The sequence below is a fragment of the Chenopodium album genome, chromosome 16 (genome assembly GCF_948465745.1).
Source record: "Chenopodium album chromosome 16, dcCheAlbu1.1, whole genome shotgun sequence".
Classification (NCBI taxonomy): Eukaryota; Viridiplantae; Streptophyta; class Magnoliopsida; order Caryophyllales; family Amaranthaceae; genus Chenopodium; species Chenopodium album.
Window position 1 is genome coordinate 37,805,928 of NC_137849.1, and position 60,948 is coordinate 37,866,875.

General features: G+C 31.5%; 7 protein-coding genes across 7 annotated transcripts; 5 read left to right on the plus strand and 2 right to left on the minus strand.

The window, feature by feature from the left end:
- The first annotated feature begins 3,122 nt into the window (after positions 1-3,122).
- LOC145584216 (uncharacterized) lies at positions 3,123-3,551 on the plus strand. Its single transcript, XM_081641112.1, has one exon. It carries the CDS (start codon positions 3,123-3,125, stop codon positions 3,549-3,551), a length of 429 nt encoding a protein of 142 aa, XP_081497238.1.
- Positions 3,552-3,721: 170 nt separating this feature from the next.
- Positions 3,722-5,615, minus strand: LOC145585229 (uncharacterized). Its single transcript, XM_081641946.1, has 3 exons — positions 5,171-5,615; positions 4,947-5,090; positions 3,722-4,863 (listed from the first exon to the last, which is right to left on the minus strand). The coding sequence occupies exons 1-3, from the start codon at positions 5,597-5,599 to the stop codon at positions 3,907-3,909; spliced, it is 1,530 nt and encodes a 509-aa protein (XP_081498072.1). The 5' UTR covers positions 5,600-5,615; the 3' UTR covers positions 3,722-3,906.
- A 2,987-nt stretch (positions 5,616-8,602) lies between these two features.
- LOC145586453 (petal death protein-like) lies at positions 8,603-12,050 on the minus strand. Its single transcript, XM_081643293.1, has 6 exons — positions 11,741-12,050; positions 10,383-10,456; positions 10,206-10,288; positions 10,089-10,113; positions 9,817-9,983; positions 8,603-9,225 (listed from the first exon to the last, which is right to left on the minus strand). The coding sequence occupies exons 1-6, from the start codon at positions 11,941-11,943 to the stop codon at positions 8,863-8,865; spliced, it is 915 nt and encodes a 304-aa protein (XP_081499419.1). The 5' UTR covers positions 11,944-12,050; the 3' UTR covers positions 8,603-8,862.
- Positions 12,051-32,086: 20,036 nt separating this feature from the next.
- LOC145586454 (petal death protein-like) lies at positions 32,087-35,207 on the plus strand. Its single transcript, XM_081643294.1, has 6 exons — positions 32,087-32,492; positions 33,601-33,674; positions 33,771-33,853; positions 34,079-34,103; positions 34,216-34,382; positions 34,528-35,207. Exons 1-6 carry the CDS (start codon positions 32,287-32,289, stop codon positions 34,888-34,890), a joined length of 918 nt encoding a protein of 305 aa, XP_081499420.1. The 5' UTR covers positions 32,087-32,286; the 3' UTR covers positions 34,891-35,207.
- A 9,420-nt stretch (positions 35,208-44,627) lies between these two features.
- Positions 44,628-47,808, plus strand: LOC145586455 (petal death protein-like). The gene is made up of 6 exons (XM_081643295.1): positions 44,628-44,935; positions 46,174-46,247; positions 46,345-46,427; positions 46,604-46,628; positions 46,752-46,918; positions 47,208-47,808. Exons 1-6 carry the CDS (start codon positions 44,724-44,726, stop codon positions 47,568-47,570), a joined length of 924 nt encoding a protein of 307 aa, XP_081499421.1. The 5' UTR covers positions 44,628-44,723; the 3' UTR covers positions 47,571-47,808.
- A 2,387-nt stretch (positions 47,809-50,195) lies between these two features.
- Positions 50,196-54,624, plus strand: LOC145585230 (petal death protein-like). Its single transcript, XM_081641947.1, has 7 exons — positions 50,196-50,586; positions 52,548-52,621; positions 52,746-52,828; positions 53,322-53,346; positions 53,455-53,474; positions 53,621-53,767; positions 53,967-54,624. Exons 1-7 carry the CDS (start codon positions 50,381-50,383, stop codon positions 54,318-54,320), a joined length of 909 nt encoding a protein of 302 aa, XP_081498073.1. The 5' UTR covers positions 50,196-50,380; the 3' UTR covers positions 54,321-54,624.
- Positions 54,625-56,019: 1,395 nt separating this feature from the next.
- LOC145585231 (petal death protein-like) lies at positions 56,020-60,669 on the plus strand. The gene is made up of 7 exons (XM_081641948.1): positions 56,020-56,310; positions 58,582-58,655; positions 58,753-58,835; positions 59,439-59,463; positions 59,573-59,592; positions 59,721-59,867; positions 60,080-60,669. Exons 1-7 carry the CDS (start codon positions 56,102-56,104, stop codon positions 60,431-60,433), a joined length of 912 nt encoding a protein of 303 aa, XP_081498074.1. The 5' UTR covers positions 56,020-56,101; the 3' UTR covers positions 60,434-60,669.
- The last annotated feature ends 279 nt before the right edge of the window (positions 60,670-60,948 follow it).

Genomic DNA, 60,948 nt, shown 5'->3' on the forward strand with positions numbered 1-60,948 from the left:
TGAGTTGATCCTCTAACATGGTATCAGAACCAGCGTGACACAAACGTTACGGATTCGAATCTTATCCACCCCTCCTTCAAAGTGGAATTAATTCGCGTCGGGTATGAGAGGGTTTGAGCTGCATCCACATTTCAAGCCCAAAGGGCCTTTCATGTGAGGGGGAGTGATAGAGTATAAAACATATTCTTGGGCCTCAACCATCAGCTTAAGTTTTTGGTTGAGTTGATCCTCTTAACACTTTTTATCACCATTTGTATGAAATTGAACTTCTAATGGACCTTGGGATACCTTTGTTAAGATTAGGCAAAGAGAGATTTGAGGTATTTAGGAGTAACAACCTAAACCTTATTTAATAAATTTTCAAATTGTTTGTCTAAGGGGTAAAGATGTATGTAGCCCTAAAAGCATTTAGCACATGATAACAATCTAACCTTATTCAGGTTTATTTTCAAATTGTTTGTTTAAGGGGGGTAAAGATATATGTAGCCCTAAAACCATTTAGCACATGATATGATTTTAATAGATATAAATGTAAAAATAAATAATAAAATTACACGTTGATTAGTGTAATTATTATTGTTTACTGACTTTATAATTTAAATTATATTTTCTTATACGCAACCTCATTTTCTTTCTTTTTTTTTTAAATCATGAAATATATTAATTACATATATTTTATTTTATTTTTTTTATAAAAAATAGATATATGCCACTATTAAGAAGACCATTTATTGACAGTTCTATCAACAACTATCTTCAATTATAAATTGACAAGGCTATATATGTAGTTGAGAAACCCAAAACAATTAATATTGGATTCGCAAAACTCTAATATAAGGAGATCAAACACTCAAATAGCATATGAGCATATCATATTCATAACTTAGCATGTTAGTGTGACATTGACTAGTAATAAATAAAAACAAGTATATATTAATGTCATATATGTATCATCCAATAATGTTGTAAACATTACATTATTATTGTATATTTTCAAAAGCAACCACATATTAAATTTAATTTTGCACTGATGTTGGATGGTCTATTTGTATTGTTCCATTCTCATTAAATAAGTCAAGATCAAAGAGATGGTGAACCATGTGGATGATAAGTGCTTGAATGATGACTAACATGTTAATATGACGAAAGGGTATTTTCGTCCACAATAACAAATCCAACAATGTAGGGTCTCGAATCTTAGATGTAATACATAAAAGATGTACTATATGTGGCTTGAATCTTGTTATCTCATATCAAATTCTATGAATAATGCATCTAATTTGGTATATGTACATGTTTTGAGGTTGTCTGTATAATTGTGAGGTCAAAGAGTGACCAATTTATTTGTGCGGTTGCATAGCTATACAATTATGTGTCACTTACGGAATATAATATGTTTTTAGTGTAGCAATAATTAGGTGAGCGATAATGTAGATGGTGTTTGATTTTAGTTACTGAGTATGTATCACAAGTTACAGGAAGAAATTTTAGATATGTAAGGAGTAATAAGTAAATTATAGTTGACATCGGCCTATCAACCATCGAGCTCATTTTGTACAAACAACCAAAGTTAGAACGTAATTATAGTACTTTATATGAGTATTCAATTATGAATTTAACTTTGACAATTACTAGTTTGTTGTAAGAGAATTAAGGCAAGAGAGAATTGAATGAAAAAAGAGAGTAAAATGTGATAATTAAAATAATAAAATTGGACTAATCAATAACAAGTGATTAAGGTTTTTGTTCTCTTCTTGTTCTTGTCAAATGAGATTAGAAAATTTTGGACAAGACTAGAAAAATTATAATCAAACCAGACAAAATTTATATATGTAAATAGTAATTCAAACCAAACAATGTATTCAAACCAAACTAACAAAAGCTCATATCAAACTAGATTAGGCCAAACTGTAAAAAAAAATTGGCCTAGACTAATAAACTTTATATAAAATGAATAGAACATAGCCTATGTGTGATTTGTGATTGTGAAGAGTAAGAGAGGATGATTTATAAAGTAATAAAAAAAACTGAAAAAAATTAATTAAAAATAACATATACGGAGTACTAGTAATAGATTTATAAAGGAAATTTTGTGAAAAACTACCTATTATAGTCCAGAATTTGCGAGAAACTACCTATTATAAAAAATGTTGTAATTGACTACCTAATTTTTTGAAAAATGTTGTAATTTACTACCTTAAGCCGGATTATGAAGAAGTTTGACCAAAATTCTCCGGCGTTGACTTGGTCACATGACTATCACGTGACACTTAATGACCCTTTTCTTTCCCAAATTTTCTCAGAATTTTCCCACGTGATGGTCACTAAATGTCACGTGACCAAGTTAACGCCAGAAAATTTTGGTCAAACTTCATAATCCGGCGTAAGGTAGTAAATTACAACATTTTTCAAAAGTTAGGTAGTCAATTACAACATTTATTTTAATAGGTAGTTTCTCGCAAATTATGGACTATAATAGGTAGTTTTTCACAAAATTTTCATTTATAAATAACAAAGCAAACATATTTATTAAAATAAATATGATCAAGTCGATACTTTAATTGAAAAATAAAACAGTATGATTGTTTAGTGAATTTGGTACTAGTTGGATTTAATTGGTTAGTAATACTAGTTGATATGTGTATAAAAATTATGAATAAAGCAATTAAGAAAAAGGAAAATTTGTCAGGGACAACTTTTTATAACATATTTTTTGTCTGGGACAACCTTATAAATTTTTTTTGACAAAGTCAGACCTGAATAATTTTTTTTTTTTTGTTTAGGGAGACCAACCCCCACTTTCAGGCCATTGACCACTGGATTCCAGCGTTGACCTCCACATGACTATCATGTGCTCCTTATTTCTTCGAATTACACCTCTTTTCCCTCCAATTTTCCCACATAAAAACCCCTCTTAATCTCAATTGAATCCAAATCTAAATTTTTTCCCCAATTTCGAATTCCACTTGGTCATTCAACAATTCGAAGGTCGCGAATTGAATCTTGTTCTCAATCAGGTGAGTAATTCCATAACACTTCTTCAATTTTGTGAACCATTAAAATTCTAGGGTTTTGAATTGGGGTTTGTTTGTTGTTTAATTTTCAGGGAATTGGTACCCAATATGGCTCGATTTGAAGGGAAGAGATGTGGATGTGGGTTTCCAGTTGCTAGAAGGACTTCATGGACCCATGAAAATCTAGGGAGAAAATTTGTTGCTTGCAAGTTCTTCAACCACGAAACAGGGCAAAAAGGTTGTAATACATTTGAATGGTTGGACGAGGATATACTAGATTGGCAGAGGGATGTAACTAATGTGCTAATAGCAGAAAAGCATAGGCTTTCCACTGATCTGAGTATTCTGAAAACAAGATTGGCATGTACTGAACAAGAGAAGGGTCGCCTTGCTTCTGAACTTAATATGCTGAGGAACAGCAAGTACAAGGCTGAAAGGAGGGTAATGGAAGAAGAAAATTCAAGGAACAAGCTAATTGTAACCTGTGTGATTGTGTCAGTTGTTATTAGTTTTTGTTTTGTTAAGCTTTTTGGTTAGTTATTGAAGTTGTATTTGGTATAATGGCATTTTGGTTTGAATATTGTAATTTGAACCTTTATTAGTGGATGAATCAAATGATGATGCTTATTTTGTTGCACAATTTATGTCACCTAAACTCCTTTCACAAATAGCATACAATTTTTGCAAAAGAACATTAGCTTGAATAGATGTATGGAAATCAATCAAACACCATACATAGGTGTGTACACCATTAACACAAATATTTTTGGTGGCCACACCCTTTAAATACACCAAAAGTATCCAAAATAAGCTAATGATATGTTAAAAAAAGCAAACACATAAACTCCTTGTACAGTACAAAGACACAGAACTATAGTTAGGCTTCATCATGCTAAGGTTGTGAAGGTTGAGTAGGCTGAGTTAACACTATTTCATCATGCTCTGCTGCTGGTGCTTTCTTCCTGCCACTTCTCCTTGGAGCAGGTGCACTTTGTTCAGCTTGGGCCTTCTTTGCTTCTGCTGCTGCCTTCTTTGCTGCTGCATGAGCTTGAGCATAAGTGGTCCCTCCTCCTCCATCAACAGGCTTAGAACACTTATTCACATAATGTCCATGGCCACCACACCCACTGCACCTGTTTGGTTTTTTGGCCCTTTTAACATTTTTTTCAACATCTTCACCTGGCTCCTTCACCCTTTTTTTATTGCTTGGTCTGCCAGCCATTTTTTTGTAAGGTGGAGGCAAGGGAGCAGGGTATGGTGTGACCTCCCATTGAGTCTGTCCTGGCATAGCCTTGAATGATGGTGCATAGGCTTTTTTATATGTCTCCACGTGATATGCTTGATGAATATACTCTTCATGGTTCAACCTCAACATCCTAATACATGGTAAAGCATGCCAGCATGGAATGCCCATCAACTTCCACCTATAGCAGCCACATTCTTGCTTCTCCAAGTTAACAACAAAAGTGTCTCCCTCATGGTCCACCTCAAACTCATACAAGTCAGCCTGCATAACTCTCATATTTGACACCTCATCATACCCCCTATTAATCATCTTCATGACAGAAGACATTATCTTTCCATCATACCCCCTTATGCCTTCCTTTTTAGAACAAAACCTCTGCATAACATATCTCCTTATCCACTCCATTAACTGCAAAATTGGTTTGGATCTTGCTTCCCTTAACACATTATTGAAATATTCACAACAGTTATTGAGCAGCATACCAGACTTAGATGATGAACTGAAACTATGCCTAGACCAGTGACAAGTTGGAATTGCAGCCAAGTACTCATAAGCCTCTTTATTCAACTCTTTAATTTTGTCCATGTGAGCATTGAAATGATGCTGTTACATGTTTGAAAGTGTAAGAATGCAAGTCATAAACAGAGGCCCATGGACACAAAATAAAATCAGTACTAAGACCTTACCTTTGTGCTTGATCTAGCAGCCATCCTGAAGTACTCTTTGAATATAACCCCAGGGAATTTGGATTTGATGTTTGTCCATATATGCCTACAGCAATATCTTGTCTCTGCATCTGGCATAACTGTATTGAATGCTTCAAGTAATCCCTGCAACAATGGGATTGCAGATTTCAGTAAAACAAAGTCAAGGCAATGAGTTAGGAAAGGACAGGGAATAAGGATATTACCTTATGCCTATCAGACATATAGGTAAGCTCATCATCTTCATGCACCCAAGTAACTAAGTCAGCAACAAATATGATGTCATTTCTCAACAAGTCCAAGAACCAGGACCATGTCTCTGTATTCTCAGTCTCCACCACTGCCCATGCCACAAGGAATATATTGTTATTCCCATCTTTGCCCACTACAATAAGTAAAATGCCTAGATAACGGCCTTTGAGGTATGCCCCATCAACCCCTATAATGGGCCTACAACTAGCAATAAAACCCTCCTTACAGGCCTGTAAACAAACATAGAGCCTCTGGAACAAGGGAGGTGGCTTCTCTATCCCATCCACCTTCACTACAGCAGTACTACCAGGGTTATACTTGATGATTGTTGCAGCATAATCCCACACCTTCTTGTACTCCTCACTAGCATCACCAAAAATCATTTTTAGAGCCCTTGCTCTAGCATAATATGCCTTATAGTATCCAACGTCAACTTTGACTTCTCTTCTCACCCTTTTTATGAAGTGTTTCTACTTTCAACTGGGGTCATCTTTCCAATCCTCTAAGTATCTCTCAGCCAAGATGTCACTCTGGGGTTGTAGTATTGGTGGCCACATATATGTTCAGGCCTTATCCTCTTTATCTGCCATGTCTCCTCATCTTTCAGCTTCCTAGCATGGATTTTGAACTTGCACTTCCTCTTTTCCTTGCATGTGCACTGCAGGATTCTACCTTTTTTCCAAGGACAGCCACACCTCTTTGCACATAACACTATCACCCTGCTTCTGTTGTTATGTAGAAAGTAGTAGTTGTATCCATTGTTTATAGCATGGTGCCTGACAACCTTCCTTAAGATGATGTTTGAAGGAAATTTCAAACCCTTACTTAAGACAATCTTCCCTTTGAAATCAACTTGAGGATTAAAGATTGGGTAATCTGGTCCCTCCTCATCAGATCCAACTATGCTATCCAAATCATCATCAGAATCAATCAAATCAGCATCATTATCCACACCTACTGGTTCACCATCATCTTCTTCATCATCATCCCTACTTACACTAGTTTCACAAGCTACTCCCCCACCTAAAATCCTTGTAACCTTCTCACTGATATCATGATCAACATGCTTCTGGAAAAGATCATCATCACTGTCATCTTCATAATCATCCTCACTCAGAAGAACATCACTGTCTGCACTATTATCACTATCAGAAGCACTTATCCCAACACCATCATCTTCAGCATCAACTTCAGCACTCCTCAAAGATTGTTCTGTATGAGCAGGATGCCCTATGTTTAGCTCTCTAGGTCCAGACCTCTTTTCAGGTCTTTTCTTTGTGGCTGAGTTTGTAGGTAGCTTTTGCCTACCAGTATGTGAACTGATATAAGGATGGTTCATTGCTTGAGTTTTAGGTGAGGTGATTGGCAGTGAATGGTTCTAATTTGGAGCAACATTATTTGAGGGAAAAGAAGGGGAAGGGCTGGGAAAGTTTTTGAGAGGTGAGTAATTTTTTAGATAGAAAAAGAAGCTGGATGGGGTTTCAGATCTGGATTGAGATTCCAAAGTGATAACTTTATCACCTTTTTCAAATTGAGGGTTTTGACCACATGTGCTAACTGTGGTAGCTCGTGGACCCCCCAATGAAGTGTGTGGTCCCCTAAAACCCCCACTATTGCTCCCCCCATAACTATCCACATTGGTGCTGACTATGTTAGCTTGTGGACCCCCCTCGGCTGCATTATCTTTTTGCTTCTCTGGATGCACTAAGTACAGATGGTATCAACCATCACTTTCAGGAGCATCTAAGAACTCAGGTACATCATCATCCCCCTTAATTTGTTTCCTCCCATTATTTAGGCTACAACCATGTCTCCTAAACCATATTTCACCCACCTCTTTATATTTTAACTCCTTCTTAATCCATTCCACAAACTCAAAATAGCATACTTCCTCTACATTAGGATGCAAAGAAACACCAAAATAATCACTACTCCCCCGTTCATAAGTGGTTTTCTTATTTTTGGTCACAAACTGCCCACCATAATACAATCTAATATCTATAGGCTCCATCAGTCTTATCAAAGTGTATTTAGTATTAAACCTAAAACAAATCAAACAGAACATTGACTACATTAAAATTAGGGTTTTATAGCAATTACCCAAAAAAAAATTAATTAATTAATTAATTAATTAATAAATTAGTGTAAGGTACAGTACTCAATCATCATCAAAAGCATAATCAAGACAATTAATTAATTAAAACTACACATGCACTACAACCAAACAACTACTTTTTTCCCCAAAAAACGAGTTAAAAATTCATCAATTACTTTTGTATTGGTACCTGGGTTTGTCGAGTATATGTAATTACTGCTCTTCTTCTTCCTTTGTCTTGATGGAGCAGCTCGTTTCCTCTGCTTACCCATGGCAAAAGAAGAAAATTATAAATGAAGCAAAACCTACCCAAAAAGGAAAACTTTCCTCTTTCTAAGACTGAAAAATTGAATGTTCGTACTTACTTGGTGGTTGACGAATTAATAGGACCAATTGTCTCTGCCATTAATGAGGGAGCAATTGAGAAGACATCTCTGCAATGACTTAAAGGATGAGAGAGAGAGAACGGCCTGGATTCAATTGAGATTAAGAGGGGTTTTTATGTGGGAAATTGGAGGGAAAAGGGGTGTAATTAGAAGAAATAAGGAGCACGTGATAGTCACGTGGGGGTCAACGCCGGAATCCGGTGGTCAATGGCCTGAAAGTGGGGGTTGGTCTCTCTAAACAAAAAAAAAAAAAAATTATTCAGGTCTGACTTTGCCAAAAAAAATTTATAAGGTTGTCCCAAACAAAAAATGTGTTATAAAAGATTGTCTCTGACAAATTTTCCTAAAAAAAAAGAGTGAAAATGGGAAAATATTGTGGGTAAGAGGGATACTGTAGTAAAAGAACGAAGTTTACAAAAATGGAATAACATAAAAGTCTTACAAACTTTAAGAAACAGACCAAAGTAAAAAGTGTTAAAATCATTTCAATACAAGTGTAACTTGTATCAATGATACAAAGTAAAAGTTTTGCGTTAGTAATAACAAAACTCCACAATTTTCATATAATTAAAAAATTATCATCGGATTTAAGTGTTCGATCTCTTGATGTCTTTGATAGGTTGTCAATTAATTAATTCACTTCATAATTCCATTAATTTTCTTCACATTTAGAAGTCATTGACCCTAATCATTTTAGGTGCACACGGCACAATGGCGTGTATCACGAAAGTTGATAATTTATTAGTGATAATTTTATTTTTTTGATAATCAATATCATTATTGTTGGACCGTCATCAAGTCAAGTGTAGTTAAAAAAAATAAATAAAAAAAAAAACAAAAAAAAAGGTTATGCCCCCCACCATAAATTTCAACAAGAGAATAAAAATAAAGACATCTAGAAGGAATAAGCAATAATGAATTATTTATTCATTTCTCACAAGTAAATTAAATAAACATGAAATTTATATAAATAAACTTAATAATGCTAAATAAACAAAAGATTACATCTTATGTGAATCTTGACCTCACATAAATAATCAAACTAACAAGCATTACTCATGCATTATTTGAAACAATACTAAACAAGTGACAATATCAAGAATTGAAATCTCAAATTCATGATTTCTAATGCCATAATTTGGCATGCATGCTAAATAGGATGGTCTTAGGACTCCAAAGATTTTGGGGTGAAGTTCTTGAACTTTTGTTCCATCTCATACCAAGATTCCAAGCCGATCATCTCATTAAATTCGGAGAATGTAACCATTTTGTCCAAATCATCCCTAGTGGTACCCTTGTCCTTAAGAACCCTCAGGATTTCAACCAAAGCTTTGGTTGTAGCATAGATTGTTGATAGTGAATGAGCAATCAAGTGGAATCCCATTTCTTTGAACTCTGCGGGTGTGTGCAATGGGGTCTTTCCTCCTTCGATCATGTTAGCGATTCTCAAACCCTTGACATCCCTAACAACCTCTTTCAATTCTTCGATGTTTGCAGGTGCCTCGACAAAGGTAGCATCAGCTCCGGCCTACATACCAAATTAGATAATACTATCAAAACACACTTATAAATAAATGATTATCAACATTATTATTATTTTTCTATGCATCTAGCTACAACCGTTAATTTAAGGATTGGACCATCCAAAATATACAAGATTCAAATACGGTTCAATCACACTAAATTGTTCTTATTACTAATTGTCATTAGTCTTTCAACATTGAAAGATATGTGATCTGTATGAAAATGAAATTCTCATATGTGACAAGTTATAGGCTAGAAACAGTACTCATGTGCTGGACGATCCAAGTGGTTTGACTTGGGAAAATAATGGACACATATAAATAGTACTCATTTAATTTCTTTTTGATATATATTTTTATAATTTTACTCCACCACACATTACTAAATTGATCTTGATTTAGATCCAATCCTAACATATTAGGATTATAAATCTTAAATCTATATTCAAATCCTCGTAGCTTATCGGGTCCACCAGTTTAGCGTGAAATACATCTATGTTTTTATAATTCAAATATAGTAATTTAGTGTATACATTTTAGTAATTTAAATTTATGGTAACTAAAAAATTATATTGTCGACTAATTCACTAAGGTACCTCTCTGTAAAGGTTAGCCCTTCTGATGGCTTCTTGTAGACCATGGGGAGCCCTAGCATCGGACCTTGCTACCAAGAAAAAATCAGAATCACCAATGGCTTCTCTTGCTGCTGCAATTTTAAGGGCATGCTCCTCTGCAGGTACAACACTCTTACCACGCATGTGACCTAATTAAGAAATTAAACAAAAAAAAAAAGGAGTAATTAATCACATTATAGATTTAATTTATAAATTTGCAAAATAGTGGTAAAGTCAACTGCCAAAATACTTACCACACTTCTTGGGCCATACTTGATCCTATAGTAAAAAGAAAAAAAATTAATTCACATTATTAGTAAATGCAAAGTTATTATTTAATGTAAATAAAGGTTAAGTTCAATAATTGATACCTCTAGGAAGACACCCTTGGCACCAGCGGCAATCAATTGTTTGATAAACCTTTGGACATTGAGGGGGCCACCACCTCCGGTGTCTGACGTAAGCCAAAAAACATTGACCCTTTTATTAGTAACGTACTTTTTTTAACCACGAAAATATTTAAGAAATTAGTGGATTAATTTAGTTACCTCCGTCAACAACGACACATAAGCTTGGAGCAGCAGCGGTAATTCTAGCTACAGTGTCCACAACTTCAGTAGTTCTGTATCAAACAATAATTAACATTATTAGTCTCCGTAGTATATTCTAAGGTGTTACTAAAAAAATAAAAATTCTTCCAATTGACTATTACTAGATAATACAATTAATATTCAAAGCTTGACATAAGTGAAAAGATAGTACACCTAATACTAAACTTATTTTATTTTGTACAATTAAAAACCAATTAGCCACCTTTGTTTCACTAAACCCCAAATTAGGAACTGTTTTGAGTTGAATAATCTTAATCATCTTCATGGAAGTGTGAAATCGGCTAGTTAAGAGCATAATTTATCTATCTAAATTAGAAAATCCAATATACTTCTAAAAATGTTTGCATTGATAGAACACAAATAAAAATGTTTCACATTAAACTTTTAGCATGTCACATAATTTAATCAAAAAATTTATACGGCGCTATTTTTATAATTTTTTTTTAAATTAAAAATATATACTCCGTATCTATCTTTTTGGCGCGTATAAACTTCAATTTTGCAGTTGTCAAGAAAAGAAAAAAAATCCTTTTATTCGCTTTTTCATCTTGAAAATTGGCATGGCATTATGTAGTTCATTGAAGGGGACTTAACATACCACCCACTGCATAAACTAAGCATACATTTTCGAAATATTTTTCATAAAATTTTATCATAAACTTTTTCATTAGATATATCTATTTATACTTTCCAATAGAATGTCCATTTCTTAAAACATGGGTGCAATAGTAATAGTACAATATTTGTGGTTTCAAAAAAAAATATTTTTTGGTTTCAAATCCTATCAAAATTATTTTTAAGTCAAAATGTACCTAATCATTTCCACTTGCCCAATACTTTAAAAAGGTTGCGAAACATATAGTAGCTGCCTAAATGTTACCTTTAATAGGACATAATAAATTGGTTTCCATTATGTTGACTATACAACTATACGAGCACATGCATGCTTTTAGATTCATAATTACAAAGACTAATAATCAAGCATCTTGCCTTTAAAATCATAAATTTCGCGCAAAATAACTCAGATCGGATCAGATTATACCATATTATATTATATTAGATTCTTTTAGATTGTTGTATAATATTTGACCACTTGATCATTTTTTATGAATTATATTAGATCATGCATGTGTCACTCTATATATCAATTTACTATCACTTATCAATATAAAATTTGACATTTCTAAATACCAATGCAATAGCTATCAGTTTCATGATTTTTAACGAGGAATATAATCATTTAATGAAATTTAGAGAATTTATTAACAATGCACTAAGAGAAGTGAGAAATATACGTGAGCAAGCCAAAGTCAGGCAAGCCAAGGAGGGCAGCGGAAACACCAAAACCAGAGACAAAGCAAGCTTTGAAGCCGGTCTTGGCACAAATGGCGGCGGAGAAGGGATCTTGGAGACCCGGCATCAACACGGATCCTTCCTCAGCGATCAACCGGTGCACGGTTGTCCTTCCTACGGGAGCAGAACCCTCAAGAGAACCCATTTTCTAAGAAGAAAAAGAGCTAAGAAAAATATGATAGAATGAAGGAAGGAAGGAAGGAAGGAAGGAAGGAAGGGAGGAAGGAAGGAGGAGATGATCACTAGAAAGAAGTTGTGTTTTGTGTTTATTGTTTGGTGTGTTTGCTACCCTATTTATAGTCCTAGAGTACCAAGATATGGTACGTAGTCATAACATTTTAAAATAAAAGTTGCACCAAAAGATATTAATTTTTAAATAAAAGGGGTGCGAAATTGCGTTTATTTTTAACTTTTTAACATTTTTTATATTTTGATAGAAAGGAAATTTCGTGATTTGTTGTTTTGGTTAAATTTGCTTAGAGGAAAAAATATAATTGGAGGGAGGAAAATAGTATTTGTGGGTCCACAAAACCCCCTAAAGTGAGTGATTACTTGGCAATGTTTTTTTCCTTTTTTTTTTTTTTTTTTTTTTTTTTTTTTTGACATCATTACTTGGCAATGTTATCATTATATGCGTATTAATTTGAAAATTATTAGGGGTGTAGGGACATGTGTTTTAAAATTATATGTATGAATGTTATGATTATAATTTGGAATATAATGTTGAAAGCCTAAAAGATTAGCACCTTTTTTAATAAAATATTTACTTGTATTTAATTTATTTTTGTAAGCGCAAGATGTACTCATCATGGTAGGATTAAGTTAGTAAATAACTAAATACTCCATGTAATTAATTAGAGTTGGCTCAAGTGGTAAGTAGCTTGATGTCGTTTAAGGGAGGTCTTAAGTTCGAGTTAGGGGTGGAATTTCGGGTTAGCAGGTCGGGTTCGAGTCAAATTTCGATACCCATATCTCGCATGGGTACATGTCCAAACGTTTAGCTCAACTATTTTGTAAAAAAAATTCATAATTTCGAATTAAAAGTTGTTAGAGGACTGTGAAGTATCCAAATATTATACTTCTTCGAGGGTCGAAGAGACAAGGATCATATCAGATAGGGGTATTTGAGGTAAAATGAAAACTCCATGTAACATAGACATAAAATGAGTTTCAAAGGATCAATTGCAAGTAGTTAAATAAAAAAACAAATCGTTGTAAACTAGTAGTTGGATTACAAGATCCAATCTTAGATTTAACCCACCTTTGAACGTTGCTACAAGCCTACAACCTACAAGTAAAATAATTTTGTTGGTCACATGTACTTCTTGTTTATCAATAAAAAAAAATAAAGATGTTAAGGTTTGTTAGCAAATCCATTATCTAAATTGTTTTTTTTCGAATAAAAAATGTGTAATTGTTTAGATCTCATAATATAGTACATGTGACCATTGTTTTCTCAAATAATAATGGAGTACTGAATCATTTTACGTAAGAGCTGCAAGTTAAGAAAGAAACAAGTTACTCCATATTACATAATAATCACTAAATAAATCAATTTGAAAGTAATTCTCATGCCACAAACTCTATCTCCATGTACTTATATATGCCATTATGCTCAACAGCCTTGTATAATAACTTCATTAGGTTAAATACTCAACTTTTAACACATTCAAATACGGAGTAGTTAGTTTTTTGTTTTCATCAAATGGTAAAACACTATTTGCTCAACTCTTTTTTATGTAGAAATAAATTTAGATAAAGGTTTATGCATGACGATTAATGTATAGTAATGTATACCTTGTGCATGGTACATAACAACTGATTGTACGGTGACAATTGTTGATTAGGACGAATCTAAGCCAGGTAATTGATAAACACTTAGGATACCCTATTGGAATTTCTCAATCTTGAAGAAAGATTCCTCGTAAGAACTATTTTAGAAATACAGCTATTCAAGCTTTCAAAGGCATCCCCACCATATGTTGTTCATGGCCCATTTTTGTGTAATCAAATTTGGGAGAGTGACTAGGTGCGGCCAAAATTAATAATTCAAGTAGATTCTAAGGCCTACGTTCATAATTTCTTAATTCTTCTTATTACAAAATCAATAAATTTTACAATGGTGTTTTTTTAAAGGTATTAAACCAGCATGTTGTATACTTCTATACATATCTTAGTTGTGCATTTCATATCAATTATTTTGTATATGACTCGTAACCAACAAATATGCACTAAAGGTTCATTAGTTGTGTTCACCTTATTTTTACTTATTTCAGGTGTCATAATAAGTTCATATAAGTTCAGTTAAGTTTATATAAGTTTAGTTTAGAAAATATAAGTTCAAATAAGGGTTATCCAATTACAAATTACAACTAAATTAAGTTTTGATAAGGTCAAAGTTCAGATAAGTTTAGATAAGTGAAAATCAGGTTAATAAAACACACTCTCAACACATCTATGTTGCATCGAGGAGAAGCTTTATTTCTACCTCTTTTTGATGAAAGGGACACGTTTGTTCATTGCACAAACCTAACGCATGTACCTAGGCGAGTGAAGACGTTTTTAATCTGATCGAAGCATATCATACTTTATGAAATGTTCTTAAAATCGTATTTCTCCATGTGATGGCTATTAGAATTATAATTGGGGAGTACTCTTGGGTTTATTAGTTTAGGATTTTCTTATGTCATAAAAGAATTGAGAGATCAATTAGATCGCACTCTTAAGCCATTAAGTAATTAGGACTCCGTACTTTTATATTCCTCGATTTTATATTATCTTTTCCATTATAGTGAAGAGAAGATCACGAATCCCCTTCCTAATCGTTTGAACAGCCTAAATCCTTGTGTTATATTTTGCTCAATATATAAGCTAAATAATAGGGTCAAATAAAAGAAGATAGTGTAAATCTACAAGTGTTGCAACTAAAAGTGAATTGAGGAAGTAATTTCCGTTCTGTCAAACACTTTATCTATTACAGATTTGCCATAATTAAAAACTGTTGTGTTATTTCTACCTTCTTCTCATCATTAATTTGTAATGAAATTAATGATACGGAGCATTTACTAAGTTGAAATTTAAAAGTGTTGCAATTAAAGATCATTGTATCGAAAATCATTGTTAATATAACAAGGAATCATGTCTACTCGGAATTATAATTGTAAACCATAGATATATACTTCCCCCGTTGTTTTTAATTGCATTCATACTATTCATATGCTTTAGTTTGACTGACTTTAATGCTTTATAGGTAAGTAGAAATATTTCCTAAAAATTAAAAAGAAGATAAGCAAAAATGTATGAAAATTCTACGGTAGTCATCCTTAAAATGACTATCATTTAATTATTTATTAGCTGATTTTTTATTAGTATTTTTTATGTCAAATTAATTTTTACGGAGTAATTTTTTCAAAATTTTAAAATTAATTTTTTTTTTTTGTTTTTTACATTTTCATAATCTATGAATATTTAATTTCAGTAATAATAATTAGGAATATTGTAAAAAAAAATTTATTTCAAAATTTTATAAATGAATTTAAAAGTAAGATAAATAATTTATAATTAATTTTGACTTAAAAAATAATTAAATCAAAATCAGAAAAAAAAATAGTATAATGGTAATCTTTTTAAGGATGACAACCATAAATCATCCAAAATTATTATTATTATTAAGAAATATTAATAATATTTTTATTAAGTAGAGCAGAGCAATTCTAAAAAACAAGGTCTTACTCTATCAAACACATTTGAATGCGTCGAATGAAAACTGGTGTAAGCAAATTAAAATCAAAGGTCTTAAGACTTTAGTAAAAACAAGCTAGCTAAATGGCGGCATCCTTTGGTTAATTCTCAAGTTCAAACAACTGTCTTTTAGAAGTGTAACATCGGGAGTTTGATAATTATTGTATATTTTAGAAGTGTAACATCGGGAGTTTGATAATTATTGTATATTTGTACATACTTTAAGCCTTCAATTCATATCTTAAATGATTATAGTCCACGTCCTATTATCATTTCTGTGCTTATCCTTTATCTAATCTCACACCACATAAAATCACATTTCATGGATAATTATTCTCCATTATTGTATTTGTAAGATCGAGTATCATTGTGATGTGGTAAGTCTTATTACAATGAGATTTTCACAATGATTATGTTTTTGTCGTAACATGTATTTCAAAATTGAAGTAAATACAATCAGATTGTAACCAATAATCATGCATTATAATTATAGAACCTTATCATAAGAAAATCATGAATTGCAAACACAATTCTTAGCTATCCATTAGAGTTATCTTGATCATTAGTGATTTAATTTTCACTCTCTTTAATTTGGAGATCAAAACTGAAATTTTGAGCATGAATAGTGATGTATGTACAAGAACTAACAAATTAAAATACTTGTGTAAGATCTTATTAGATTAAACTTATACTAGAGTTACAAATCTATCCTAGACGCATAAAGCTTAAAAGTGTGTATTATTAAAAAAAAAAAAAAAAAGTATATTTATATGAAAAAGGGACTAAAATTTTTTATTCGAAGGCAATAAAAGCTTTTGTTCGTGACTATGATAAAATATGGATGATTTAAGGCCTGTTCTGATGATTTACTGAACTGAGCTGAGTTGAGCTGAATAGAGCTAGAATAAATTGTTTATGAGAGAAGAAAATTAAGAGCTAAACTGAAGTGGACTGAAATTAAGCTGAAGATATCGCCCTTTAGTATCTTCTTATAGATTTTTGCTTAAGTTCATGTCAAAAAAAAAAAAAAAAAAAAAATCTTCACGCAATATTAAAGTTATAAAAAATTTCTTATTTTTCATCTCTTTAATTTTCAAACAAAATTACAAATGAATAATAAAAACTGTTGATATATACGTTTTTTTTTATACTGACAATAAATAATGATAAATCTTATTATGTCTTTATCAATATTGTAGATCGAAATATTAAGAGGGCCTTACAAGAATAGGTGCCGTATATGTTATAGATGTCCCATGTCTTTTGTTTTGTCCCTAAACTTTTGTACTGATAAGTTTAATTATATGGTTGATAACTGCTACTAGCTATAATAATTGAATAAGATAAGCGATTCAAATGTCACTAAAGTTTGAGTCATAATTTCAAACAACTATTTATTATTATATTAAATAACTATTTATTTTATTTTATATTATTGTATTTTATTTGGCTAATATTAAGCCGCCCATGTGATAATTTCAGGTGGGAAGCTAAGTTTTTATGTAGATTAATTACATATATAATTACAAAATTAATACAATTAGATTGGTAGTATTCAAATATTGATGCCTATTAATTTTGTGAACATGGCTAATTTCTGTCACATTCAGTAGTAATTTGTTACGTTGCGTATTGTAATGAAGAATCAAATCTGACTCTTAACATCTTAAATTTTAATTAGGGTGGATTTGGGTTGGTGGTGATGTATATGTAATCTAAATTTAATTTAATTTAGTTGAAAGGGGTCTTAGGATAATTTAAGCTTGAATAAATGTTCGTTTTGAAAGGTATAAATCATGCGATAATATGAAATGATTTAAGGGTTAGAACGGAAAAAAAATCAATATTTCCATACGGAGTAAAACATTAGATGAGATTTATAAAAGAAATTTGAAGCTAACAAGTATAGCAAATTGAAAAAAGTGTAGAGCAATTCTTTCATCAAAGTTATAAATTGCTGAGTTCGTAGATCATGCAATGTGATTATCTATTCCAATGTCGAATATACTGCGTTTTAGATGAGATTGTTTGACAATTGGTTGTAACAGTGAGAATGATTTTATTTTGAATCTAATTCCATCGAAAATCTAAAATATATATGTTTGTTGTATTCCCACATAATTTTGTATCAACCAATTTAATAATTTCATACCCATCTAACAATTAAAGGGAGACCAACTAAATTAAAAAAGAATAGTTATGTAAGTGACCTAAGAAACAAATTAAACAAAAAACTTTTTTTTTTTTTTTTTTTTTTTTTTTTGTGTGTGTGTGTGTTTTTTTTAGAGATCAACCACAAGGGCAGAGGTGAGAATCGATCTAGCAATCTCCTGAAATCGGAAGGTAAGCTCTAATCACTTGAACTATCCCTCACTCTCATTAAACAAAAAACTATGGCACTCATATTTTATAGAAATGTGAATGATAAATTTAAAATGCCAAACTAAACTAAGTAGAGTTGGATGTGATCATTTTCGACCAAAATGGTCAATTCAGTTTCATTTAGGAATGTACTAGAATTTTACAAATTCTAGAAGTAAAAACAAAAAAATATTAAATTAAAATTTTACAATTTTATTTATTATTTATTTATTTATTTATTTATTTATTTTTGAAAAAACTTTAATTCATTGATGTATGTTTTATTTCTACATGATGCTATATCAACAAACTAATTTCATGGTAATCCATCAACGGGGAACAAACTAATAAACAATCGAATAGTGACTTTACCATATTGAGACGAACAAATTAAAGAGAAAACTACAACAATCATATTGTATAGAGAAGTATCAAATTTAAATTTAAAAAGCCAAAATTAACTAATTTAAGTAGAATTTGATGTGTTTAATTATATATTTTCGACCTAAATGATTTATTTAGTTTTAGGAATGTATTCCCTTAAAAAAATAGGAATGTATTAGAATTATTTTACTAATCTTATCTTTGAAAGAAAAAAATTACTTGAAAAAACCTAAAAAAAAAAAAAAAATACTCATTATTGGTTGAAATCATGAAATTCGTTTGAGAAGAAATTAGATTGCAATATATGTCATCAAGCTAAGTTAGAGTCCAATTTACGTACAACATATGGCAATAGGAGAAGTAGTCCCTTAGCCTTTTAAGTATTTATCAACGTGGAACAATCACACGTGTTGTTTTGAGAGGTTATGCTACAACAAATACAACATGATTCAGTTATTATATGGTCCGATAGGCTTAATTGCTAAATGTATTCTATACCTAACTTGTATTATTAAATAAAGTAGAGGTTTAAATGTCTAACTAGTGTGTAACCCGAACTTTGCTCTGGTTGATACTTTAAATAATTTCACTCTAATATTAAACGCTTTAAAAGATTTGTTAATTTTTTTTATTATTGTGAGTGAATTAGAATATAATAACAACAATAAGTTATTTTGGATTTTATTTTTAAATTTTTATCCTGCATTTCAATGTTTGTATGTATTTATATACAAATGTGGATTAGTAGAGCATAATTTATTTCTTGCTAAGATGGTAATACATGTTGTTTTCATTAAATGAATTTTGGAATGAATCAAGGAAGTTCAATCAATCAAGTTAAGTGTAGATTTCACAGTGACATTAAATTCATGCTAACATTCAAGCAAGCTACCTTGTGAATGAAAGTAATATTTCAACTTTACAAAGTAGTTTCCAGTTTCTTTTTTAAAAAGTAAATGAAAAATTAGTAAAAGAAAATAAAATTAGTCATAAAATAATGAAATTTCCATAAAAGTTAAAAAAAAAAAAAAAAACTAGAAAAAAATTTTAAAAGCTGCAAAATCACAAAAATAGCATTAATGAGCGAGGGCGGGTGAAATGTGAGTCATCAGATTAAGTGTGATCAACGGCTGGGATGAGATCTTAGTTCTCATTATTCACCTGCGTTCTCACATGTATATATATATATATATATATATATATATATATATATATATATATATATGGTTGGGATCCAATGAGAAGGATCTTAAAATGAGAAGAATGAGAAGGAAATGTGCAAAATGCACATTTAACACAAAAAATTATGCACATTAAACACAAAAATTATGCACATTTACTACAAAATTTATGCACGTTTAATTAAAGATTTATGCACATACAATTTTTTTTTTTTACTTTCAGTTTCTATCTGCAGTGCAACTCTCTCTATCCTCCAAATAAAACTTATTCAAAGTTTAAAGTTTTGATTTTAGAGATGAGAATGGAATTGTTGTAAGGAGCAATTTGGAAACCAATAATAAGTACTTTTGTGCTTCGTTACCAGGTGAATTCATTTGTCGAATTGCAACCTCAAACTCATCGTAGCGTCAATTATTCTAGGATTACCGTTCACAATGTAACACAATGTCTTAGCCTAGAACGGATCTATACTGTAACTTATCACAGATGGATTGTGTAAATCATTAATTAATTGACATGAGTTTAAAATAGACATACCTTCCTTATTTATAGAATATCTAACATTAATACATTATGGACATTTAATTAAAAGAACACGCATCTTTAGTTCAAAGGATTTGCACAATTCTGTCCGTAAATATGCATGCACATGTCAATTTGAGAATATGCACATTTTTTATAAGAATAATGCACATTTAGCTTAGATATTATGCATATTTGATTTTCACTACTTGCTTTACTACCTGCTATGTCCATGATACCTTTACTGTATTCATAAAAATGTTTTTGAAATTATAGAGAAAAAGGGTTGGAAAAGAAATGAATGAGGAGAGAGAGGAAGAGGAATTGGGTGGAGATAGAGAGAAATGGGGATAAAAAATGGTCTGGGGTAGAGAATAGAAAGATGAACCTGAAGGAAAAGAGAGGAAGAAGAACATGGGAGGAGAGAAAGAAAGGGAAAATTATATTTTTCATTATTTACAGTTTTGTCATTAATGAAATATGTTATTAGAACCATTAGATCATTTTATTAGAACGAATGAGATTCCTTCTCATTTTTCTCATTATAAGGTCCTTCACATTTGACTTATATATATATATATATATATATATATATATATATATATATATATATATATATATATATATATATATATATATATATAATTCATTCTATACAAGTTGGTTTACAGCTTCAACATAAGACATTTCAATATAACATGACAGAAAAGGAGGTGTCTACAAGTAGGTTGTCTATTGTATTTTTTGAAATTATTGGAGTATATATATTAATATATACCCTTACTTAGTCCATTGTCTATATACTCTTGAGTCATGAGAATCAATAATCCTTAAATAGGTTATTTATTTGAGTCATACTTCCATATGTGGTTCAATGATTCTATTAAAGTGTTGAAAGTCAATAATCTTTATAGATTATATCCAAATAATGATAAAGTGTGTGTGTGTATATATATATATATATATATATATATATATATATATATATATATATATATATATATATATATATATCATTTTTCAATGATTATTTTGATGAGCTTAGCTTAAAGTTCCTAATTGTTATTTGGTTAGTTGACTATACTAATTTATAAAGAATTTCTGATTTTGTCTTTTTGGTGGTTGAAACACAATTATTATGTAGAAAGAAATGCAACATGTACAATGATGTAGATAAACAAATTCATCATACCATGTGTAATTTAAATTTCTTATTAATACAAAACTTTTTATGTTGAGGTATTTTACAAGTCTATTATGGGATAATTAATCAACTTTCAAAATATGAAAAGAGTCATAATCACTACTGGAATACAACACGTGATGAGAAGATAATTTTATACAAATCTCTTTAGAGAATCTTGACATATTCTTTATCACATCTTTTTAGTTGTATCTTGCAATTTTTGTTATATCTTTAATTTGCAGTTGTATCATGAGAAAAATGTACATTTAGATTGAATCTACACATAAGAAAAAAAATTGATAAGGTAGTGACTTGTTGACGAAAATGTTTTCAAACAAATAAGGAACGTACATGAAACACTCGAACATGCATGTTTCAAATAATTGAAGAAATCTTTTCTAGCGCAAAATAAATGTCCATCTCCACAAGTGTGTTGGAGCTAAATGATGCTAGGTTAATTATTGAAAGATTATAAGTGATTGACATCACAATAAACAATAGTAGCCTAAATTCGATTGAAATGAAGGATGTAAATCTAACAACTACATTCTTCGACAACAGTAATATTAGTGACAACTTGATACCCCATCGACACTTGATTTTCAGAGCGGGGGTATAGATTCATCCTTCGAAGGCTACAAAATCAATTTTCCTATAGAATAACATGATAAGTCAATTGTTGGAGGTCAGCCGATGAGTGTTATGACACACATCTTTAATATATGTGCCATTATAGATTAATCCACTAATCATGTTGTGGAGAAAGATACTAATAGAATATATAAAACAATCTTGGAATTTCAACCATCCCTTAGGGCATGCAAGAAGAGTAAATATTTTGTATATCTATAAGAGATGTCAGGATAAGTGAAGGTCATATATGATATTGCAAACAACATACTCTCGGTCAATCGGCCTCCGTCACTTTTCTATGGTTACATTGCATATTCTATTTTGAGCGTCTTCTTTCTATGGTTACATTTTAAAACTTTCTTAAAATATAATAATTTTACACATTTACCCCTGTATTTCAACCTCTTAATACACTTACCTTTATATTACCTATTTCCAATGCAACTATTTGTATTTATCAGAATATTCACATAATATTCCCAAAGCAACTATTTTTTCATTTATCAAAATATCAACTACATCTAATACAAATATTCTCGTTGAAAAACTAAATTAATGTATGTTTAAAGGTAACCATTATTATTGCATTCTTAATAATCTCTTTGTTCTCCAAAGTTTGACTCACTTTTGGTCCTAGGGTGTTTGAGAAAGTTTGATTCACTTTCTCTCAAATACATACGGATTTACAACTTATTGCATTTATCACCAAGAAAGAGAGTCCATTCCACAAGTCGAAGGATGTTTCGTCATTTCAAAACTTTAATTTGTGTCAATACATAGGAGTTACCTCTTATCTTTATTAAATGTAAAGTGTTTAACTCTTGCTTCCTTTATCAATGTGAGACACTTACATTTGATGTTTGCGAAACCTATATATGCTGCAACAAATCAATCCAAACTTTTATCAAACTATGATATTGATATATAATTGTTAATATATTGAGAATTTTTTGTGTATCCTAGCAAATGTTCTGTTCAATTTACATATTTGTTTCAGTTATCTTATTTGAATAACTTATATTAACATAATTTATTTTTATTACATCAAAACTTTCTTTGTCACATAAATTAATTTCACTATACCCAAAATCTTCTATCATTTTTTTTAAATATACAAACACACTTTTTAACACTTTTTCTTACTTTATCCATTTTTTTTTCTAATAACATCCACCCCACCTTTTTACATTTTATTTCTCATATGTCTTATTTTTTTCTGCAAAAAGTAAATGTTAAGAACAATTTTACTAGAGATAGCAGTTAAGAGCAATTCCAATGGTGGTAACTAGGACATGCGATTTGAAAAGTTTCTAGCTATTAACTTGATCATAGGAGTTAACTTATAAAATTAACTTCACCAAGCAAATTATCTTGCCTAAAAGATGAGAGATTGATAATTAACAGATTTGCTTGTGAAATTTTGTTTCAAAAGATGGGAGATTGGTAATTAATAAAATTTAATTACAATATTACTTAAGAGAGTGAGACTCTGACCCATTGAATAGCAGTAATATTATTTTTTTGTTTCTTTTCTGTGTGTGTTATAAGTAACATACTACCTCCAGTTCTGAAAGTTCTACTCGCTTACTATTCATGTGATCATTACAAAAAAAAAACTTTAACCACATTTTATGTTCTATAACATATAAATAAATTAGCATATGGGATCTTATTAGAATCCTTTTATTATAAATTTTCCAATTAATATTAACTTTTTATAATTTTTACTAATATATAGCCGAAGATATTTGTTGTCAAAGTTTTTCATTAGAGGCTGCACAAATACCAAGTGAATCGAACTTTCAGGAACAGAAGAAGTATATAGTTTTGGTATCTATCTCTAAACTTACCTAGATAAATAAAGCTAGGCGTGACAAAGGTAAGTAAGAATGAAACAATTATTATCTTAAATGAGTCATTCTTAATTTCTAATTTCACAATTCAACTTATCATTTTATCAAAGATCCGAATCAAGGTACAATCGAAAATTGACTGAATTTGGGCCAAATTAGTGATATGTAATTGTTCATGTAACACGCCAAAATGTTAATCATGATTCATGTGCATAAAATATATCCCAAAGTCCAAGTGGGTTTTTCCAACCTTTCCAGACTGTCCACATATTTGTACGGCTGCTCTTTCATTTTGATTGGTAGCCTCCAACCTGGCAATTAGAAACTTAGATCTAAGTAATTATACCCATTTAATTATTTTAATTAAACATAAATTAATAAATTAAATTATTACAACGCATAAAATCTTCTTGGATCTACCATTTAACGTTGTGAAAATAGTATAAATTATTATAATTATATAATATAGTTTGAATGTCATACCATACATTGCATAAATTCTCATATTGCAACAAAATGTTCCGTGACAAGTTGATGACAAATTTGATCTGCACTTATCTTATTTATTAATTATCATGTTAAACTTGCCTGCTGCTGCAATTAGTCTATCAGATCCCATCTAAACATGATTAATTATAGTTGCTAATCTTGTTATTTTCTTCGTAATTTCCCACCTAATACATATTACGTCCTACTTCTTTATTTGCAGGTTGTTAGTTGGACCTAAAGTTGCGTTGAATGATTAATAATTATCAATAGTAATTAAGAAATTGCTAAATTATACTCCGTACTTCATATAAATTATGTAATCCACACGATTGATAATAAGTTAGTAAGATTTTTAGTACGTTCTGTAATGAGAAGATTACCAATGTAACTAAAAGTGCAACCCTAACACATACTCGGCAATTTTTTGCTTTTATAATATTGTTTCGTATATTAATTAATACGACAATTGGTAACAATAAGTATGTAGGTTTTTGGGTACTCTTAATAAGAAGGTTATTCATGTAACTAATAGTGCAACCCTATCACAGACTCCGCCATATTTGGCTTTTATAGTACTTGTAATTTTTTTTACTCCGAATTAGTTTTGTATTATTTCATAATCGATTGATTTACCACCTATAAGAATATAAATTATTTTTATAAATTGCTTGTATTTTTAGATTAGTACTAATATTACGTGGCCTTGTCTTTGTGTACCTAGCTCCTTATATACGGCCTTATTATTGCTTATTATTAGTTTCTTAATGTGGTTGTGAGGCTTAAGACAAATACTACGTATAAGCTAACGATATGATTCCACATTATAGATTTGAAATAAATAAAACAAATTAGAGGATTGCGTGTTCCACTATTTTAAAACAATCCACTCCTCAACATAAAAACAGAAAAATGAATAAAAAATAATAATAAAAAAAAAGGTTTTATTTGTCTTTAACACTTGTTTATGGAAGAAAATAAAAAAAAAAATACTCCTAATAGGTGTATAAAAAAATCATGCATTTGAATTGGTTGATAAAAGACAAATTGAAAAATATGCGAAAATAAAAAATTTCCTTAGACCACAATTTTGGTGAAACGAGATTTTTATAGAGTCGAAGGGAGTACTTCAAAAGAATTACCCGTTATCCACAATATATAAAATAATAGTATAGCCTTCTTCTTATTAATAAGGTTTTGATCTATGTATTGATTAAAACCGAAAATCATCATTAGACATAAAATAATAACATATATTTATTCGATCACCTTTTCGCCTGCATAAAAATTTTAAGATTTTCATACCTTACTCTAGGAGTTCTTTTTTGTGCGCCAATCATGAGATATTCAAATTGCCGTTAAACTTTGTATTAATCAATAATCATATGCAAATTGCCTCTCTTTATGTTGGTAAATATAATTTATCTTAAGCTTAATGTTAATTAATCATACTTAATAGTATAACCAAATATTATTCAATTCAATTATATCCACTCAGTCCACTCTTTATCTACGTATGAGTGGTATGAATCTCAAAATAATTTGTCAAATTGTTAATTAAAAAGTTAAGCAAGTAACATGACTAATCTATCAGTACGTTTCCTAAAAAAGTGTTAATCCTTTTTATAATTTATTTTACTTCGTTGAATTGAATATATATATATATATATATATATATATATATATATATATATATATATATATATATATATATATATATGGACAAATTAGGTAGTGTCCAAAAAAGCTTACGCTTATATGATAGCTGCATAACATTTTTCTAAACTTGTGCTTTCCATGGACAGCCATGGCTCATGCCGTAATGCGTTTAAAAGGTTACAAGAGTTACATTAATACATATTAGATCTACGTGCTTGCGATTTGCAATTTTTTTTCTAAATTTATATGAAGTACTTTGTAATTCATATTCACTAATCATTTATAAAGGATATTTCAGGTGTTTTAGGTGGACACCACTACATCACGTCATCACTCTTATCTTATGATACTGTAATGGAGATTTATTGATATAAATCCTTCCTTCAAAAATAGTAATGACAATTTCTTTAGTCGTAAAAGAAGACGCTCATGTAGCTATTATCTCATCACCTTCTTGAAAAAACATAAAAATTAAGTTTATTATTGACTAATAGTTTTTGTAAGAGCTAATAAGTTTTGATAAATTCAAACCATGGCCTATGTTCAATTCACTTTTAGTTTAATTTACTTTTAGTTTAATTTGTTCATATTAGTTGAATTAGAATTTTAAAGTCATTAAGATTAGCGAAATTCAAATGATGAAAATAATTAAATGAACTATAACTATTATATTTAACATAAAAAAAAAAAATTTAAGGTAAGGTAAAGATACAACTCCATCCTATATATGCACGACTACATGTAAGTATTAAATATATTTTGTATGTAAAATGTTGTTCCGTATTAACTTTAGAATGTATGAAAAATAATTCACTAGTGTTGATGTATGAACTTAATATTTCAACTCTTGACTCTTTATATAGAGTAATTACTAAGGGGCCGTTTGGTTAGGGTTAATCATCAAAGGGAATGGGAATCAAATGCCCCCATTTCCTTTGTTGTTGTTTGTTAACCCATTTTCCCCATTCCCTTTACCCTCTTCATTCCCCCAAATCCCTCTAACTTCACTCCCCACCCCCCAGGTATTTCCATTCCCATTCCCTACCCACCTTCACACCACCACATCACCACCTTCACACCTACCAACACCACCGGAAAACCAGCCCAGACCACCGCTGCCCCTACCTCGCCCACCGCCACCCCTCCCCCGCCCACCGCCGATCCTCCCCCGAGCCTCGCCGACCTCCCCTCCCCCGCAAAAACATCCCACAGCCCCCACAAAACCCTAGAAACCCCTCCCTATCCCCGTAAAACCGCCTCCCAGCCCTCCCACCACCCTCGAAACCCTAGCTGCTAAGAGTTTCAAGGGTGGTGGGAGGGGCAGGTGATGGTTTTCGGGGTCGAGGGAGATTGGGGCTAGGGTTTTATGGGGCTAGGGGTGGTTTTTTCGGGGGAGGGGAGGTCAAGGCAGGCGCGGCTAGCGATGGCAAGGGGCGGGGGAGGCGCGGCGAAGGGCAGGGAGTTGTGGAGGAGGTGCGGCGAGTGGTGGAGTGGCTGGGTGGTGGCTGGAAATGGTGGAAAGTGAAGCAATGTGGTGGTGGTGTGGTGGTTGGACTGGTGGCCTTCCATTCATTCCTTTCCTTTGTTATTCAAAACAAACAACACCCTAAAATTGGGGGATTTTCATTCCATTCCTTGTCTTTCCCTTTGTTCATTCATTCCGATTCCCCCGTGCGAACCAAACGACCCCTAAATGAATTGTGTGTTAATCACTAAATCACCTAATAAGGTCGTACGGTTAACTACAAGTAGACCGACCCCACAAGGTATATAAATTATTTTAAATGTAAATCTTAATTAAATTAAGGTCCTACCTACTCCTTATGTATATCTACTATAATAATTTAGTTGTTGGATCCATAATAATGTTCAAGATCTGAATGATTGCTCATAGCATTTATAGTACCATACGAACTATAATGTTTATCTATCTTGATCTGGTAAAAATAAGAAAAAAAAAATATACATTGTCACATATTATAGGTTGTTACATTGTATAGTTCTATTATTTTAAGGATACTTTGAAATAGTAGTCACTAATCACAATAATTGACATTATTCATGTTGAGATTGGATTGCATAGATGTACTCTCTCTATTTATTTATCTATTTTTTGTTGTTATATACTCCATATTGAATGTCAAAGCATAGTTTTGATCATCAATGTATTTTTCAATTATTTTAAATAAAATTATATAATGGAATAATTTATTTTATAATAGTATATTGAGATAAATCCAACAGTACTTACAAAGAAAATATATATATTTTTTGAATATATGCTAGTAGAAAAAATGGTTAAAGTAATGTGAGTAAGACAAATGCAAAAGGTGATACTCCATAAACAATTACAAAGGAAGTAATCGTCACAACTACGTACAATAGTACAATAAGATGAAGTGAGCAGACTAAGCACATAAAAAAAAATTAAAAAAAAAAAGACCATTTTGCAATAATATTAGTCATTAGAAGACCTATTTAATGATTACTACAAAAAAAAAAAATAGTTAATTTAACTAGGGGCCTAGGGGTAATGGCTGCATTTTCATATATAGGGGCAATAATGTCTAGGAGTGTAGAGATTTAATGGTCAATGGTCATGACTGATTGTATACTTAATCAATAATTAGAAGATTCTTAATTATATTAAGATTATACTTATAACTAATAAATTTAATTTATGTATGTCATATTCATAAGATGGAGCAATGCATGCGCAAGAGTAATACTTGACCAAATTTCATCCTTAGTTTATACATCATATCGTATGGCAATTTTTTTTTTATTTTATTTAAAATATGGTTTTTTGACATGTGAAAAAGTTGACATAAGATTAAAATAGTTCATAGATGGCTAAGTGCTTTGGGCTTTGGGCTTTGGGGGTGGTTGAAGATAAGATTTCGTACAACAAAACCGACTCATCATAGAAAAAAGCAAAAGATTACATGTTAGTTTTTAGTATTAATTACATGCATGTAAAATATGAGCCTTAGAATAATTCAAGGACATGGAGTTTGAATTCACATCAAGTTTGAACCACCAGACAAACTTATGGTTTGGATCAATTTTTTTATTGGATTAAATCATATGAATCTTGGGATTAGCTTAAGTTTAGAATGAACAAGTTTGAAGTTTACATGTAGTAGTTTAACAAGAGTTGTACTATTTTTTTTTATTATTTTTTTTTTTTAACAAAATCTATAATTTTATCAAACATTATGTATCAATAAAGGGTTGATATATTATCAATATCAATACTTCTTCATGTCTGATTGATATATTAGCACTTTTCAATTAATTATCACCTAAAAATTGATAATATGTTTATTTTTTAAAAAATTAAATAAGTCGTCTTGTCGTCTGTTGGTCAGTATATCGCTCCACAATCATGTAAATTCGCACATGCAACCTTGCCAAATGAAAACTAAAACCCTAAAATTATAACGATGGAACCACCTAGATTACCCTCAACCCCTCAATGCACACATGCAAGCACAATGCGCGCGCACACAGACACCACATATGTTGATTGACGTTGTAGCAATTAAGTACACGTGCATTCATCGGTATGATGTGGATATACATATATATGTCCCAACACAAATAAAACAAGCACAACAAGTAGTCAAGCTTATGTCCCTGAAAATCCAATTACATTGAAATAAATTTCACCATTACTTTACCAAGCTAACTAGGTACAAGAAAGCAAACGACATTGTACTACATGTACAATAACATTTATTAACTTCATGCATGATTGATGAATATATACTGTTGTATATATTACTAAAATGCTAAACCTAACTTGCTAATTCTGTCAAAATTAAGTGGTTGTCATGGTTTTGTTTTTATTTAATTTATAAATGTCGTGTATAAAATGTATGTACATAATTTATGAGATAAGATGTAAGGTTTAAAATTTATAAGATAAGATAAGATGCAAGAAATATCACATAAAAACCACGTATCACTTTATACTCCAAATTTTAGTGTAAGATAAGATGTAGGGACTATCATAATTTTTGACTGATCAATTGATTGCATTTTCATGCTTTGGTTAAATACGTAACTTCGCCTACCCTTTTATTGCTTTACGTTCAAAATATGAATACGTTATTATATTATATTTTCCAAAAAATTGAAAAAATTTAACAGCCATCACCTTAAAAAAATAAATTAATAAGGAAAAAAAATATTATAGCCAATAAAATTAGTGGCCCAACATTTTTAAGATAATGATCTCATCGATTCTATGACGTGGAAGAGATCATATTTAGCACATAAAAATGAACTATTCCCTTATATTCCAAAATTTGGATTGTCTTATTAGGAAATTATATGAATTTTTAAATAGTAGATCCAATAATTGTTGTGTAACTTGTAATGCATTGTAAATTAAGTAATTTTGGGAATAATTTGATGACTATAATTGAGCTTAAGGTGACTTGAAAATCTCTCAAAACAGATTAAAAAAAAAAGGTGATTTGACAAAAAATTTGGATAGTGATGAAACTTCTATAATGATAGTCAAATGAACTAAGTAAAGATACAAGATTTCGATGAAAGCTAAGTATGCTTTGACGGATTATTAGATTAATATATTACTACTACTACCAAAGAGTTCTTCTTAGAAATCTATGTAATTGTATACTCAATTTGTCCCTTTTAATTGATAAATGACACTTTGCGCATGATTTATAGTTAAATAGAGACAAGTAGAGATCAAATTTTAAAAATGATAAGTAGTAAAGGACTTAGCTAAAGAAATAAAATAGAATGAGAAATTTCACCTAGTACAAACTTCTAAAATTGCTAATTGATCTTGAGATGAAATCTCATATAGACTTGATTGGTTCTAAATTATATAAGTTAACATATATACAAAACATGCGCCAATTCAAGTTTTTATAGACCTCAAAACCAATTGACAAACAATAATTAATCCCACTATCTCAAACTCTTTTAATGTATGATTTTCAATATTATGTTCCAAAGAAAAGGATAAGTATTCATATGAATATATAAATTTGTTGATCCATACACACTTACTTTAAAGTTTAAAGTATAACCTTTTTTCTCCTCATCGATCTAACTACCTTAATGTTTTACCTACTTTTCCTAAACATTTCACTATCAACTCATCATATTGTTTATTCCAAGTCTATTTAACAACTATCCTTAGTTTCTTACATGTGATTTGAAATATGATTAGTGGGAAAATCTATGTAAAAGTACAATTATGGAAATAGCAAAACTATGGAAATAACTGGTTTTTACTTGTTTGACGGTTTATAAACAAAACTCAAGTAAAAAGTAAAATTACATAATCCGTGCCTAGTTTTTCCATTGCTTGGTTAGTATTCAAGGACAAATATTGAAATTAGTAAGAATTTTAGATTTCCATAGGTTTTCACGTATTTTCCATTGATTTTGGGAACTATTGGAAGGAAAACTTTGGATAAATAAATGGTCCAACTATATGTACAATAACTTCCACATATATTTACAATTTTAATTTTTTTTAAATTTTTTTTTTATTATTGTTTTCTTTTTCAATAAACAAACAAGACAATATTTGGTTAATATATTCATTTCTACACCTTTACTTAATTTTTTCATCAATAATGTTAGTTTCTTACCAACCATATTACTAATCTCTGCATGTGTGGTAAACTTAATTACGTACGATTTGTGGATGGAGAAGCTTTTTTAAGGATATGAATTAATTTTTTTCTTTTTATCTACAAGTACGATTTGTGGATGGAGAAGCTTTTTTAGGGATATGAATTAATTTTTTTCTTTTTATCTACAAATACAATACACATATGATTACTATAAAGAAAAATCGAGCACACATGATACACAAATAATTGAATAGTGTGGTATTTACATAATCAGATCACATAACTAAGAAGTCAGTGTTTTTCTAAAGTGTAGAAAGGGATCTATTATGTACGTACTATATTAGCTAGAACAAAATCATAAGATTACAGAAAAAAGAGCATAATAATTTGACCCTAAATGACCTATAAAGGTCACTAATTAATTTATTTTTAGTAGGTTATGTTATATGGCATGGACAGATTTGTACCCTACGTAGTACAGCCAAGCCATTTACCACGTGGAGGGACCCTTACACAATTTCTTTAAAATTGACACTTAAATAATCCAAACCACGAAATTTCTCTATTTTTTGTTATAAATAATAAAAATGAAAAATGTTGCCTAAGTTAAATTAACTACTACTCATCATAATACACCTAAAAAATTTCCCTACTACTCTTATTTACTTGAATGCCATTGCTACCAATTCCAAGTCTTGCTACTACTACATCACTTCTCTACTACTATAAATAGAACAACAATGTAAGGTATCTTCATTCAGTTCAACTACTACTATCAATAAACCTCCTTCCTCCTTCCTCCTTCCTCCTTCCCTTTCGCGGTTTTATTCTTATTTTTCCACTTTTTCGTAGCAAAAATGGGTTCTCTAGCTGAGACCAATGCCGCAACAGGGAGGACAACCGTGCATCGTTTAATAGCTGAGGAAGGATCGGTATTGATGCCGGGTATCCAAGATCCCTTCTCCGCTGCCATTTGTGCCAAAACCGGCTTCAAAGCTTGCTTTGTCTCCGGTTTTGGCGTTTCCGCCGCCCTCCTTGGCTTGCCCGACTTTGGCTTGCTCACGTATGTTTCATTCCTTACCGTTCTTATTAGTTCTTTTACGTACATAATGATTAAATGTAACAATTTCGGTGTTTCATATAACATGCTAGGTTAGTAACTATTTATTTTACGTGTCACACATTATTTTTCGAGGTATATATAAAATATAGTACTCCGTTGTAATTATTTAAGAAAGAAAAATGCCTAAAGGTATAATATGCTCGTATATTCCACATGATTGATTTATTAAAAAATTAAAGATAAGGGGTTATAATATGGTTGCTCTCTTAATTGTATGTAGTCCGTAGTACCAACTAGTATCAATAATTGTTCTTTAACTTTTTGGTAAAAGTAATGGGAATGTTTAGGCATACGTTGACTTAAATCGAATTTTACAAAAACATAACTGTTTTGCTTCCCACTATTAAGAAATGTAGTACGTACCGTATTTTTCTTTTTAAATTTATAATTATATTAGTAATAAAATTATTATTTCATTATTATTTTGATAGAAATGGAAATTATCACATGTAATCACATGCATGAATGCTGAGTAAATAAAAAAACAATACGAAGTAATAATAATAAAATAAAAAATGGAAAAATATGATTGTAGTAGAAAAGTTCATAAATCTTGAGTTTTTATATTAATATATATTTTTAATTTGGATAATGAAATATGCAAAATTTCTCATATGCTTTGTTGCCTCTATGTTTGTATTTAGTGGCTGTATAAGTGGACTTTAAATTTTTTATTTTTGGTGTCTTAATAATTTTTTTTATTCTCTTTGTCGTTTTTAATAGTATCAATTTTTTTTTTTTTTTTTTTTTTTTTTTTTTTTGCCCCCACTAGGAGAGATATTCGTTAATGATTAATTTTGTTAATGCTGCAAAATAGTCATTGAAACTACAAACTAGTCTAACTAACGTTTCTATAGGAAATGAAACCTGTGACTTGTAGAAAAATAATTAGGTAGGATTTTACTAAATTTCTTTGTATTATTTTTCGACAAAATAGGTTTTTTAATGTTAAGGAAAAACAATTTATAATAATAAAGTCATGTTAAAAAAAATATTATCATTTTAAGCACTTGTAGCAATAGTTAACACGAATTATATTGCGATACAGAACCGCAGAAGTTGTGGACACTGTTGCCAGAATTACCGCAGCTAATCCAAGTTTATGCGTCGTTGTTGATGGAGGTAAAAAAAAAACATAATTTATTATCATCCTTTCGTATTTTATTATTTTAATTAATATAGTTACTAAACGAGTAATTTCTTGATTTACTACGATAGACACCGGAGGTGGTGGCCCCCTTAATGTGCAAAGGTTCATTAAGCAGTTGATTGCTGCTGGTGCCAAGGGAGTCTTTCTTGAGGTAAATAGCTTTGCATGTGTCATTGTTACATTTATTAGTATAAGACAACAAGTTAAATTAAAATAGGATTAGGTTTATTTTTAAAATATGATTAGGTAATTGAGCAATATCTATAATTTCTGTACTTAATAAAGAAAGTGACACTAACTACGTATTAATCAAATGAATTTTTATTTATATATATTTGACTTGTATTAATCCAATGAATTTTTTACTTTTTCACAGGATCAAGTGTGGCCAAAGAAGTGTGGTAAGTACTTTCAACATTTACCATTTTTTTTACCAATGTGGTAATGTGATTAATTAGTTGATTACTTAAGACGGGCCTTAATTAATTACTTCTTGTTCATCTTATTGTATAGGTCATATGCGTGGTAAGAGTGTTGTACCAGCAGAGGAGCATGCCCTTAAAATAGCAGCAGCAAGAGAAGCCATTGGTGATTCTGATTTCTTCTTGGTAGCAAGGACTGATGCTAGAGCTCCCCATGGTCTTCAAGAGGCCATTAGACGCGCTAACCTTTACAGAGAGGTACGCTTCATTTTATTTTCCCATTAACAATTATAAAATGTCTGGAAATAATTTTCAAATTAATAATCAATATTTATTTTCCCATTAACAAACTCGGGGCATTGCCCTGGTCACTAACTAGTTATTTTTTATATTATGTTAATAGTCTGGAGCTGATGCCACCTTTGTCGAGGCACCTGCTAACATCGACGAGCTCAATGAGGTTGTGAACGGTGTTAAAGGTTTGAGAATCGCGAACATGATTGAAGGAGGAAAGACCCCATTGCACACACCCGCAGAGTTCAAGGAAATGGGATTCCATTTGATTGCTCATTCACTCTCAACACTCTATGCTACAACCAAGGCTTTGGTTGGAATCATGAGGGTTCTTAAGGACAAGGGTACCACTAGGGATGATTTGGACAAAATGGTTACATTCTCCGAATTTAATGAGATGATCGGCTTGGAATCTTGGTATGAGATGGAACAAAAGTTCAAGAACTTCACCCCAAAATCTTTGGAATCCTAAACAAGTGGTTAGCCTGGTCCAAGTTGATTATTTCATAATACGAGAATTGAAATTCAAACACGCTATAATGTGAATTAGTTTGCCAAATAATGGCAATAGAATTTGTGAGCTCATTTTAATTCATGTCATTGTTACTTATTTAATATTTGTTTGAAATAAAAATGCATTTGAGTAAGGTTGTAAGCTTGATTACTAGAATGAAAGCGAGTTTAGATGCATTGTAATCTTTTGTTCTTGTTCAAATTAAATTAGTAAAATACAACCTAGAGTTGTCTTTTCATTTGAAATGAATAAATTATTGTTACCAAATTTCTTTAGATTTATAATGAGCCAATGCAATACGAGTTGTTGATCTATCAAATTCTAACAAAATCTTTTATAATACGTTGTTGCATTTACGTATGTAACAGTGAGGTGACTAATTCAACATTGATGGATGTTTTCTTTTTTTTTTTTTTTTTTATTAAACAAAATTTTAGTCGTAAAATTTAATAAGTTGAGATAAATTACTGCGACATTATTCTAGCCTCAACTTGGACCACTTGATACTTTGTTAGTTGTTAGTTGGTAGTTTGGTATGTACCAACCTTGTAAAAAAAATTGTTATCCGGGCACTTCAATTACTATCTTCATGTTCAAACACTGGAGTTATAAATTCAACAAATCAACATGGTAAAATCCCTCATGATTGGAACTTCCGAAAAATTTGGCTCCTGATTTTCTGGTGACTTTGCTTTGATTTATTATTATTATTATTATTATTATTATTATTAGGTATTACGGCCCGTTTACCTTATTTTACTGAATTAAAATTATTTTTGCTAACTTTGCTGATTTTCTGGTGACTTTGCATTGACTGGGAGCACACAGATTGTAAACTAAGGTTGAAAATCTCGCTTGTAAATAAAATTTGGCAAACTAGACCATACTCAAGATCGAAATCACTCGATACAATCTAATCTAATTCGAACCAAACTGATTTAATAGTCAATATTTAATGTTTTATAATAATAATTTTATTAAAACAAGCATATATCCGGATAAAAAGAAGTGAAAATAACCCTATCGAAATTGACCCAATCTAATCCGAATAAACTGATAGCCACCCTTATTCATAAATCTCTTAAATTTGAAATGGGATGGTAGTTGTTGGTTCAAGTGACTTGATTTTTTTTCTCTACATTAAACGAAATGGTATAGATTTAGGGGGTGTTTGGTTCAAGCATATTAGGTATAAGGTATGGGTTTGGAATGACCAAAACCCATACCTTGTGTTTGTTTCTTGAAATTTCATTTTTCAAACCCATACCTCAAACCCCCAAGGTATGGGTTTTTGAAACCCAAGGGGGGAGGTGGGTATGGCTCATACCCATACCTTTAGGTTTAAAATTAAAAGGAAAACTATCATTCCTAGATAAAAACCAAACACATGAAATCAAGTATCAAGTTCCAACCCCATACCACCCAGGTTTCATTCCTCATTCCAAACCCATACCATTGTTTGAACCAAACGCCCCCTTATAACATTTAACAATTCAATTATATGTATAGATGCTTGTATTCGTCAACTTGTCAAAAACAATTTAAAAACTAATGAGTGATGATCAAATTTTCGATTTCAACTAGAACAATCACCGAATGATTAGTTTGAGACTTTGAGCAGCCATAACTTTTTTATGTCAATTATATATGGTGGCAACGTATTTTCCTACTTTTATGGCTTTAATTAAGTACCAATTGAGTTATCAACTTAATTATTGAGCTATCAACTTACATGACATGCATGTTTCGATTACTAATTGTAGCTTTTTTTAATCTACAAAACATGATGAAGCCATAAACAATGCCATGATCTTGTTATCTTTTCCAATCTTAGTTCATCAAATCCAGCTCAGATGAAATGGAATATTAGTTTGTGCATTCATTATAATTATGGATTAATTAAAACACCCATAGTAGCAATGAATAATAATGAATCAACAGTTGGCATTATTGGCAATGCGTCATGGTGACATGGTAGACATAATACTCCGTGTTAAAATAACTATAATTAAGTCTTATGACTTTTTTTAAGGTAAGAAAAATGATCCTGATAAAATCAATCTAGTTTCGCTTACTGCTTTTTTAGTTCAGTATTTATAGGCTAGATTGACACTTACCTAAAAGTGAGCGGGAAGCATAAAGTCTTGATGCTTCCCAAAGCCAGTCCATAAACTACCCTACCGTGTGAGGTCCAGTGCATATGGTGTTTGATTCAAGGCATCATCGATGATGAGTTATATATCTGTATTCTCTTGCGCGCTCCTACATGTTTGATCACCTATACGTTAATGCAATTGGGGTGGTTAGTTGGTTACTAGACACTAACATAGTAATGTTCGACTTCGGGATATTGTTGTTTACTAGGAGATGACGTCATTTCAATTCCTTATCTTTGAGGTTGAGTAGCAAAAAAAAAAAAAAAAAAAGACAATGCATCATAATTGTTGTTTTGCATGTTGGCTTCGTAATCTTGTAATTCATTGCCCTCGATATATTGTGAAAAATATTGGAGCACTTTATCTTTTTTTAGCAACTTAGCTCAACACTAATGCATCAAACATTGTGAGCCGGTAGTTATTATACATTTTAGTCCACTCAAAAAAAAAAAAAAAAAAAAAAAAAAGGGTAGCTTGCTTGTGTCATATTTGAGTTTTTCTTGTTTGTATTAGCTAGGTATTACTTTGATATCTATTCACAATTCAAAAGGCGGCCTACAAAGAGACTTATTTTTATGTTTTAGATTAAGTTTTAATTAGCGTGTGACCTTCTTTGTGTGCGTATGTTAGGGAATATATATTTTATATGTTCTTGAAGAAAATCAGAGTATATTTAGGTTTGTATGCTCAGCCAAAATATTTCAGTATTGAATGGAGGCGGAAGAATAATTTTAGGGGCTCTCAACCCTAGAAAGATTTGCTTCTCATACATATATACACACCTTGATCACTACAAGACAAAGAATACAGCTCATGGCTGCTGTCAAGCTTAGAAACAGACAAAAACAAAAACTACTCCTGCACTAAGTATAACTATACAAATACTACACATATATACATATTTCTACACCCCCCCTCCCCCCTTCAAGTTGCACAAAGTAGCAAGTCCCAACTTGGACGATATAAACCAATGTTGATGTGCAGGGAGTGATTTTGTAAGAATACCAGCTAATTGAAGGGAAGATTTAACATGACAAGTAGTAATTGTACCATCTTCAATGTTATCTCGAATATAATAGCAGTCCAATTTGAGATGCTTTGTTCTGTCATGGAGTGCTAGATTATGCGCAATATATTCTGCTGATTTATTATCACAAAATAAGGTGACAGGAATAGGCAAATCCTGTCCAAAATCCTCAAATAAACCAACTATCCATGCTATCTCACTTGTGGTTTGTGACATGCTTCGAAATTCTTCTTCATAAGATGATTTTGAGACCACCTTTTGCTTCTTCGTTTTCCATGAAACCAAAGCAGCTACCAAGATACACAAAAGCCTGTCAAGGATCTTCCACTAAAAGCACAACTTCCCCAATCTGCATCACTATCGGCTGACAATGTATGATCAGTGTTACTAGGGTAAAACAATCCTAGATCAACTGTTCCTTTGATGTATTTCACAACATGCAGAGCAGCTTGCATATGTGGCTTTCTAGGACAGCTCAAATATTGACTTAGTTGTTGAATTGAGAAGGATAGATCAGGCCTAAATAAGTTCAAATACAGCAACCTAGCTTTCCACCAATCTTCTATAACTTTCAGGATCATCAAGCAGTTCTCCTGTTTCCGTTGACAACTTTACTCCCTTTGGAAAAGGAAATGTACATGGTGTACACCCCTCCATTCCACTATCTCTCACAATGTTTAGAGCATATTTTCTTTGATTGATCATTGTACCCTTTTCTCCTCTAGCTATCTCAATTCCCAAGAAGAATCTCAAGAATCCCAAATCCTTTTATTGTAAAGGCATCATCCAGTTTTCTTTTCATAGAAGCAATTGTTTCTTCATCATCACCAGTGATGATCAAATCATCAACATACACCAAGATGATACAAGTTTTACCATTCACTATTCTCACAAATAAAGAGTAATCTCTTCTACACTGCTTGAACCATTTTCTATCAAGAATGACTCCATTGCCTCAAAGCTTGCTTTAAGCCATATAAACTTTTTCTCAATCTGCAAACTTTATCCTTTGTTCCATTCTATACCCTTCTGGAATCTTCAAATATACTTCTTCTTCTAAGTATCCATGCAAAAATGCATTATTTACATCTAATTGATATAAATTCCAGTTTCTTGCAATTGCTAATGCAATTATCAGTCTAACACTTGCAAATTTAGCCACTGGTGAGAAAGTGGCCTTGTAATCCTTCCCTGCCACCTGTCTGTCTACTCTTGCTACTAACCTTGCTTTCAATATCACAATCTTCCCATTTGGATCCAATTTCACAGCATAAACCCACTTACTGTCAATAGCTTTCTTCCCTTTTGGCAGATCAACTATTTCCCATGTTCCATTGTTATCTATTGCTTGTAACTCTTCTTGCATTGCTTTCACCCATCTTGGATCCTGTGATGCTTCTCTGTATGTGTTTGGTTGATCTATCTTCATTACATTGTTAAGGGACACAATGTAATCTGGTGTATAATACTCTTTGTTATCAAGAGTAACATGTATCAGGTTCACATCTTTTGGTTCAGCTTCTTGATTTATACCTTTCAACTATTGCAGCCTCTTATTACATTCAAAACCCTTTAATTTTGAAGGTGTCTTTTTTCTCTTATGGATCTTCTCAAAGCTTCTTGTTCCATGTTCTGTTCTTGATCTCCTATTTCTTCATTCATGTCTTCTTCTAGTGTTTGAATCTCTTGTTCTAACACTTCATGTGCTCCTTCATTCACAACTCCATCTTGATCTTCCTCTTCTCTGAAAGGAATTTCATGCAAAATATTGTCAGTAGACATCTCATCTGATGTCTCAAAATTCAGGTGAATATTTCTAGGAATTACAGCATATTCCTTATCATTTTGTTTACAAGGAAAAATGCTTTCTTTAAAGACTACATCTCCAGATACAAATATTTGCTTTGACTCTAAATCAAACACTTTGTATCCTTTTTTATCACTAGGATATCCAATTAGAACACATCTGGTTGCCTTGGCAATAAACTTATTCCCTTTTCTATGCTTGTTACTAGCATAACATAGGCAGCCTATCACTCTCAGATGCTCATATCTTGCCTTTCTCTTCATCAATCTCTCAAAAGGTATCTCCTAATTTAACACTGCACTAGGCAGCAAGTTAATAATATGGGTTGTTGCAAGCACACATTCACCCCACATATTCTTAGGTAACCCAACATGAATTCTCATTGCTCTTGATGTCTCTATCAAATGCCTGTGCTTTCTTTCAACTCTCTCATTCTGCTGTGGGTTCCCTGCAACACTCATCTGATGCAAAATTTCTTTCCCTTTCATTATTGTGGAACACTCTGACTAAAATATTTCAGTCCCATTATCACTTCTTATCACTTTAATAGAAGTATTAAAGTGGTTTTGCACATATGCAATGAACATTTGCAGCACCTGTCTAACCTGTTCCTTATTTGACATCAAATAAGTCTAGGTCACTCTTGAATAATCATCCAAGATTGTGAGGAAATAACTTGCCCCTGTGACATTTTTAGTCCTATATGGTCCCCACAAATCCATATGAACCAAATCAAAAATAGCATTTGCAATTGAAGAACTTGTATTAAAAGGTAACTTGTGGTATTTTTCCAAACAACATGTATCACAAAAATATTCAAAAACTCCATTACAATCACAAATACTCAAATGTTTCATCTTGGATAAAGAAGTATGTCCTAATCTTGCATGAAATAAATCTAAATTTTCTCTAGATTTACTACTCAAAACTTTCTTTTTACAAGCCATAACATTAGCCTTATTCTGCACCTTCTCTACTCCACTTCTTCCTTCTTCAGTTCTCTCAGGTTTCTTGTCCAGATTTAACTTGTAAAGCCCTCCACTCTTCTCTCCATGTCCAAGTGCCTCTCTACTACAAGGGTCCCGAAATAGACACCCATAGTAAGTGAATATCACCTTCAATTTTGTTTGCTCCATCAACTTACTCACTGACAGTATATTATGCTTGAACTCAGATGTATGCAACACATTTCGAAGGATTATATGTTCATTCAATTTCACAGTTCCCCATTTCTTTCACAATTCTAATTGTTCCATCTGGCATTCCAACATTAACATGTTTTTTTAAATTTCTTATATCACAAAACAGTTTATTATCACTAGCCATGTGATCAGATGCCCCTGATTCAATCAACCAACAACCTTTATCAACATTCTCATAAAAGGCACAAGCATTTGAGGTTGAGACAATACTAGCAAAATATCTCATATTCACTGCATTACTTGAGCTGCTTTTTTGACCTTGTTGCTTCTGATTCATTACTTTCATTACCTGCTGCACCACTGCATTCAGCATTTCAGAATCTGATTTCTGTCCATTGCTTGTCTGTCCTTGTTCAGGTGATTCAAGGGGATCATCTTCAATGCATTGTCCTATTCCAGACACATTTGCAGCATATCTCACTCCTGCCTTTCTTTTTGGATTGTTCTTAAACCAATCTGGATACCCATAAATCTTGAAGCATCCATCTATTGTATGTCCCTTCATTTTGAAATTCTCACACCACTTCTTTTCTTTTTCTTCCTTGGTCTCTCTTCTCCAATAATTACCATTTTGGTAATTATTCATGTGACTCTGATTGTTGTTCTGCCTATTTCCATGAAAAGGTTTAGCAGCTAGTAAAGCATTCGCCTCTAAGCCTATTTTAGGGGTGAGCATAACAGGGTACCCTGTAAAAATTCCAGGAACCGGAACCGGAACCTGTTGCAACAGGTTCCTCAAAATGGGAACCGGAACCGGAACCTGTTGAACAGGTTCCTAGAAATTGGGAACCGGAACCGGAACCTACAGGTTCCGGTTCCGATTCAGGGTACCCTGTATTATAAGATACTCACGAACTTTTTGTAGATTTTTTAATATAAAACTGGTTAGTCACTAATTTATAATGTTTACAACTCGCAAATAAGACAAACTTATAGTAGTTGTCTTACAAATTTAATATATATATTTTTATAATTGCAATTTTGATATATATTATTTAAAAATTGAGTACAAATTAGTGTGTAATTATAAATTAAGTGATATTTTTATCAGGTACAGGGTACCCTACAGGTTCCGGTTCCAAAAAATTGAGAACCTGATCCGGAACCTGTTACAACAGGTTCTCCAATTTGCTACCCGGAACCGGAACCTCTTGTACAGGTTCCGGTTCCGGAACCTGCGGTTCCTAACAGGTTCCGGTTCCGATTCAGGGTACCCTGATTTTTTGCTCACCCCTAGCCTATTTCATCCAATCCTGATATCTCCTTATGCTTCTCAACTTGTAAAACCATCTGGTGTGCTCTATTAACACTAGGCAATGGATCCATGCCTATAATATTTTCTTTTGGTTATCATAACCAACATTCAATCCCATCAGAAAATCCATCACCTTCTTCTTCTCTTCTCTTTACATCAATTTCTTCATTACATTACATGTGCATTTATTGAAAAAACCACATGTGCATTCAGGCATTCCTTCCAGACTACTAAGCTGATCCCATCCAACCTTAAGCTTCCCAAAATATTCTGAAACACTCATGTTGTTCTGTTTCAATCCATTCAACTCCTTCCTAAGCATATAGATTTGAGGAGCATTTGAGTGCCCAAATCTCTCAGCTAATTCAGTCCAAAATTCTCTAGCTGAGTTTACTATCAACATTTGTTCAACAATTTGTGGAGTTACACTAGCAGATAGCCAACATCTAATCATGCAATCATTCCTTATCCACTGATTATAATCATCAGAAGACACACTTGGTTTAGATATCTTACCCTCGATGAATCCAAGTTTGTTCTTTGCCCCTAGAGCCATCCTTACTCTTCTGCTCCAGTTGACATAGTTCTTTCCATTGAAGACAATCATTCCCAATGGTGTGTTTGACTTATCCGAGCTTCCCAAATAATGAGGATCAGCATAAGGAACAACTTGCTTACCCTCCATTATGAGTTTCTATTTCAGAAATTAAATTATGAAAGGATTAAAGATTAAAACTTTGATATTTGGTTTAGTGTTTGGTTAAGGATTCAAGCTTTCTATTTCAGAAAGATTCGATTTTTTTAATCTCACAACCTGGTGAGCTCTAATAACATGAAGAAAATTAGAGTATATTTAGGTTTGTATGCTCAGCCAAAATATTTCAGTATTGAATAGAGGCGGATGAATAATTTTAGGGGCTCTCAACTCTAGAAAGATCTGCTTCTCATACATATATACACACCTTGATCACTACAAGACAAAGAATACAGCTCATGGTTGCTGTCAAGGCTAGAAACAGACAAAAACAAAAACTACTCCTGCACTAAGTATAACTATACAAATACTACACATATATACATATTTCTACAGTTCTCTTCACATGCTTTGAATAATTCATGTGATTAGATCTTAATTGTTAGACAAATTTCTAACATTGCTTGTATTATCCATATTGTAACCTTTATAAATATATGATCGATGGAACGTACTCCAAGTTTCACATAATCTAATAACACTATGTCCAAATCACAAGTTGGTACTTGTTAGTGTTCTCTTGCAATATTCACGTAATTTTCTTCTTCTCTGGCGTTTAAGATTTCAATTGCTGACTAAAGATCAACCACACTGGTAATTTCATAATTACCTACACAGTCAATAATTTCATTATAATTACCTACACATACCAAACTATATGTGATTTTTAATTATTGCTCAACTGTATAATAAAGGACCATCGTCGGTTATTCATATTACATTGCCAATCGAATATCATTGTTGACGGCAAAATAGCAATTTCTTATAGTGAAAATTATTTTAGCCATAATTGATGATGAGATTGGTTTCTATTATAATAAAATAATCACTACATATATACATAAAACAATACACGATCTAAACACTAGTTTTTAGATAAATGATGTAGAGTCTCATATTATAACTGATAATCCGATCTACAATTCTAAGACTTAAAAGTTAAAACAAATACACTTTATAATACAAGGAATCTCCCTAAAACAGTTTTTTGTTCCGACCACAAACATCCATACTAAAAACTTTTCAATTTTAAATCTTTGTCAAAACAATGCCAATTAAATAAACAAAGGGAATGAAGCATCCAATCTTTGGAGTACAATACTATTAACCTTGCAAAAATTAAGCAACTATTGAGACATCATGTGAGTTTATCACTAGATCATGTGACTTAGATGTAGTTTGATTGGTGTTATGTTCCCCTTAACCTTTAATCGTGACCAAATACTACAACCATGCATTTTCTCACGTGGAGGGACCCCCTATATTTCTTCAAATTGACACTAAAATAATCCAAACCACGAAATTTCCCAATATAATTCTAATATTTAATCTACTTAAAAAGAAAAAAAAAAATCCAAAAATTTTCCCTTCGCATAAAATAAAATAAATCCACGAAATTTCCCACCTACATTTTGCATCTTTTGTTTGTACAACTCATTATTACCTAGTCTTACTACACTAGTTACTACTATAAATAGAACAACAATCAAAGCCAACTTATTCAACTCAAACTTTACAAAAATAAGAAAAGTTCCTAAGTCATCTTCTCCTATCCTTCTTCCTTTCCCACTAAATCTCAAAAAAAAAAAAATGGGTTCTCTTCCTGAGACCAATGGCAATGCCGTCGTGGGGAGGACAACCGTGCATCGTTTGATCGCGGAGGAAGGATCGGTGTTGATGCCGGGTATCCAAGACGCATTCTCTGCCGCCATTTGTGCCAAAACCGGCTTCAAAGCTTGCTTTGTCTCCGGTTTTGGTGTTTCCGCTGCCCTCCTCGGCTTGCCTGACTTTGGCTTGCTTACGTACGTATATATTTCTCTCTTATTACTTTTATTTTTGTACATCTACGTACTTTACAATATGTTAAAATTCTAATATGTGATCTATTAAAATAGGACAAAGCGAGTAACGTTTCACATAGCTACGTTGCCACAATTTAAGCAATAATTTGCGAGTTTTTAATTAAATTCATCATGAAAGTTGACAATGCTCAGTTATTTTTGCAATCATAGTCTTAATTCAAATTAATTACACATCTAAAAAGTGTGTGCTTGTATGATCCACTTATTACGGCTACTACATCTAAATTAGGAGTATAACATAAGGATTGACCTTTTAACTTATTGTTATACACATTATACTCCATAATTTATTTGGTATTATATATTCGCTGGAATGTTCTTGTGCATTTTGACTTGAAAAAGATCTGAAAATAATTAATTAATATAAGAGTATATACTCATAAATCAGAAATGGAATATAGCATAAATTATAATATTTAAAAGCTCGTCTATTTTTTTTTTAATATTTTGTTGCGATTATATTTGAGATGTGTAGTAGACTAGTAGTGAAAAAGTTCATGTTCGTACATGAATTATTATGGCCGGCCAAAATTTATTTTATTGAAATTGGATTTATCTTTTTTTGGCCTTTTTTGTCGTTTGTAGAGTTTGATTTTGTCCCCACGAAGAGAGGCGAACTACTTGTCTTTTTTATTTACTTATTATTTTGAGCCGTCTAAATTTTTTTTTTCTTTTTTATAAAAATGAAATTTAACGCGTACTTCTTCAATACAAATATGTAATAATGAATTGTTTATTTAATGAAAAAGCTCCCTACAAAAAAAAAAAAAAATAAAATAAAATTGTTGGACCTTTAAAACAAAATTTAGAGTTATAAAACAAAATTTTGGTACAAATTATTAAAGAGCAAATTTTAAAATTATTATTACTCTATATTATTGTAAGACTTTGTAATTTTATCTAATTAAAAGTGAGAGAAAAAAAGGCATGAATATTCAAAGGCTTATTTTGTTCATCTAAAAATTGTTGGACCTTTACAGCGTTATCTACAAGTACATATATCTTGAACTTTAATTGATCAATTGAATATGTGATTAAGGTTCAACAATAATTCCTAGTTTTTGTTGAGGCTGGGGTACGGTATTGTTTTGTTATTAACTCGATAAGACATGTTTTTAAGAGGGGTCATACATGAGAGTTAGTTGATCCTATTTAATTAATACGAATTTGTGATACAGAACCGCGGAAGTTGTAGGAGTTGTCCGGAGAATAACTGCTGCTGCTCCAAGTTTGTGTGTCGTAGTTGATGGAGGTAAAAAAAAAAAAATTAAAGATCTCATTCATGTATGTCCCATTGTTATAAAGACGTACGTTACTTATAAAAGGTGTAATTTCTTGGATTATGACAGACACCGGAGGTGGTGGCCCTCTCAATGTGCAAAGGTTCATCAAAGACTTGATTGCAGCCGGTGCTAAGGGCGTTTTCCTAGAGGTAAAATGTTTTTCACGACTCACTTTAATATACTAGGATAGTAGGACAATAATTAGAATTGAATGTGACTAAGAAATCAACTTTACAAGTAAGAAAAAAAAAAAGGGGGTTCTTCACTTCTTTGTTTAATTTAAGAATATTTACTGATTGGATCACATGTATTTCAATTTTTTCAGGACCAAGTATGGCCAAAAAAGTGTGGTAAGTACTTTGCACATTATCTATAGTTTTGCAAATATATTCAACCATACTTTTACATTAATTGTAACATGGTAGACCATATTGAGCGTTAGAAATTTATTTCTTGTTTATCTTAATTTATAGGTCATATGCGTGGTAAGAGTGTTGTACCTGCCGAAGAGCATGCACTTAAAATTGCAGCAGCAAGAGAAGCTATTGGAGAATCTGATTTCTTCTTGGTAGCAAGAACTGATGCTAGAGCACCTCACGGTCTTCAAGAAGCTATTAGACGTGCCAACCTTTACAGAGAGGTACGACCCTAAAAACAAAATAACACGACACCAAATTAAAATACCCCCGATAAACAAAACACATTCTTCAATATTGATGAACTCAGACAAAAAATTCTTGTCTTATATAATTTTCATTATCAAACCACTAACTTTAATTTATTTGGCGTATAAGGAAATTCAATCAATCATAAAGGCTTAGGCACTATATATTCCAAAAAAAAAAAAATATTTGTATTTATATGAGCTAACTATACGATTATGATAAGATGCATAAATGTCATAACATTTAAATTTTATTTATATACAGTCCGGAGCTGATGCAACCTTTGTTGAGGCACCTGCAAACATCGATGAGCTTAACGAGGTTGTCAAGGGTACGAAAGGTTTGAGAATCGCTAACATGATTGAAGGTGGAAAGACCCCATTACACACACCAGCAGAGTTCAAGGAGATGGGATTCCACTTGATTGCTCATTCACTATCAACAATCTATGCTACAACCAAATCTTTGGTTGGAATCATGAAGGTTCTTAAGGATAAGGGTACCACTAGGGATGACTTGGACAAGATGGTTACTTTCTCTGAATTTAATGACATGATTAGCTTGGAATCTTGGTATGAAATGGAATCAAAGTTCAAGAACTTCACCCCAAAATCTTTGGAATCCTAAGATTTTTTTTTTTTTTTTTACCTATCAAGAGTTGAAATCAATGGCATGCATGGTTATGCATTTGAGTTTTGTAAGATTATGAAATTAGTTTAATATTTGTTTGAGAAAATAATAATTTTGCATATTGAGTATTATTGTAAGTTTGATTCCTGTTTTGAGAGCCTACAAGGTGTAGATGCTTGTAATCTTATCAATATTAATTAGTAAATTAAATATAATTTGAAGCTATTTTTTCCTATTTTGGGTGAGGATTTATTATTGGTTTATTGAATGAGATTTCTTTGCGATATATTATATGCCTAAACTGTTAAAATAAATATACTTAACCACCCAACAAGTTTTGTCCTTAGTATATTCGTTATTGCCAATGTATTACGTATAGGTAATGTAGTGATAAATTTGATCTTTAATCTTTACATAACATAAGCTCAACCATGATTTTGAATCTCATATAAAAAGCGTATATAAATATAAATAATCTATAAAAGTGCTTTGGATGCAAATGTTACAATTTACAAAGAGCATCACAGTACAGTAATTTGACTTTGTCGATGAGTGATGAAACAAAGGCATGAGTCCAAGTTTCGCTTTTGTAGTTTTGTCATTTTAGCCCGATACATACTCAAGGTTGCCGAAGACAAAAAAAATTCTGAAAAAAAAAAGGAGAAAATAACGTGGACACGCCTTTATCCAAGAAAAAGATAAATAAATGGTTAATTCGTTTTTTCGTGTGGTTTTAATTGATGTACGGAGTACAAGTACTTTTTTTGGTGCTATGAACTTTTTTTCTTTTTTTTTTTTAAAAAAAGTTTTGCTTCTTAATGGTTATTAGCCTTTTAATCATGAGTGAATTAGTTTAGTACACACCAACAAGAACTGTGGATGTCATATTCAAGTTAAAGAAAAATCAATTGATATTAGTCATTAATTTTTGGGTTGATTTGACATTGATCAAAATCTAGATATGTGGTAATTAATTTTACACTGAAAACACCAATAAAATGGACTTTTTATGATTTCTTTAAATTTCTAATAAGTATGTATTTCGTCTAAGTCATTTTAAAATTTCCAGACATATCAATTATAGGGAGAAATAAGTTTAAATTAATACTCATATATATAAAATCCCACAATTTTAGTTGTATTTCATGCGTATTATATTGGACAGCATGAAAGAAATAAGCTTTAATTAATACTCTTGTCTTCTATCGATATTTTTAGTGATCATATTATCTAAGACTCAAATCATAAAAGTATAAAACCCTCCAATTGTACTTACTTTTTAGTGTGTGCGGCCTAAACTCATATTGTAATTAATATTGTTGATAATCTTTCTTTTTTGTGAGAATTAATCTCATAAGATAAGAATTAAGAAAATGCTATAAACTGCCCTTAGGGCTTAAGGGCCTATTCTGATTTACTGGACTGGATTGATTGGAGCTGAATTGAAATGAATTGTTTACGAAAGAAGGAAATTAGGAACTGAACTGATTGGATCTGAGCTGAACTGAAATTAAGCTAAAGAGAACAGGCCCTGGGTAAGTGAGTATAAGAAATTAAAAGAGAAAAGTGTTAATGAAATATGTTCATTATTTATACTAATTTGCGCGTGATTATGTCATGAATTTCTAAACTAATACGAGTACCATATAAAGAAAGATATGTAATGCTTATATGTAATACATAGGGCACATCTTAAGAATTAAACTTCCTTGGCTCAATGTCATTTTTTTTTTTTTTTAACTAATGCCATTGATAATCTAAGATAAGAATTCAACTTCACCGGCCCCTCATATACCGTAAATTTCATACAACCATGCAATGAACGAGATGTGATATGCCGATGTTAACATCATGTAAAACATAAATTACTACTCATCATAAATAGGGACCCTTCAATGGCTTTTCAATTTTGCCAGATTCCTATGTTTAACCCAAAAAAAACAAAATTACAAAGGACGAACTTTCCACTGGGTTCAAAAATAAAAGAAACTTGGCCACAAAACTCCCCACCTACTCATTTTTTCCGAAGAATATGTTACTCCACTCGTTTTTTAAATACGTAAACCGATGAAAAAAGTTAAATCAGGCTGTAATTTACAATTTATAAGAATTTTTGAGCCGTAATTTGCAATTTTTTTTAAATGGCTGTAATTTGCAAAATACTAAGGGTCTGTTCTCTTCATATTATTTTCAGTTTACTTCGGTTCACTTCAGCTCCAATAAGTTCAGTTCAGTTTAGTTGAGTTTTTAATTTCCTACTCTCATAAAATATTCAGTTCAACTCCAATAAGTTCAGTTCAGTTTAGTTTAGTCAATCAAAACAGGCCCTAACTTTAAATGGATGCAATTTGCAAATTTTCCGAAGTATTACAGTACTTTTTATAGATAAAGTTTTAATTAAAATGCATAGGCACATATCCTCTTTATTTTTATTCTTCATCTCTATACATTTCAAAAATTATCTAAAAATCTGTAATATAAAAAATGATGCATTTGAAAAGCACGAAGAAATTATTTTGATCGGTATAAAAAAAAAAGCATTAGGAGAAGAGAAACCTACCGACTACCAAGTGTACTATTAGTCTGTTAGTCATAAATAAGATAACAAGAGTACAAGACTACACATACTGTTATACAAAGCGACTAATACTGCGTAAACTAAGGCTACTAATTAGGCAACAATATATGTACACACTACAAAACATAACAACAGAAAATATATACTACTCCGTATATCATATCATTGTTAAGCCACAAACAATACAAAAACAACGCTAGCTAGTTTCAAGTGACCAAGTTTCATCAAAATGTCTTGTATTGATGCTAACAATGTGGCTCAGGGCAACACTACAATGCACCGCCTTATCGCGGAGGAAGGATCGGTGTTGATGCCGGGTATTCAAGACGCTTTCTCGGCTACTATCGCTTCCAAAACTGGCTTGAAGGCTTGTATTGTCTCTGGCTACGGTGTTTCCGCTACACTACTTGGCTTGCCTGACTTTGGCTTGCTCACGTATATTTCTATCTTTATCTTTCCTTTATTCTATTAATCTAATAATTAAGTTCATAATTGCCAGTGGCGGATTTTGGCCAAAAGTATTAGAGGGGCCGAGATTTAAATCTTTTACCTCTCGCTCAAAATTAATCACTATATTCTGATATTTATTTGTAAAATAAGGTTATTTACGTTCATTAATTAATTAATTACAATAATTTACCAGGGGTCGGATCCCAAATGGTCCCGGTGGAAACTCCCCTCTAATAATTGCCTGGTATAATTCTTTGTTTAAGTTTTTACAAATCATGATAATTTTATGAAAGATTGATTTAAGTTTGTAATGGTCTATTACTCTAATGGGTACAATTAGCTTGCATATTTGTGGACATATATGAAATGATTGAGGAGGTAGATTAGAAAAACTGGCCACATTTATATTAAGATGCCATTAAATATTTTGTTTGAGTAATTGGGACTTGGGAGAAAGTATAAATTAAACTTGACAGTTTTTATCAAAGGCTTATCTTTGTAAATTCGTGTCGTTTCCTTAATCATAAATGTGGAAAACTTATGGTATTTCACCTTGATAAATCCATATATTTAAAACTAACCTCATACAAGCTCTTCTTAGATCTTGAAAAGATGAGTGTTTTCATGAATTTGCCAAAGAATTACTTGATTTAACAACAACTAGCTATGAAAATAAAAGTTTATAATTTGGTGATGAACTAATTTTGTTTATTTAAGTCCCAAAAATCATGATTAGCAATATTTTTTAATTAAATTGTCCACTATGTATTATCGGGATTTCAACAAAATCCTCATGATGAACTACTTCAATTCACAACTATTATAGAAGGTCATTTTGTTAGGTGGCTTCCACTACTAATTAGTATTATTATGGAGCACATATTGTAGAAATAAACCTTAATAAACTAATTTTAGCTTATTGATATCTAAATATTCAAGATATTTTAAAAGTCAATAGAGATTTAATGTGTCAAAGCTTTATATAACATGGAGTTATGGACATAGTTGAAAGTTGAAACTCAAAGTAGGGCAACATTAACTTTTTTCTTTGATCATATTATTGGTCTAATTCGATTTCAATAGTATGTAAAAGCTAACATAAAAGGGAATTACTTTCTACAAGCAGTATCTAATTTTATCTTACACTTTTTTTTTTAGAAATGGGCCTAAGTGAGTATACACGTTTGTCTGGCTTTATGTCTAAGTCATCAGAATATGCTGTACCTTTTTCTAGAATTTATGATTTGATGCAACAGCGTAATATAACACCAAATTCATTAATACATTATACTCTTATAGTTGGTGGGGGGGGATAGCCCGGTTGGGGCTCGACATTCTAACTTTGTTGTTGGAAGGTACAAACTCTGTCATTGAATTTTTGGATAATAATCATTTTTTTTATTCTCTATTTACGTCATTTAAATCAATTACCACTTGAATTAATTTTTAAACATGACATATTTATAAATCAATGTGGACTTGGAGAGATCGCCCATATAGGGGTTGTCGGTTGATCATTTTTACTTTGCTATTGAAATATGTGAACCCAACCATTTAACTTTTTCATAATAATAAGGATTAATAACCCTTTCAATCTTTCATTATAATCATCTCCTTCTTTATTTATGGCATGTTATTCATGTACTCTTAGATTAAATAAAAACAACATATGTTCTAATCAATGAGTTTTGAGTTCATGCTACATCTAGTCTAGGCACAGTTTCTAGCATAGAACAAAATTGATACTTATATTTCCTTTTTATGAAGATGAAAAAGTGGCCAAATAGGGTCTGTTCTCTTCAGCTTATTTTCAGTTTAGTTCAGTTCAGTTCGACCCAATCAGTTCATTTCGGTTCAGCTCAGCTCAGTTCAGTAAATCAAAACAAGCCCTTAGTTTGTGTCTTTTAGGATTTTTAATTGATATATGATGACTATATGTTATACAGAACCACGGAAGTTACAGAAGTTACTCGTAGAATAACAGCTGTTGCCCCGGATTTGTGTGTCATTGTTGATGGAGGTAACAGACTAGTGTTCGTCATGTTTCATGTACCACGATAACTTTTTTTTTCCCCTACGTAGCCCTTACATAATTTTTTTATTTATTTAATTATTTTTTATTTTATTTTTGTGGATGTGCGAAGACACTGGCGGTGGTGGTCCTCTCAATGTACAAAGGTTCATTAAAGAGTTGATCAGAGCTGGTGCTAAGGGTATCTTTCTAGAGGTAAATGGTTCTGCTTGTGTTATTCTTCTCGTGTAATTGCATAGGATAATGAATTATAATTACTTAGAAGTTACAAATTTAATGAAATGATAGAATTAACAGAAGTTGGCATACTGTCCTGTGTCCATAGACTAACAGTACAGCTGATGTAAATTGAAATAATGTTAACTATACTAAGGGTCTGTTCCGATTTACTGAAAACAACTGAACTGAGCTGAGCTAATAGGGGTTGAACTGAACTGAATAGAGCCAAAATAAATTGTTTATGAGAGAACAAAATTAAGAACTGAATTGATTGGAGCTAAACTAAATTGAACTGAAATTAAACTGAACAGAACAGGCCCTAAGTAACCAAACTACAAGAACGTATGATTTAGAACAAGGTTGTAGTTGAATGCTTAAGTATAGTATATGTTTATATGTATATTCGGTATCATATAGCTTAAAAACTCTTTAAGGGTGTTAAATTAACTTTAAATTTACTTCATGACAGGATCAAGTATGGCCGAAGAAGTGTGGTAAATATCGACATTCCTCTGTTTTATCAGTCTTAATATATACTGTTAAATATGGTACTCTAGTCTCTACATCCATACTAATTCACTACATTCTGTCTTTTTTCTTAGGACATATGCGTGGCAAAATGGTAATCGCATCACTTGTCTCCTATTTTCACTATATCTGTTACTCATATAATCTGATACATTCAAGTAATCTAACTATCATCTAAGCATATGAAAGCAATCATCAGGGCTAACAAATTTGCTTTGTTTTGAATGATGTTTCTATCAGGTTGTACCTGCAGAAGAGCATGCAATCAAAATAGCAGCAGCAAGAGAAACCATTGGAGATGCTGATTTTTTCCTGGTAGCTAGGACTGATGCACGGGCACCCCACGGTCTTCAAGAAGCTATTAGACGCGCAAACCTTTACACAGAGGTATATATAACCTTCTATACCAACATTATAAACTCCATTTCATACATAATATATATTGTGCTTGTAAATAATAAGCCTTTAGCAAGTTCTATTAAAATTTCTCGATTATAGACCTTGGTACTGATTGAGATATATATAGTACTTCTCCGAGTTTCAAATACATTAAGATGATACCTTTGCTTCTATATTGTAACTACAGGCAGGAGCTGATGCTACCTTTGTTGAAGCACCAGCTAACGACGAGGAGCTCAAAGAGATTGTTAGGGGTGTAAAAGGTTTGAGGATTGCTAACATGATCGAAGGAGGAAAAACTCCCTTACATACTCCGGAAGAATTCAAGGAGATCGGTTTCCACTTGATTGCTCATCCACTCTCAACACTCTATGCTACAACCAAAGCTTTGGTTGAAATCATGAAGGTTCTTAAGGACAAGGGTACCACTAGGGATGATTTGGACAAAATGGTTACTTTCTCCGAATTTAATGACATGATTGGCTTGGAATCGTGGTATGAGATGGAATCAAAGTTCAAGAACTTCATCCCTAAAGAGTGATTATGTTATTGGGTGTGCCAAATAATGGGGTTGAACTGTATGAGCTAGAAGTCATATCATATTATACCATATGATATTATTATTGTATGAGATATGAATTTGGGTATTGTTGCTTGTATGTAATTTTTCTTCTTACTAAGAGAGTAAATAAGATCGTTAGCTGTTAAGAAGAATTTACTTCGTCTAGCGTGAGCAATATAATTTAGAATTTTGATTGAAGATTGAGTAATCAACAGAGCCTAGTATCAATGTAGTGTTATTATTATTATTATTATTATTATTATTATTATTATTATTATTATTATTATTTTCTCTTTTTTAAATTTTATTTTGAAAGACATGATATAATTCATAAAAAGAATAATAACAATAAAAAAAAAAAAAACAAACAAACAAAATTAGTAGAATATCATGATTTTGATGATGAACCAAAAGGGGCAAACCACTTTTCTTAGTTTCTCAGGGTCAATATTTTACTTTCGAGGGCGTGAAAATGTAAAATGTAAAGAGCTTTAAAAATATAGGTTGTATATATAAGAAATATACTTGTATATTTCAAGTGGTGACCAACAAGAGTTGGCTCGTTGGCTCAAGTGGTAAGCAACTTATATTAATGTCGTTTATGAGAGCTAAGGTCTCGAATTCGAGCCTCACTGAATGCAGAAAACTCTTGTGGAGCCTCATCCATCATAATCCAAGTGTGCGGCCTAAGTCGAATCCAGATGTAGTTGAAGCTAAGCTCCCGTGAACCAGAAAAAAAAAAAAAAAAAAAAGAAAAGAAAAAGTGGACACAAAATTAGTCATACCTGATACCACATGGTTTTAAAATGGACATATATAATAGTTGTAACAATTACACTACAAGTTCAAAGGTGTTTGATTGTTTTATAATTTGTTGGTTTATAATATAAGATAATTTAGATGATTAACAGGTCAATTTATTAAGTACTTAAGTTTAACTAGTCCTAGAGATGAGCAAAATGATATTATCTTATGATATGCTTAATATTGCTAACATACCTAGATCATTTCATTTTAAAGCTTTCAGACATTTAAGACCATATTGTTAAATCCTATCTAAATGTTGAGGCCTTCATTAAAACACATATTATTAGAAGTTGCTTCATAAGAGCATGAGAAAAAATAATAACCAACTTATATTATAAGCTTGAACAACTACTCTCATTTTCAATCAAAATTTTGAGTGATCATACTCTAAGACTCAAATTATATAACCTTCCTAGTTTTTTATGTGTGCATCCTAAACCCATGTCGTAATGTCGTCAATTTGAGCTAAGAATAATACTTACATATTCCCCAAATACCGGAAGTTTCACTCAACATATACAAAGTACTTCATTACTTGTATATATTAGTAACGGAAACAACTATGCATTACACGAGACGTAATATATAGATGGTAACACCATGTAAAACATAAATTACTCATCATATGTAGGGACCCATCAATGGGCTCTCCATTTTGTCAGATTTTTAAGTTCATCCCTAAAAAAACAAAAATTACAAAGAAGGAAATTTCCACTTGGTTCAAAAATACTAGAAACCTGGCCACGAAATTTCCCACCTACTCATTGTGTATATGTTACTATTTTACTACAACACTACCAAGTGTTAATCTTTTAGTCTTATATTAGTATAAATAAGATAACATAACAATAATATATAATACATAAAAGTATAAAACATATACAACTATAACATCGTTCAGGTACAAACACTCCAAAAACAACACTAGTTTCAAGTGATCAAATTTCATACAAATGGGTTCTATTGATGCTCGCAATAATTTGGCTCAGGGCAACACTACAATGCACCGCCTTATCGCGGAGGAATGGCCGGTGTTGATGCCGGGTATTCAAGACGCTTTCTCGGCTGCTATTGCTGCCAAAACTGGTTTTAAGGCTTGTTTTGTCTCTGGCTTTGGTGTTTCCGCTGCACTACTTGGCTTGCCTGACTTTGGCTTGCTCACGTATATTTCTTTCTTTCTCTCTATCTTATTTTACCAGTCTACTTTGTTCATTAATTGCTTATTTAATGCTTTGTTAAACATGTTTAAGTATTGTTCCATCAACTAAGGTTTTTTTTAAGTTAAGAATCTTAAGATAAGGTTTTGTTATATATATATATATGGAAGATTGATTATAGTTTGTAATAATGGTCTAATTGATTAGGTTGTATATTGTGTTAGAATATTCTTATAAGCTTTAAGTGGGCATATAATCACATTTTTAAGATTTTGCTACATATTTTGTGTAATTGGGAGAAAGTATAAATGTGACAATTGTTATATAAGGTTTATCTTTGTAAACTCGTGTCATTTCCTTAACTGTGAGGGTGGACATGGTGGGATAACAATTTTAGAACATAAGGAGTATATTGGTTTCTTTCGATTAGGAAAAGGAAAAATAAAAAGCCTTAGTATCCCTTACATTCAAAACTATTCTCTTACAAGTTCTTGTTAGATCTCGAAAAGTGATGTATTTTTTAGTTTAGCAAATAATGGCTTAATTCATAATGCATAGCTGAGAAACTCGAAATTTAGAATATGGTGATGAACAAATTATGTTTATTTAAGCCCCCAATAAACATTATAATTATCAAAATCTATTAATTGAAATGTCCACAATGTATTCTCCAATTAAATTCACAACTATTGTTAAGCTAGTAAAGGCCGTGATTTGTTAGGTGGCTTTCATTATACTATGGAGTACACATTGAAAAATTACACCAAAATAAACTATTCAAAATTTTTTAAAATCAATACATCAAAATCAGCTAACTGAAAAGCCGGCTTTTCCTCCAAAAATAAAAAGCTAGTTTTACTAGCTTTTTGGTTCTGGCTTTTGGCTTTTCGTTAAACAAATTACTTTTTCATCCTTGTTTAACAATTAACAATTAACAATTAATAATTAGTGATTAATAGTTAGTAATTAGCAATTAATTTTTAATATTTAATAGTTAAAAATTATTAATTAATAGTTAATAATTAGTAGTTATTAATTAATATTTAATTACTATTAATAATTAGGAGTTAATAATAAAACTTAATAATTAATAATTAGCAATTAGTATTGAATAATTAGTATTTAATATGTGATAATTAATAGTTAATAGTTAATAATTAGTAGTTAATAATTAATAATTAGTTATTATTAGTACTTAATAATTAATAGTTATAGTAGTAATTATTATTATTAGTACTTAATAATTACTAGTTAGTAATCAACAATTAGTAATTAGTAATATATAATTAATAATTAGTAATTAATAATACTTAGTGCCTAGTACTTAATAACTAGTAGTTACGAGCAGTAATTAATAATTAATAGTTAGTGTTTTGTAATTATAATTAATAATTAAAAATTACTCGTAGTAACTAGTATTAAGTAATTGATTATAATACTAATAATAAATTAATAAGAACACATAATAATGTCCTTTAAGGTTATTTTGCATAGTTACAGCCAACGGCTAACAACTAATTTTACCAAACATATTTATATACAACAAATGGTCAAACAGCCACTACAAACAGCCAATTCAAATAGCCAGTCAAACAAGCCAAGTTAAATAGCCAGCAGCCAACAGCCAATTGCCAAACAAGGCCTTTATGTAACATGGAGTTACGGACATAGTTGAAACTCAAAGTAGGGCAACATTAACTTTTTTCTTCAATCATATATTGCAATATTGGTCTACTTTGATTTCAATAGGATGTAAAAGCTAGAAAAGGGACATACATGTACTTTCAAGTGTCTAATTTTATCTTACTATCCTTTTTTTTGGAAATGGGCCTAAGTGAAGTGAGTATACACGTTTATGTGTCTGGCTATATGTCTAAGTCATCAGTATTATTCTCCACCTTACTTTTTCTGGAATTTTATGATTTGATCTACTAGCCTAAGCCTAACACCCATTACTACAAAGTATGTGGGAGCCCAGCTAAATAGCATAGTTTATGGGCTGAAAATTAGAAACTAAATACCGTTCCTACGAAGTTACGATATTTTTTTACTAAACTGTCAAAAGGTGTGAGCTCTACCATTTAACTTTTTCGTACTAATTGCATCTCTAATTTTCTCAAACATGTTATTGAAGTACCTCTTGGATTTATTTATAGAAGAGACATGTTTTGTTTAGAGTTCATAATACATGCATACTTTTATGAAGATGAAAGGATGGCCAATTAGTTTGTGTGTTTTAGGACCTTTAATTGATATGATGACTTTATGTTATACAGGACAACGGAAGTTACACAAGCTACTCGTAGAATAACAGCTGCTGCCCCGGACTTGTGTGTCATCGTTGATGGAGGTAACAGACTAGTGTTTGTCATGTTTCATATACCGCAATAATTTTTTTCCAAGGTAGCACTTACAAAAGTATTTGTTTTTAATTTTGTGGCGCGAAGACACTGGTGGTGGTGGTCCTCTTAATGTGCAAAGGTTCATTAAAGAGTTGATCGGAGCTGGTGCTAAGGGTGTTTTTCTAGAGGTAAATGGTTCTGCTTGTGTTATTCTTTGAGATGTAATAGCATAGGAAAATGATAATCACTTCAAAGATTCAATTTACCAAGTTATAAAATTAACAGAAGTTGGCCTGGCATACTGTCTTGTGTTCATTGACTAACACTACAATTGAAGTGGATTGAAGAATATTGCTAACTGTATTTTATGCAGAGTACTATACAATATTTTAAAAACTGAAAGTATCTTGAATATGTTATATCATGATCAATGTACATAGTATATATTTTGCCTAAAAGCTCCTGTAGAATATCATGTTTAATTTATATACTAGTAACTGGGAAATTTCCTGTTTCTCATATTGAGAAATGAAATTTGTTTCTCATGGAGGCATTTTCGTGATTAAATCAACAATTTTTTCATTTTTGTGAGCTCCACAATTGAATAAAGTTGAATAAAATTGTTGGTTTATTTACTAAAATGTCATGAGAAACCAGGGCATCCCCTAGTTACTAAATTGCATGAACATGAGTTAGAACAAGGTTGTTATTGAATTCTTATGTATAGCGTATGTTAATGTGTGTATTACTGTATCATATAGCTTAACAACTTTGACATTTCTTCATGACAGGATCAAGTGTGGCCAAAGAAATGTGGTAAATATCGACATTTCCTCTGTTTTATCTGTCTTAATATATAGTGGTACCTATGGTACTCTTGCCTCTACATCGATACTAATCCACTATATTGTGTCTTTTTTCTTAGGTCATATGCGTGGCAAGATGGTAATCGCTAACTTGTCTCACATAATTACTATTTGCTACTAGTTTACTCTGATACATCTAACTAATCCAAGTATATGAAAGCAATCAGGGCTAACAAATTGTATTCATTTTTATTATGTTACTATCAGGTTGTACCTGCAGAAGAGCATGCTCTCAAGATAGCAGCAGCAAGAGAAGCAATTGGAGATGCTGATTTTTTCCTGGTAGCTAGGACTGATGCTCGGGCACCCCACGGTCTTCAAGAAGCTATTAGACGCGCAAACCTTTACAGAGAGGTATATCATCTCTGATTCTAAAACATTCTTGAACTAGCAGATTCCTTAAATATCTCTACATGGACTTTTGTCACATTTGTCGTGCTATAAACGTGTGGGAATTGGGTTAAGGAGGGATTAACATGGCTTATTTTAGTACATAAAAATCTGCATTATACACTTGAGTAGTAAATCTTGTGACACGTGATAAATTGGTTCTGTGTTACCTACAGGCTGGGGCTGATGCCACCTTTGTCGAGGCACCAGCTAACATCGAGGAGCTCAAAGAGGTTGTTAGGGATGTGAAAGGTTTGAGGATTGCTAACATGATCGAAGGTGGAAAAACTCCCCTACATACACCGGTAGAGTTCAAGGAACTCGGCTTCCACTTGATTGCTCATTCACTCTCAACAATCTATGCTACAACCAAAGCTTTGGTTGAAATCATGAAGGTTCTTAAGGATAAGGGTACTACTAGGGATGACTTGGACAAAATGGTTACTTTCTCCGAGTTCAATGACATGATCAGCTTGGAGTCCTGGTATGAGATGGAATCAAAGTTCAAGAACTTCATCCCTAAAGCTTGATTATGTTATCGGGTTTTCAAAAAAATGGGATTGAACTATATAAGCTCGAAGTCATATCATATCATACCAGATCATATACTTTATTATCACTTGTTTACTATTGTTTAAATTATGAATTTGAGTATTGTTGCTTGTTTGATTTCATTACAGTTTACGAGTTGTACTCGTGCAGCAATGAGTTGTAATGTAATTTTTCTTCCTACTTAGAAAAAAAATAAAGTGACTTATTGCTACCATATCTCGTTTATCTGTTAACAAAAATGTACTGCATGGATCTCTTAGAATCGGGAGAGAAGCTCTAACCACTTGAGCTATTTCCCACTCTCACTTCTATTAGGAATTAGAAAATAACTATTTAACTTATTAAAATCATTATGATTTTGAAATTGAACAACAAATGTTAAAAAAAAAAAAAAAAAAAAAAAAAAAAAATAACTTGTTAGTTTGCTACTTGATTGGGATACAAAGGTTGAGTTTGTTAAGCCTTTAAATAGGCCCGCCTTGCCCTCCAAACA

Coding starts and splice junctions, on each gene's coding strand:
- LOC145584216 (XM_081641112.1), top strand. CDS start 3,123: ATGGCTCGATTTGAAGGGAAGAGATGTGGATGTGGGTTTCCAGTTGCT.
- LOC145585229 (XM_081641946.1), bottom strand. CDS start 5,599: ATGATTTTTGGTGATGCTAGTGAGGAGTACAAGAAGGTGTGGGATTAT. Junction 5,091..5,170: donor ATATGTCTGATAGGCATAAG/GTAATATCCTTA, acceptor CCATTGTTGCAG/GGATTACTTGAAGCATTCAA. Junction 4,864..4,946: donor CTGCTAGATCAAGCACAAAG/GTAAGGTCTTAG, acceptor AACATGTAACAG/CATCATTTCAATGCTCACAT.
- LOC145586453 (XM_081643293.1), bottom strand. CDS start 11,943: ATGGGTTCTCTTGAGGGTTCTGCTCCCGTAGGAAGGACAACCGTGCAC. Junction 10,289..10,382: donor ATGTGTCGTTGTTGACGGAG/GTAACTAAATTA, acceptor GGCTTACGTCAG/ACACCGGAGGTGGTGGCCCC. Junction 9,226..9,816: donor GGGCTAACCTTTACAGAGAG/GTACCTTAGTGA, acceptor TTTGGTATGTAG/GCCGGAGCTGATGCTACCTT.
- LOC145586454 (XM_081643294.1), top strand. CDS start 32,287: ATGGGTTCTCTAGCTGAGACCAATGCCGCAACAGGGAGGACAACCGTG. Junction 33,675..33,770: donor ATGCGTCGTTGTTGATGGAG/GTAAAAAAAAAA, acceptor TTACTACGATAG/ACACCGGAGGTGGTGGCCCC. Junction 33,854..34,078: donor CCAAGGGAGTCTTTCTTGAG/GTAAATAGCTTT, acceptor ACTTTTTCACAG/GATCAAGTGTGGCCAAAGAA.
- LOC145586455 (XM_081643295.1), top strand. CDS start 44,724: ATGGGTTCTCTTCCTGAGACCAATGGCAATGCCGTCGTGGGGAGGACA. Junction 44,936..46,173: donor CCTGACTTTGGCTTGCTTAC/GTACGTATATAT, acceptor TTTGTGATACAG/AACCGCGGAAGTTGTAGGAG. Junction 46,248..46,344: donor GTGTGTCGTAGTTGATGGAG/GTAAAAAAAAAA, acceptor GGATTATGACAG/ACACCGGAGGTGGTGGCCCT.
- LOC145585230 (XM_081641947.1), top strand. CDS start 50,381: ATGTCTTGTATTGATGCTAACAATGTGGCTCAGGGCAACACTACAATG. Junction 52,622..52,745: donor GTGTGTCATTGTTGATGGAG/GTAACAGACTAG, acceptor GGATGTGCGAAG/ACACTGGCGGTGGTGGTCCT. Junction 53,768..53,966: donor GCGCAAACCTTTACACAGAG/GTATATATAACC, acceptor TTGTAACTACAG/GCAGGAGCTGATGCTACCTT.
- LOC145585231 (XM_081641948.1), top strand. CDS start 56,102: ATGGGTTCTATTGATGCTCGCAATAATTTGGCTCAGGGCAACACTACA. Junction 56,311..58,581: donor CCTGACTTTGGCTTGCTCAC/GTATATTTCTTT, acceptor TATGTTATACAG/GACAACGGAAGTTACACAAG. Junction 59,464..59,572: donor AGTGTGGCCAAAGAAATGTG/GTAAATATCGAC, acceptor CTTTTTTCTTAG/GTCATATGCGTGGCAAGATG.